The 72,089-nt window shown below is 35.8% G+C and overlaps 2 protein-coding genes across 2 annotated transcripts; both read right to left on the bottom strand.

The window, feature by feature from the left end:
• Positions 1-41,600: 41,600 nt before the first annotated feature.
• On the bottom strand, positions 41,601-44,878 carry LOC145797827 (uncharacterized). Its single transcript, XM_082885256.1, has 6 exons — positions 44,679-44,878; positions 44,157-44,596; positions 43,474-44,072; positions 42,262-42,966; positions 42,061-42,205; positions 41,601-41,839 (listed from the first exon to the last, which is right to left on the bottom strand). The coding sequence occupies exons 1-6, from the start codon at positions 44,876-44,878 to the stop codon at positions 41,601-41,603; spliced, it is 2,328 nt and encodes a 775-aa protein (XP_082741382.1).
• A 3-nt stretch (positions 44,879-44,881) lies between these two features.
• LOC114264754 (uncharacterized) lies at positions 44,882-45,583 on the bottom strand. The gene has a single exon (XM_082885255.1). It carries the CDS (start codon positions 45,581-45,583, stop codon positions 44,882-44,884), a length of 702 nt encoding a protein of 233 aa, XP_082741381.1.
• Between the last annotated feature and the right edge of the window lie 26,506 nt (positions 45,584-72,089).

The following is a 72,089-nucleotide window of genomic DNA, read 5'->3' as shown; positions in this document are numbered from 1 at the left end:
AATACTTTTAAATTCTATTTTTTGATTATTAACATCTAACTTATAATAAATTCTATCAAACATGTCCAATGTCTATTGCTTATTTTTGTGTTAATTCATGTTCATATTCATCTTCTTCTTATTCTTATTATTATTAAATTTTTTTAGACAGTGGAGAATGGAATTTCCATGTTTTATTTTATATCTAAATTGTTTTGGTAATTTGCTGAATGAGAGTTATGGGTTGATTTTGAAAAGTAATTGCAGTTATTGTTGCATATTTATTTATTGAATAAACAGTATGGTTATCTTTGAAAGTCAAAATTGTACGATAAAATTTTTAAAACAAAAACTGTTCTGAATTGTGTACTTTATATAATAGAAAAAATTTCACAACTGTAATTTTTTTAGGTCAGGGACAATAAATGGCTCGGCTATGCTTTGAAAAGAACCTCTCTCCTACAGATGTTAAGAGCTGTTTGGAGATATCGAAAAGGGCATTTCACTTACCTAATTTGAAGCTACAAAATGAGGACACCACCATGTATGTAAGGGATCAAAATGGATGTCTTTGGGAGTTTGAAGCACCGGAGAAGGCAAGTTCTGGTAGACGTACCTTGAGAGGTGAATGGCCTAAATTTGTAAGAACTTATGGTTTGAAGCCTACTGACACTGTGAGATTGTATCAAACATATCCCGATACAACTCTCTATTATATCGAATTTCAAAAGACGACTTTGTTACTCTTTTGAGTGTATAATCATATCAGCACTTATGTACCGGATCTTTACTATGCTACTCTTTGGTTGATTGTTCAAATCCTCAATAGTATTGTAGTAAATTATATATATATGTGTGTATTTTTATTATATGTGGAAGTTTTTTTTTTCTTTTTTCTTTTTTGAGTTCTGTGCTCATGTCATTGTTAGAAGGTTACATATTCAAGTCTTCCTATATTTCAGTTGTATCAATATATATATATATATAACATGTTCTGATGCTCATGTATTTTAGTTTGTCTTATGTTCTTTTTGTTTCTTTTATTTTGTGGGACCAATACTTCTTTAGATATGTAAAAGTCAAGGAAAAATGTTATGCATCATTGCATTTACTTCACTCTCTTACTTCGTTTTGTATGTTTATATATATAATAAATGTTATGTGTATATATATATGTGGAACTCATCATATTCAACTTATCATGTTACTTTAGAAGCCACATAAAAAGTATACAACTTTAATAAAATAACTAGTTTGCTACCTATGCTCTACACGGGTTATGTTTAAAATTTAATTTCATATAAATTTGATTTTTTAGTAGTCAAGCAAAAAATTGTTTTTTTTTTTTTTAATTTTTATTTTGAACGGCAAGACAAGGAAGCTTCATTTATGTAAAATGAAGTACAAAGTACAAGACAAATACATCAATAGAGAAAGGGAAGTGCAGAAGCATCACGATGGACTGAATCATCCCAACTAGGTTGGCACGAAAAAGCCCATCCTATCATTTGCAACATCCCCAAAGTTGGTGAGCAACCAACCGAAGAAACAAAAAAAAAAAAAAGACCTCAGTCCAAATAGGGCTAGAGACCTGAGACCAGCACAACAGACAAGCCTAGTGCAGAACAACAGTCAAGCCCAGTGCAGATTGAACAGATAGTATAGTGCATATTCAATAGTGCAGCAGTCCAAACTCCAGAAGACCATTCCACATTCACAGAACATCAATCCATCTGCCTTAGACAAGCCCATTGCAGACACACAACCACCAGGCCAACAGACAAGACCAGTGCAGAACACCTGACAAGCCCAGAGTTGGTGAGAACAGGACAACAGACAAGCCCAGTGCAGATTCAACAGATAGCATAGTGCAGATTCATTAGTGCAGCAGTCCAAACTCCAGAAGACCATTCCACATACACAAAGCATCAATCCATCTCCCTTAGACACACAACCACCAGACCTGAGACCAATGCCACATAGCAGTCAACACCACCAGAACAGATCAAGTTTTACAGAGCCAAACCCAGAAGCATTAGTGCAGATTCACCCCCTCAAACGTTAGTGTAGCAGTGCTACCTCCACAAGACCATTCCACATTAGAACAACAAAGCATAGGCAGCAATTGGCATTCGAAGCAGCAGATAACAGTTCAGAAACAGATCAATAGCAGTAACAGTTCACTCCCACAACTTGAATAGCAACAGCAGTAATTTTATGAGTTTATGAATTTTCAAAAATAACAGTTCTACAGACACAAGGTCAGAAATAGAAAAAGTAGTATAGACAAGAAAATACAGTTGCACTCCCACAGCTACAGGTGCACTCCCAGGCAACCACATCATCAAGAAAACCCATCAACATCTGCTCATCCTTATCATCAAGAAAATGCAGTTGCACTCCCAGAACTATACCCATTGCAGTTGCACTCCGAAGATTGGTGAGAAACCAATCACACAGCCAACAATAGAACAAACAAAGAGAAGAAAGAAGACCAAACAGCAGAGACACCACCTGGAACAGAACACCACACCAAACTGGACTAAACTGCAGTCTGCACAAACCAAGCCTCACCCCTGAGATGTTATAAGCATAGATTGACAGGTAGACTATAACAAACCTCGCCTCACCCCTAAGATGTTATAAAGGAAATTTGAAATCGAAAAATGAAGCTCCTTAGAAGCAGCCTTAAGCCAGAAAGCCAGCCAAAAACTTAAAGCAATACGAACTCAAAGATAGTATTTGTTACAAATTTATGAATGAATTAAATTTCAAAATGCATGCAAATAAGAAGTGTACATCAATCTGCTACATGTACATATATGAATCTATCCCAATAGAAACTCAAAACAACAAATTTACTTATTGTTGGACACAAACCAATAGAAAAAAATACATTGATAAAAAATAAAATTGTTACAAATTATTGTAATTGAAAAGCATAAGGTAAGGCTCTTTTTATTGTTTTTTCTTTTGTTTTTCTTTTCATTTTTATCTTTTTTGACATGTGAGGGAATGATTGAAAACACAATCTTTTGTACCACTTAATTTTTTATTTTTTTTAAAAAAAGATTTTTGTAAGACATTTTTTTGAAACAGATCCACAAGTCAATTTTAGGCAATATGTTGTTTTTATTTATTTTTTAAAAAATGAAAGACAATATTCGAAAATGATACCAAATCAGTCAATTTTTTGAACTCATATTTGAATTGAAAATATAGTCTCTCAATTATTTTTCTATTTTTTCCTTAAAGTTAGCATCATGCTTATTCAAAAAATTTCCAAGCTACAATTATCTCATAACACACACAAAAAAATCAAAAAATTCACTATAGAGACCCTTACAATTCTATATATATATATATATATATTTATATAGCTTATGGTACTTTGTAAAGTATAAGAAGGTTATCATCGATATGTATATATATTTATGAAGTCGATGTAAAATAGATAAGGAAGTAGACCCAATCATATTTACGTGAATAGTAAATGATTCAAAAACAATGACTAATGAAACCAAAAAAAAAAAAAAACTTAAAAAATTATTTACACCTGGATACATGTACACAAAGCATGAGAGAGAGAGAGAGAGAAATTAGCTAACATTCATTAAAATAGTTGCAGTAGTGAAGAGAGCTATAGTTGAGAAGATACTAGATGTTTGTATCATATTCTGAGAAAAAGAAAGATCATTCATATCTCATATGAGAGATTATTCATTTTCCCCACTCTCATTAAATGAAAATATGATTCGTAAACAATGAGTAATGCAACAAAAGAAAAGAAAATAAAAGAAAGAAAAAACTAAAAAAATTATATAAAATTGTAGATATGTATACAAAGCATGAGAGAGAGAAAGAGAAATTAGCTAATATTCATCTTAACAGTTGCAACTATGGAGAGAACTATACTTGAGAAATGTCAGATGTGCGAAATATATATATAATAAGAAAAGAAGGATTTTGAAAATTTTCTACACATATTTGTGTTACTAGGACAATTGGACGGTTCAGATCTGTTCAAATTATAAAACAACGGCTGTGATTTCCCGCTTCTCTCTCTTACGTTTTCCTTTTCTCACCCACCATTCCATGATCTCATGAATAATCCTATGAATGATCTTATAATATCACATTCCTCATTTTCTTTTTATTTTTTTTTAATTTTCACCCCCCCCTTTTTTTTCCTCGCTATTTATTTAATTTTTTTCTCCTTTTTGTTCACTTATTTTTATTTACACCATGCCTTCAGGCACGGGTATACACTAGCATTATATAAAAGAGAAGGAAAGATCATTCATCTCCTATATGAGAGATACTATTTATTTTTCTCATTCTCTTTAAACGAAAATATGAAGAAAAACAATGAAGGAAAATAAAAAGACAATAAAGAGAGAGCTAACATGTAACACCCCAAAATAAATATGATGAACACATCTCATAAGCGGAAGTAAAATTGGAAAAACATACTTTCATTCATCAGAGTTAATATACAAAATGTGGCACATACGATATATATTCATAAATAGTTCATCCTAAATCTACGGTATGTGTTACAAATAGTTAAAAGAAATAAAGACTAAGCAGATATTCATATACCCTAAAGGCTTACATCTTTCCAAGTAACTACTTGGTTATAACAAAAATAAGTCTCGCTCAACACAATTTAAAACCCTTGGCTATACAAAATAAATACAACAAAAAAGAAGCTTTTAGCTATGATTCCTCCCAAGCTATTGCCTTGGCAGAGGTATATCAATAACACCTGAAAATGATTTTCCCAAATAGGGTTAGTCAAAACCGAGTAGAAACAATCCATCACAATATATGAATCTTAACAAAAATATAATTATGAAGTGCATTTGCAATGCCTGTGATTTAAAATCATTTACAACTCTTTTTCCAAAACCATGTTGTGCCAAGCCTCAGATCTCAATTCATTAATCATGTCCATTTCATTCAATCAACCAAACTAAGTGTATGACTCAGTGGATCTCTAAACAATATAGTTATCATACGATCACATCCATTTTTTCATTTTACGAAAATTTCATCCGCGGGAATCAGTACCTATGTATACGCACGGTTTTCAGGACTTTCACCATAGACACACAGACCAACTTAATTTACTAGAGTCCATCCCCTTTCTTCTCTCAAACATGGAGTACATCCCCTTTCTCCTCCCAAACATCGTACATATACAATGTATTAAAATACAACAATGTTCAATGACAACCGATAAGAGATTAGTTTCAATTCACCTAATCCTCATGCAATTTCTACAACAATTATAGTTATCCTCTATCGATAGTCCAAAATGGATATTTCTAAACAGATATACAATCTCCACAACAGATAAATTATCCAAATTTTCATAGGTAAGAAGTAATACATATCCAATTCCACCATTTATATAAATTCCCATCCAATTCCATATTCCCAATACCAATTTTATTTATTTATACAAAATAACTATTTGAGACATTTTAGGTAAAACTTCATTTTCTTTCAAAATCCATCTCAGGTATCAAAATCAACAAATTTATCACAACACAATCTCACATATAATCCCATCACCATTTTTAATACATACATTTGAAAATTCGCTTTTTGATTTTAAACCAAAATCCTAGGTTTGTTCAAAATCATCTCAAGTTTTACTATTTTTTACACATCAACAAATAACTAAGTTAAAACTCATAGAAGAGTGTAGAAAGTCCCTACCTCAAGCTTAGAAGACTAAGGAAGAAGTAGAGGAACTTCAAAGACGTCGAAACCAAGATCTATTTGTATCAAAACATAGCCTTTGAAGTGCTCTACCTTTTTAACAAAGGCACATGGGGTGGAGAAATCACTAGATCTAGATGAAAAGTAGAGAGAATGTGAGTTCTAGAGAGAGAAAGAGGCTCTAGATCTAGGGTTTTGAGAGAAAAAATATGAAAAAATGATGTAAAAAGTCACTTTCACGAACTAATGTACACACAGTTCGCTTGAGCGCAAGAAATGACGCTTGAGCATCAAACACAAAAAAAACAAAAAAAAAACAAAAAAAAAACAAAAAAATTGTTCCACTCGAGTGCCAAAAGCGACGCTCGAGCACCAACACACAATGAAAAGGGTGACACCGCTCGAGCGCAACTTATACACTTTTAGTAGTTTTGCAGACATCAGCCCATCGCTCGAGTGCAAGAATGACGGCTCAAGCTAAGACCACTCGAGCGCAAAAACCACCGCTTGTGCGTAGAATACACTCTTCCAGTAGTTTTGCAGACCTGCAAAAATACTGAGAGTTTACAAAGTCTACCCAAGCGCAAGAAGTGTCGCTCGAGTTGAGGAGCAAAATTCTAGATAACAAAAGTTTGGAAATCAAGCAGCCAACCTATCCTAAATGCAACCACAACAATCCAATAGCCAAAATTAAGGAAATACAAAGGAAGTAAGATATGAATAACAATATGAAACCTTGAAACCCAAGTCCATAATAGAATAAGGGTCGAGTCCAAAATGGAATCGTTATATAACAAATAAAATAAAATAAATAACAAAACGACACATGACAGCAAATGAGCTTGCCACATGGCATAATTCTAAAGCATGTTAACAAAAGGCACTAACGAAAGATCATTCATCTTCTATATGAGAGAGATTATTCATTTTCCTCACTCTCCTTAAATAAAAATATGGAAAAAAAAACAATGAAGAAAAATAAAAAGATAACAAAGAGAGATAATAGGTAAAATTAATTAAATAAATAAATAATAAAATGACACATAGCAACAAATGAGCTTGACACATGGCATAATTCTAGAGCATGACAATAAAAGGCACTACTTTACTTATATTATATATGATATATGTGGAGATGTATTTTCTAAATACCAACACGTGGCATGGTGACGCCGACGTGTCAGCCGAGGTGCCACGTGTCGTGGTAGCTATGCCGAGGTTATCTTTGGTGAGGCCGAGGTGATCTTCGAAGATATCGGAATCCGAGATAAGGGAATAAATGGATAAGGGGCAAGAGTCCTAGAGGAAAGAGAAGACTTTGCTAAAGATAAGGATAAAACTCTTAGCGAGTTTATCTTTATCTCTTGAAGAGTCCAAAGTCAGTATTGAATTGAAGTCCATAGAAGTCAGGCTTCTAGTAGGACTTGGATTGCGTAAACTATAAAAGAGAGGCACCCCCGTGGATCTAAGATACGCAGTTTTATGCTTAAGCTTATGAGTTTAGCACTTGATTATCTTTGAGAGATATACTGACTTGATCGTCGGAGTGCCTCCGGGTGGAAGAGCCACCGCCGAAGCCTTTTCTTTCTGTTACAGGTTTGCTAAAGCCATCTATTCTGCCGGTGCTCTCCAGCTGATTACTAGGCGGGCAGTGTGGTCAGAAAATTACCCACACAATTTGGCGCCGTCTGTGGAAAACTTAGAAGAATAGATGGCCAGTGACGGACAGAGGGAAAACATTGGGGGCGACACTCCTATTGGGAGTGGCAGACCAATTGATCTTGACGTTGAAGGAGACAACCACAACACAGAAACTCATGGCCAGGGCCACGGAGAGAAAGACGTCGGCCAGGAGAACGACGCTTCGAAACCAAAGCAAGTACTATAACGAAGATAACCTTCAAGTATGGAGGGATAGATGCCTATGAAGGGATGAGGAAGTAAAAGACTTGGCAAACAAGCTGGCAGACCTTCAGTCGGTCGTCAACTTCATGATGCAGAACAATGTTATGCAGCCACCATACCCGTTGCAAGATACGCCGATGCCAACAATTAATACCCAGAAGGGAGGAAGGAAACCAATCCCCGAAGCCCCTCAGCACACCAGGAGTGGAAGGCACTCTCACCGACCTTCCAGGGAAGTCGAACGAGAGGAGCCGAGGCAAGAAGAGTCCTGAAGGACACATCACATGAAGGATCCAAGGCCCAAAGAACATCAGCATGTTCAAGGGCAAGCACTCTGCTTCGACACAACCCATGGAGAAAGGTCGAAACGGGCCCACCACGAGGCCGAAAGTAGTATGCCAAAAAGATTGAAGTCCAGAGATAGCCGAGCTCCAGGTAGGAGTAAAGAAGACTTGAGGGATTACCTCAAAAGGAGGCAACAGAATGTTGAAGCCGAGGTGGCTTCCCCAGTTAAGCCGAGAACACCATTCTCGGTGGAACTGGACAAATTTGAAGCACCAAAGAGATTCAGTATGCCGAGGTTCCAAATTTATGATGGTAAGTCAAATCCCAATTTTCATGTCGGACTATACCTGAATTCAATGGCATTATATAGTGGGAACAAGCCGTTGCTCTGCAAAGTATTTCCCTCATCCTTTGGGGAAATTGCATCCGATTGGTTCCATAAACTACCGAAGGGAGGCGTAAAGACATGGGAAGGCCTGGCCGAGATGTTTGTGGCCAGGTTTGTAATGAACAAACTATAGCCCTTGAGGGTCGATGCCCTGATGGCTTTAAGAATCACCAAGGAGGAAGGCCTTAGGGCCTACGCGAAGAGGTACTACGAGGTGTTCAATCGAATACCCGAATGCAACCAAGAAGTGGCAGTCGTGTCTTTCAAGAACGGCCTGAAAGATGACTGCCCACTACGGAAGTCTTTGGCAAAAACATTGCCAAAAAGCATGGAAGAACTCATCACGAGAATCGAGAAGTACGCCAGAGCCGAGGAAGATACGTCGGGAAACAAAGAGATGAAGCAGGAGAAGGGAAACGGCTCACCGAAGAGAGGCCGAGGTAACAACGGGCCGACCAAACAAGAAACAGAATTAAAAGGTAAACAGGCATTGACGACGGTGTTCCGAATCCCTATCCATAAAGTCCTGGATCAAATACGAAATCAACCCTATTTCAGGACACCGACAAGAGCACCAGGAGAATTTATGGGAAGAAACGTTGGTAGGCGCTGTGCTTACCACAATGAAAAAGGACACCCAACTCAGGGTTGCAGAGCCTTAAAAGCACACTTAGAAGACCTAGTAAGGCAAGGCCATCTGAGGGACCTTATTGATGAGGCCAGGACAAGAGAAGAGCAGGCAAGATTGCCTCAAGCACCTGCAACTCCGCCTTCCCCAGCACAACAACCACAGGCAGGAGGACCACGGGTGGTTAATGTCATTCACTCAAAAGTGAACAAGAACGACATTCGGGGAGAAACCCAAAGAGTAAAACACCTGCAGCACGTGAACCAGGTCGGACACAAAAGACCTCGGCCTGAAGAATGCCAAGGACCGATGATAACCTTCATTGAAGCCGACCTAGAGATGGTCCAGCATCCGTATCTGGTAACAAAAAAAGGCATTGAGGCCAGCCCCGACCAAATCAAGGCCATCCTAGAGCTGAAGAGCCCAACGTCGGCAAAGCAAGTTCAGATGCTTACTAGAAGGGCCGCAGCCCTAAACAGATTCATCAGCAGAAGCTCAGATAAGTGCAGACCCTTCTTCAACTTGGTGAAAAAAGCCACAGACTTTCTGTGGACAGAAGAATGCGACGCCGCTTTGACCGACCTGAAGAAGTACTTGACCACAACTTCGGTTCTTTCCAATCCAGAACCAGGGGAAGAACTATATTTGTACTTGGCAGTTTCAGAACACGCAGTCAGTGCAGTACTAATCCGAAAACAAAAAGGGGAGCAAAAGGCTGTTTACTATGTAAGCAAAACCTAGGCCGGCGCAGAAACAAAGTATCTACCACTGGAGAAATTAATGCTAGCCTTAGTAATGGCTTCAAAGAAGTTGAACCATTACTTTCAGGCGCATAAAATTGTGGTCTTAACAGAGCACCCACTGAAGTCTTTGTTACAGCAAGGAGACTTAACAGGAAGGATAGCAAGATGGGCAGTAGCCCTGGGCCAGTATGACCTGGAGTTCAGGCCGAGAACAGCAATTAAAGGCCAAGTTTTGGCCGACTTCGTGGCAGAATTCACACCCGAAACCATCGAACATCGGGCTCCGTTGAGCCAGGATGAGCATTGTCCCAGCAAGCAAGGAGAATCCCAGCCAAAGGCAAAAGAGCACAAGAAGGAAAAACTCAGACCCTGCAGCATCTACATCGGCGACACATTCAGATTGTTTGTCGATGGAAGTTCGAACCGACAAGGAGCGGGGGCAGGAGTACTGCTGATATCTCCAGATGGAGAAATTATAGAACAGTCCATCCGTTTAGGGTTCAAGGCCTCAAATAACGAAGCGGAATACGAAGCATTAATTGTAGGGCTAAAACTGGCAGCAGCAGTAGAAGCAGATGAGGTAATAGTTTTTTGTGATTCATAACTTATTGTTAACCAATCAACAGGAGAATTTGCAGCCAGAGACAAAAGGATGTCGGCATATGCAAAAGAGGTCATCAGATTGGCAGCCCTATTCCAGAACTGCCAACTACTCCAAGTTAGCCGAGATGACAACACCCACGCCGACGCATTGGCTAACTTGGCAAGTTCAATGCAGACTGGAAAAACAAGAACAATTATGATCGACTATATGTCGGGCCCGAGCATAGAACCAGAGAGCACAGAGCAGCAAGCAATGTGTGTGGACATGGGGCTAAGCTGGATGGATGCAATTGTTGCATTCCTGAAAGAAGGAAAGCTGCCAGAGGATCGTAAGGAGGCACACAAAGTCAGATTGAAATCTATAAGATTTAGTCCGACAGAAGATGGACATCTTTACAGAAGGTCCTTCACTGGACCCCTTTTAAGGTACGTACACCCTTTGCAGGTTAAAGATTTCCTATATGAAATTCATGAAGGAATTTGTGGAAGCCATGCTGGGGGCAGATCATTAGCCCACAGGGCCATTACCCAGGGGTACTGGTGGCCCTACATGCAAAAGGATGCTAAAGCCTACGTAAAGAAATGTGAACAATGCCAAAAGTTTGCACCTTTGATACATCAGTCAGTTGCTGACCTGAACCCAGTATCCAGCCCTTGGCCGTTTGCCCAATGGGGCATGGATCTTGTTAGGCAACTTCCCCAGGCAACTGGGCAGAGAAAATACTTGCTGGTAGCAACATATTACTTTACGAAGTGGATAGAGGCAGAACCTCTTGCCAAAATCCGAGATATGGACGTCAAGAACTTTATATGGAGAAACATCATCACCAGATTTGGGATTCCCAGAGCAATAGTTGCCGACAACGGAACACAATTTGACAGCAAACTCATCAAGAACTTTTGTGCGAAATTCAAGATCAAGAATTACTTTTCAACACCAAGTTTTTCCCAAAGCAATGGGCAAGCAGAAGCATCCAACAAAGTAATTTTAGATAGAATAAAAAAGAAGCTGCAGGCAGCAAAAGGAAAGTGGGTAGACGAACTGCCCAACGTACTTTGGGCATATCGGACTACGCCGAGAAGATCAACAGGGGAATCCCCCTTTGCCATGGCTTATAGCACAAAAGCAGTCATCCCATTGGAGATCGGCATCCCAGGGATCAGAACCCAGGGAGTAGAGAATGGCACCAATGACATACTCTTAGCCCGAGATCTGGATCTGTTGGAAGAACGAAGAGAGAAAGCTGCAATTCAGCTCGCAGTATACCAGCAACAGCTTGCTAGAGCTTACAACAAGAAGGTCAATCCAAGAGATTTCCAAGTCGGCGACCTAGTCCTGAGAAAAGTCGTCGGCAACAAGAAAGATCCCAGAGAGGGCAAGCTTGGCCCAAACTGGGAAGGACCCTACAGAATTACTTCAGTATTAGGCAATGGAGCTTATCGGCTTGAAGATAACGAGGGCAAAGCACTGCCAAGACCTTGGAACACTTGTAATTTGAAATTCTTCTATCATTAGATGTGTAGTATTTTTGGCCGATGTCATCAATAAAATCTTTTCCCTTTTCTTAAAACACATATATTTGATAAAGTTACATATTGGTGTTTTTGGAGACATGAGCAATGAGAACCCAAGTAGAACTCAAGTTCACATTGGGGGCAGAGAGAAGACAGAGACACTTAATTCACTTGTTGAAATTTGTAGCAATTTACAAGTTGGAATTAAGCTGATTCCTTATCTTCACTTGTTGAAATTTGTAGCAATTTACAAGTCGAAATTAAGCCGAGATTATTCCTTAATTCACTTGTTAAAATTTGTAGCAATTTACAAGTTGGAATTAAGCTGATTCATTATCTTCACTTGTTGAAATTTGTAGCAATTTACTAGTCGAAGTTAAGCCAAGATTATTCCTTAATTCACTAGTTGAAATTTGTAGCAATTTACAAGTTGGAATTAAGCTGATTCCTTATCTTCACTTGTTGAAATTTGTAGCAATTTACAAGTTGAAGTTAAGCCGAGATTACAGTTTCTCTTCACTTGTTGAAGTTTGTAGCAATTTACAAGTCGAAATGAAACCGAGGTTATAGTTTGTACACTTATAGCAATCTACAGGTTGGTCCAACCAAAGAAGATGCTTAACACTTGTTGAAATTTGTAGCAATTTACAAGATAATGTTAAGCCGACATGTGATCATCTGTTGAAATTTGCAGCAATTTACAGGTTGAGGTAAAAGCTAGGTCAGTATCTCACCAAAGTAAAACTTGTAGTTACTAAACCCGAGATATGTGACCCCGAGAAGATTGCACAAAGGTGGCAAGATATGAAAGGCATACAAAATATTCTAAGTATAGAACCATACAGAAGCAAATCTAGAGAAATTAAAAGATTGAGGCATCCATAGAAAAACAGTTGCAGTTGTATATAAAAGAAGGCACTACGGCCTACCAGAAGTAAATTGTTTCGAAGTAACAAAGAAAGGCACATCGGCCATGAGAGGAAGCTTACATTGTCCAGAAAACAAAACAAAGTACAAAGGTACAAAAGAAAAGACATAAAAGTTAAGACTTTTCAACATCAGCATCTGGCTGGATCTGAACTTCAGAGGTCTCTTGAAGAGATACCTCGGCTTCCTTATCTGCAGCAATTTCGGCATCAATCTCGGCAAGAGTTTCGTCAATACTCTTATTGACCTGAGGAACGTCGGACGACCCTGCTCCGGGGTAGCTTCCTTGGCAACTGCATCACCATCTTCATCTTGAGTCAGGTCCAAGACCTGTTCATTCAGAGAAGGAGACTTAGCCCCAACAGCCTCCCTGGGTTTTCTTACCAAAATTTCAGCCTCATCCTCGTCCTCACCTCCATCTTCATCCTCAGATTCAGAAGCATCCTCAGGTTGACTTGGAGGTGGAGGTGGTGGGAAGAGAAGAGGGATAGCATCGGCATTGCGGAAGGGTGAATCAGTAGGAAGATCAAGTTTCTTTATCAGGGACATCCAACCAAGGGAGAAGCCCCTGTTGCATGCCTGCCTGACCTGAAGTTTGTATTCTTCAGTGACGTCAGCCATACCCTGGGCGTATGCCTTTTCGTCGGCCTCCTTAATTTCGACATCCTTGATGGCCAGGGCCTCCTGCAGCTCCTTTTCAGCTTGGGCCTTTCTGTCCTCGGCCTCTATCTTCTCGGCTTCAGCAACCTTCTTTATGGCCTCGACTGATTCAGCTTTTTCTTCGGCTATCTGTTAGGCCTTAGTTGCAGCCTCGGCCTGGTCTTCCAGCTTCTTCATTTTTAGTTGAAGACCTTTGTTGGTCTTCTGCAGGGCAGAAAACTCCTTCTTCATCTCAGTCATCCTTTCCTGGTTCTTAAAAGATTGCACTGAAAACGAGTGAGCATGCTGGATGGCCTGAAAGAAAAATAGAAGAATTAGAAAATATTTTAAGTATGAAACAGAAAGAAAAACAGGAACACTTACTTGAACGGAGTGCTGGAGCATTAAGGCGTAGTTCTCATACTCACTCATCTTGGCATTCCGCTCAAGATCGCCTGGGAGGAGCAGAGCAGTACTGAGTGCCACGCCAATGTTTATATCATCGGCGCTGTCGCTGGCAAGGATAGGCATATCTTCTAGAGTAATCTCAGGTGTCTAGGGGACTTTTGGTATTCTGGAACCCGAGGTCGTCGCAGACGATGACCTCGGCTTCTTTGACTGTGTGGACTCAGAGGGTTGGGTTTCAGCAGACCTTTTTGCAGGAGTAGAAGAAGTCTTCTTACTCCCAACCAATTGTGAAATTGGCAGAGTATCTTCAGTCTCAACTACAGTGGCTTTAGCCTTGGGCTGAGCCTTTTTGACTATTTTTGGCTTTGGTGGAGGCATGGATTGAGCTGGAACAGCATCAACGTCGGCAGGTAGGTCGGCTAAGAGATCAACAGCAACAGGCTTTGGGCGACCCATCTCAGCAGTCTTGACAAGTCGTCGCCGACGTTTTCTTTCTGGTATTGGGATTAAGTATGGGGCTGAAGTAGATGGCAGATCAACTGGGTCAGAAGTGGATCCTTGGTCTGCTCGTGATATGGAAGCAGTGGGAAGAGTTGTGGCAGAAGGTGGATAAAGACTCTTCTTTTTCTTCTTCGGGACGTCGGGCAGAGTGGATTTGTACGTAGAAATAAAGTTCAGAAGAAGAGGTGATTTCCTTTTGTGGACAGGAAAGTCCAGGAGCTTTTTCAGGTCCTTGCTAGGAACGTAAGATTGGCAAAAGTCTTTCGCTAGCTTGCGAACGTCTGCAAGAAGAAACAGACATTAGAAACAGATAAAATATTGAAGACTTAAAAAGAAACAACTAAGTAAATAACACTGGGCTCTTACCCTTACCCTCTTTAATCGTTCGAGGAAGAGGGTATAGATGGACATCTTCGTCTGGGGCAAATTCCCAATTTCCAGAGACAATGAAGTAGTCATCTCCAGCCCCGTTGTTGGAGTTTGGGAGGTCGGCTACGATTTTGAATTCAGTGGACCTCGGCTTGAGGTAGTAGACGTAACCTTTTTCCTTCAGGCTAAGGGGGCACATGGTATAACAATACTGTATGTTGGCTAGGGTGATTCTAACGTTTTCTTGTCTGGCAAAGGCGATAATACCAAAAATCACTCGATAAGAGTTTATGGCAAGTTGCATAGTGTTCAATTTGTAAAAGTGAAGAATTTCGCGAAAGAGAATGTTAAGTGGGAGCCGGAGTCCACACTCAGTAAAAGCTACTATGGGAAAGGGCATTGAATCATCTGTGGGCATGATAGAGTCATTATCTTCAGCTAGTCTCAGGTGGACATCGGCAGGAATAGAGAACTCCTGCCTAAAGTACTCAAGTTCGGTCGGGGTATTAACCCTATGTCTCCACATACCCATAACGTCGGCCTAAAGACAGAAGGCTAGGTTTCAGAAAGAAGGTGCTCTTAAGGGGTTATCGGGACCTCGGCGAAACCCTAGGTATATACTGGTAAGGATTGTTTCAGTTTTCCCTAAAAATTGAAGGTTCTATAAACAAAACCCAAACCTAAATCTATGAAGGCAAAGATTGAAAGCAAAATTTAAAGGCAGAAATCTGGAAAACAAGAAACAAAGAACGACGTTTCAGAATCAAAGAACAGAGGTATGGTTCTCAGAAGCGAAAGAAATACAGAAGTAAAAGGTCAAGAACAGTGGCAAGAAAAGTGTTGAAATAGTGCAAATGTTCAAAATATGAGTAAAATCATACATCCAGATGAATAGTTCAGCAAATCAAAGGTTTGAACAGAGCAATAATGGCAATAAGTAAACAAAAACACATAGAAAAAATTGGGAATGAGAGGAACAGAGGCTTACCAGAACAAATGAAGCCGGAATGAAATTCGCCGAGGTAAGGCAACGGTTACAGACACGACGGAACGGCGAAAGCTTCGCTAAAATGGAAGAATGAAGACGGTTGCAGAGCTTGAAGCTAGAGTAATGGCAGATTTGGGAAAGTTTAAGAGAGAGAGAAAGCCAGAAAATCATGTGCAAAAGTAAAGAAACGAAGAAAGAAAGTAAAGTTTTATCAAAAACTTGAAACGGCGGCAAAACAGGGCATTTATTACGCCTGGAGGAACGTATGCGTCAGAAGGCGCAGACAGATTATGACGGCTAATAAGCGCGTCACAGGCACGGACCAATAAGGTAAAGACGCGTAAGAGAAACGGTTGAGAAGAGGTGCATGACAGCTCATGCGCGTGGGGGAGTTCGTTTGAGTTCTTGTTCTCTGATGAAGGCATGTCGGCCTAAAATGAATGATCTCGGCCGAAGAGTTCTTACGCCGAGGTACTGGAAGAAAATACAGATATAGGTTCCATCACCTCAGAATGCCGAGGTAATAAAACCTAAGGGGCAGTTGTGGGGATGTATTTTCTGAATACCAACACGTGGCATGGTGACGCCGACGTGTCAGCCGAGGTGCCATGTGTCGTGGTAGTTATGCCGAGGTTATCTTTGGCGAGGCCGAGGTGATCTCCGAAGATATCGGAATCCGAGATAAGCGGATAAATGGATAAGGGGCAAGAGTCCTAGAGGAAAGAGAAGACTTTGCTAAAGATAAGGATAAAACTCTTAGGGAGTTTATCTTTATCTCTTGAAGAGTCCAAAGTCAGTATTGAATTGAAGTCCATAGAAGTCAGGCTTCTAATAGGACTTGGATTGAGTAAACTATAAAAGAGAGGCACCCCCGTGGGTCTAAGGTACGCAGTTTTATGCTTAAGCTTATGAGTTTAGCACTTGATTATCTTTGAGAGATATACTGACTTGATCGTCGGAGTGCCCCCGGGTGGAAGAGTCATCGCCGGAGCCTTTTCTTTCTGTTACAGGTTTGCTAAAGCCATCTATTCTGCCGGTGCTCTCCAGCTGATTACTAGGCGGACAGTGTGGTCAGAAAATTACCCACACAATATATATGATATATAATATATGATTAGGTGATATATTAAAGACAATAGGAAAAAAGAGAAGGTGTAAGCTGTGTATTATGCATAAAAATAAACTACTAATTAAAGAAGAGAGAAAATTCTATCTAGATAGAAAATATATACTAAAAAAAAAAATATCTTAAAAGTAATATTGCAATATCATTTTTGAAAATAAAACTCATTTTTATGAGTATTTCATTTTAATATAAAAAAAACTCCACATAAAATATGTCATTACGGATAAAAATACTTATGGCCCAGAATTATGTCAGTATGTTTTATTTTGAAGTCTACATTAAAATAATTGAAATGCACGCAAGTTATCTCAATCACCTGACAATAAAAAAAATAAAACAAAAATTTGTCGCTATGTATACAAATTTTGTTTGACTTTTACGCTTATATAATTCATTATTTGGGATTGGATATTCAGGAATTCTTTTATTGATTATTTTTCGTTTTAGTAATTTCCTTTAAAATTAAAAAAAAAAGATTTTTAAAATCTACTTTACTACATGAATCAAAAAATAAATAAATAAATTTAATTAAATAAATTACTACAAACAGAAAAAAGATTAAAAAATTATTGACTTATTTATTTATTTTTATTTTTTTTGTCTTCGGTGTTTTTTTTTTAATTTAAAAATTTTTTAAATGGAAAAGTAAAAAACAAATAATATAAATTAAATTTGTATCCAAAAAGTAGTTTTTATAAAAAGTTGCCAAACGAACTCAAATGACTCGTCTAAGAACTTGACTATTTTAGTTTGTTTTTTGACTTTTTGACTATTTTAAATTTGCTAAAAAAATGATATTTTGTATGATAGTTGACTTTTTTTATTGTAATTGATTTGATAATTGTAAGAGATAAAATAAAATAATTATAATTTAGCTGTGACATTTGGCCTTATTTACTATCTAACTTATTTTGTCTTTCGAAACTATTTTGAAAGGGTGTTTAAGATGATCTAAATAAGTATATTTTTTAATTTTTTATTAAAAAATATGTAAAAAAATAGAGAGATGATATGATCAAAAAAAATAAAAAAAGATAAAAAAAAAATATAGGGCGCTCGGTTTGAATTTTTCTTGACAAGAGATCCAAACACTTATTTTCTTTGTCTATAAGGACAAGTGTAGACATCCCCGAACGCCCCGGGAGGGTGAGCTCCCGTTCTGTTCATTTGGGGTCACTACAGCTCAGGACTCTCAAATTGTCACGGTTCTTAATCTGAACCAAAGAGTCCAAATCCGGCAAATCGTTTTGAGAAACAGATTTTTGAAAAGAAGTGCCAAACATGGACTGCTTTGCCAGATACAGAGTCGCCACCTAAATATTTTTTTTAATGGGAAATTTAGAAAACCCTGACTCGGTGCCAAAGGCCACGTGTCCGTCATCACCAAAGGTGCCTCGGCTCGGGAACTTGGGTACGATTGGGGAAGGTCACTTCGTGAGCACCCCCGCTCGCCCGATCAAAGATCGGCCTCTACTAACCATGATATCTATTTTTGAAAACTTTGTGTATCCTTATTCCGGTTATTAGCCTAGGTTACTATGTGATGTACACAGCATATAAGTATAGACTGGGTCACTCGAATTGGAACAAAACATTTCATGCTTGTTTATTTGAAAGATGGTTTGCTACTCGCAAGTAGGCTTAAAATGCAGATTTTGCCACCCGCAAGTGGGCTTAGAAAAGATGGTTTTGCCACTATCTAGTGGACTTAAAACAAACAGTTGATGATTTATTCCAATCCAAGTAACCCAACCTTCACCCACAAGCATTCAGGCAGTTATATCACATAAGCATATAGCCTCATGGTAAGCATGCTATTCATGGCAGTCACTCACACGCATGCAAGGATGCTAAAGCATAAAACTCACCGAGTACTCCAAGCCAAAACAAAAACACATTAGAAATCATGCATGAATCCTAAGTATACAGAAATGCCTAATGCAACACATGCAAGAATGCAAACTATAGCAGGCTCGGCTATTCTAAACATGGCATATGGAATGCTACAGCTAACATGTATTCAACTTGGAATTGAAATACAAATGCAGTTAGTATGATGCGCCGAGCCGGTGCATGCAAAACAGGTGAATGATGCAAACATGTTGTCATACTGTATGCTAATTGAAATATGCCCTAATCTAACCATCATAAGCAGGTAAATAAAAGGGAAGAAAGACGTGGGGTTGGAAGACATACATCACACTCACGCACACTTATTACAATTATGCCCTCGCACAGAGGGTCCGAATAAATAATTCAGTCCTAAATGAAAGAATAGTACAGTCCAAATATTACAGTCCAAATAATGTACAAATTCCTAATTAATTAACAAATTAACTAAGAAAATAAATAAACTGGCATGCAAGTCAGGGACTGCCTTGATTCCATTCCGGATGATGAATGATGCATGCCCGGGTTGCCTTTGCGCGGAAATCCATGACGATGTCCCAATTAGCCTCTGTTTGCACCTATTCTTGAAATGCGTGCCAAGCCTCGGAAGACCACTGATTCTTAATTTGCTGCAACAGAGAGCAGGAAAGGGGCATAGCAATGTATTTTCACAGATGTATGCATGCCTCGATCCTCGTGCCACCAATCACGCATATCGATGCATGATGGCCGAGGGGTCGAAATGCACAATTCAATATAGGGTGAATGCACATGAAAACACAACTAAAACCTAACTCCATCATGGACAATCCGGAGTGTCGGCGACTAGGGAATTGAGACACATTCCGTTACTCGGAGTACGAAATGCACCTCGTTTCCCGTGCCCGGGCTAACTCCTATCCCGAACACGATGCAATATGCATGATATGCATGAAATGCAACTAAGATACAATCCTAACATATACAATGTTATGGAATGGCATACACGTTGCACGAGGTAATACACAACCGAGCATACACGATGCTATGGATGAAATGGCATACGCAATGCAATAATGGGCTTACACCAACATGAGAGAGCCTCAGCCACACTCACATAGGAGGCCATCAGATGAAAACAAGACAACTCGAAATGCGTGCACGCGTGCACGCAAATCGAGGACCTACCCTCAAGCACCGAAATGCCACTCTAATGAGACATGGCAAAGACATGAAAAATGATATGCAAACATGCAATTTTCAGTAGCAAAATGAGGGGTAAAACAGCCCCTAAACGAGGCGGAATGACACCCGATGCATGGAATTTCTCCCGAAATGCAAAACTAGGTACATGAAATGGCTTACAGCTATACAAAGCATGCATAATTGGTACATGGAATGGAAATACAGAAGCAAGGAAGCCCCAAAATAAGAATTTTTACAGTTCAAAGCATGTCCAAACAGTAAGCACAAGTGGGACTAAATTAGCATACAAAAGTGGCCCTAAATGTGAGATAATGAAACAACTCACAGATGCTGACCCCAAACAGATTAGGGCCCTTCAACAAATTTGAAGAGGGGCCGAAAATATGATCTTTTACAGTTTATGAAAAACCACAAAAACCAGCACAGGTATGGCTAAACTCTCATGCAAGAAATGGGCCAAAAGATGGCTAAAGAAGTAAGGGGTGGTTGCTGGCCTTAAACACAAAGGGGTCCTTCAACAAGGTTGAAGAGGGGCAAAAAATAAAGCATTTTACAGTTGATGGCCAGACCCAAAACAGTATGCAAATATGTCCAAAATGCTATGCAAAATGAGGCCCAAAAGAGAGATATAACATGAAGTGTATAAAAGATGCCTCAAACCATGAAAGGCCCTTAATGAAACATGAATAATGCACCAAAATAAGACTATTTTCAGTTCTAAAAATAACCCAAAAACAGAAGCACAATGGGCTGCCAAATCATGCAAAAATGGGGACCAAAGAGGGGTATAATGGCAAGTGGCACATGGAGGTCCCAAACAGTGATGAGCCCTTCTTCAATGTTGAAGAAGGGCTCAAAATAAGCCTATCTAAAGTTTACATCATGCTCCAAAAAAGATCACACATAGGCTAAAAATACTATGCAAGATAACGGTATATAAGAAGGATAATGAAGCAAGTGTATCAAGGGGGCCTCAAACAGTGAGAGGCCCTTAACAAAAAGTGAAAAAGAGCTCAAAAAAATGCCACTTTCAGTTAGGGCCGGAGCTCAAAAAATCAAGCATGTATGGCTAAGAAATGATACAAAAATAAGCTCAAAAGAGAGGAAATAGAACTTACCCTTGAAGACAAGTCTTTAGTAACTCTTGGCTTGAGTTTGCAGCACCCTTAAGCTCTGGAGAACACCCTCAAACTGCTGGAGTGGAGGATGGAAGGGTAGGGCTTGGTGGTGTAGTGTAAAATAGTGTAGGATTTGAAGAATGGAAGCTTGGAGATGGAGAGGGAGAGAGATAAGATGCAAAGGGCTTGAAGGGAAATTTTCTAACCCTTTTGACAGAGCTGGCCAGCCAAGTATATACACCAAATAGGGGGAGAAAAGGAGGGAAAAAGTGGGGGGAAAACAAGCCAAGTTTCCCCCCAAAAGTTGTCCCCCCGGATACAAGTTTTTGGGGGGAAAAAAGTGTACAGCTGTAATGTACACATTGCAAGGATCATGGCCGGCTAGTTTTTGGAGCTTCAGGTGGCCGGCCGGCCAAGGGTCAAAAGGGCCAAGAAGATTTAATGGCCGGCCACCACAAATTGCTGTCCTCCCAGGTGCCCTCAACACAACTTTGTGGTTCAAAATTGTCAACTGTAAAACAGGAGAGAGAATAGGCCATTTTTAGGAAGGGTTCAAAAGGGTCAGGTGGAATTACTGACCGGCCACCAACTTTTAGTGTCCTCCCATGTGTGTACATCATAAATATGTGGTTAAAAGTTGAAGAAAATGGCCGAAAGGTATTCAACATTGGCTCGGAAGTAAGAAAAACGGGCGTCGGAGGGCGCCGAAGGATATATAACTGGTTGCTGAAACAATTGCTGGCCTCCCACCTTTCTACGGCCTTCCTGGTGATGAAACAGAGGTACCTGCCAAAAATGAACGAAAACCGATGCGAAACGAATGTTCGGGGGCCAGAACACGCAGTTCGGGGCCCCAAAAACTACCTGTTAAGCACCGAAAGTGGCACTCGACCACGAAGTGGGTCTCTTAGACCTCAGTGTCCCTCAAAAGGGAGTAAATAAGATGCATGCCAAAAAACGGAGTGATAGGAGATGGTTAAGCGGTCCCAAACCGAGGCACACGGCCTGACAGCTCCGAAAATTGGGAACTGGGCTCCGAAATGGGCAAAATGGCCTACGACCACAAAACGTAGCCTACGACCACTGAGAGATGATCTACGAGACCTCTCCCTCCCTTCGCGAAGAGAAAACAGAGAAAACTGAGCCTGGTTCGCAAACCGAGGCAAAGCACAAAAGAGTCCGGAAGTCAGGAGGCAAGGCTCGCAGCCAAGACTCTAAAACCTCTGAACAAGCACAATATGCAGTATCACCGAGCGCTCAACTGGTGACGTCTGAGTCTCAAGGCCGGTCAAAAATGGGGTGTCTACAACAAGCTATCTTAAAATGACGAAAATACCCCCTCCACTTCACACTTTTATCATTCTATTATGGTTTCATTTCACCTATCTCAAAACAACAATCTCTCTCTCTCTCTCTCTCTCTCTCTCTCTCTCTCTCGCGTGCGCGTGCGCCTCTTCCACGGCCACGGCCACGGCCACGGCCACGGCCACCGATCTCTCAACTCAATCTCCTCTTCTTGATCTCTCTCTTCCGACACTAGTTATGAACTCGGATCGGATCGATCATTAGAGCCAGCTGCTTCGTCGTCATCGTCTGAGAGCTACCAAAAGTTCATCTCCACCTCGATCTGTCTCCAAAACTTCTACTCTCTTTGTCTTAAAATATTAGTCCATTTTCAAAAATTAAGGAAAAAAATAATATAAATTTACTATTTTTTCATTTTTTTAAATTTATTAATAATACAAAAAGTACAATTATGACAATTGATATTCTCCAAAAAAATGTAGTGTCAAAGGGTAATTTTGAAAAATTAATATTTTTAAAATATAATAATTGTACTATAAAAAAAAAGTTAGATTTTTTAAAAGGGACCATTATTTTGGGATGGAGGAAGTAAATCCGTCGTCGATCCTCCAAATCCGTAGTAGATCTTCCTCGTCTTTCTCTCTCTCTCTCTCTCTCTCTCTCTCTTCATCTTCGATGTGATCTGTATTAATGAGAAACTAAAATTGAAATTGATAATGCCAGTTTCGATGCCAGTAACTCTGTAAAAGACGAAGAGTTGTTAGGTTTTTTCGCGAGGCTTGGCCATACTTTTGAGGTCACCGGAGAGGAACCTTTGTTATTATTTCCGCTGAAATTATTGATAGCCCTTAGTTGAATCCCATTTTGATGGCACGTTTATAATCCATTACATATGTTTCCCCATATCTCTATATTTGTATGCATAATATATGTATATATATATGGATATATAGAATGTATATGTGATGAATAGTTTATTTTGCTTGTAGTTATTTCTTGAGTTGAGTTTGTCTTACTTAATTCAATTGTTTAAAAATTACTATATTTTTTTGTTTATTGTTTCTTTCTTGGAATTTTATCAACTTTTGTCATGGACATGGATTGTGTGTTCTTTTCAATTTCACTAAGTTAAGAGACTCTAAACAAACTGTATTATGTGATTGATTACCACCAGAATTCTTTGACAAGTCTGTAAATACATATAAGAATGGGAAAAAATTGTTGTTATGAATAGATCTGTTGTGTTTTGTGTTTTTAATTTGTTCAAATTTTAAACAGATTCTTATATTTGTTCTATGTTTTGTGTTTTTTTTTATATGTTTTTTAGATTCTTAGATATATTTTTTTTTATCTGTTCAACAGATAAAGAATTAACAGATAGAGGTTTTGAAAATTTTAAACAAATAGAGAAAGAATCCACAGATCGAATTCAGAGAAAAATTAAATAGATAATAAAATTTAATCAGATATTTGAACAGATAAGAGAAAAAATATGAATAAACAGTTAGAATTTGTTAACAAATAGTTAAAAAATTTGAATAGATAAATAAAAATTTTAAAAGATAGATGAAAATTTTGAATAGATAGAAAATAATTTGAACAGATAGTCAAAAAATTTAACAGATAAAAAAAGTTAATAGGTAATTAAATGGTAAAATTAAAAATAAAATGTCCTTCAAAACAAATAAAAGTATCTTTCACCAAACTATTTCACAAATGGTGGACCTTTCACCAACAAAAAAATCGGCAATGCTAGGGGCCTCGAATTGTCGAGGCTCGAATGCCTCACTAATTCCTCTCTCTTCCTTTTTTTTTATGTTTTTGTTTTGTTTTGTTTTGTTTTGTTTTTTTTTTTTTTTGAATGGTGGTTATGTGTAGGGGTGTGCCAAAAAACTAGATATCCAACAGCAATTTAGCCTAGGTTGGACTGGTTGGATGATAAAATTGACTGATTAGTTAGGATGCTTGCTAAAATTTGTTAATTTTATTCTATATAATTTTGTACAAGTCCCTGCTAATTGAAATAAAAATATAGTAGGAACGTACAAAATTATATGAAACGAAATTAACAAATTTTAACTAGCAACCTATCTGATCAATCAATTTTATCATCCAACCAATTCAACCCCAACTCACTCACCTTATTAAACTATACAGGCTGAGTTAGTACAGAATGTCTAACTTTTTGGCACATCCTTACACATAACCACCCTTTCAAAAAAAAATTAAATAAAAAACAAACTAGACAAACAGAGCCCAATAAATAGAGAGAGAAAAAAAAAAAAAAAAAAAAAAAAGGAAACCAACACATCCCAACAAATAAAAAAAAAGGAAAAAAACAGAAGAGGAAGTCGAGGCATTCGAGCCTCACAATTTGAGATCCTAAACATTTTCCCAAAAAAATACACTAAACCTAATGTTTTAAGCACTTTTTAAATTAAATTTATCATTAATTTTCTCAAAAATATATTTTTATAAAGGATGTCAAATTATGCTTAGGCCAAAAACTATTTTCCCAAACACCCTCTTATTTGTTGTGAGTATATTGTTCTGACAAAGACAAAAATGTAAGAGCAGTGAAGTTTGACTCTACCGAAAGATTGGGGTCGTGTGGGGTTTTGTAATGACGGCAAATAACTTCAAAAAATAATAACATCAGCACGAAAAAACACCCAACTGTTATTCATACTTACATATCTATGCCCACTTTGGCAACTTTAGGTTTTTTTTTTTTAAAAAAAAATAAATCATATTATCTTTATATTTAAAAAAAATAAAAAAAATCAATTTTTAACCTATTTTTCAAAACAACCCATAAAAGTCAACATGTCCAAATTTTGATTACTTCTCTTTATCGAACATGTTTCCATTTTTCTAATTGAAATTAAACCAAAAAATAAAAAAAAAAAAGATTAAACTGATGATTACAATATAAGATTTGAAATCTTCAACCTTAGATTTACTAAACAAGACTCTTATTACTTGCCTAACATATCATATGTAGTAAAATTTTATTTTATTTTTATTTATTTTAATTACACACTTATCGTGTGTGCCAACAGCTAATTATATATAAAATGAACAAATAGCTTGGTATTTTGAAATTTCTTATCTCATTTTGTTAAGTGTCCACTTTTCTATTTTTTTTTAAAAAAAAAAAAAAAAAAAAAAAAATTGACATACTGAAGTTTCTTGTCTCCTTTTGCCAAGTGTGAACAAATCGCTTGGTGGCCTGAAACTTCTTATCTCCTTTTGCTAAGTGTCCATTTTTTTATTTAAAACAAAAAAAAAAAAATTAGTTTCTTGAAGCTTATTATCTCCTTTTGTAAAGTGTCCATTTTTTTTTTATTTAAAACAAAAAAAAACTTTAGTTTCCTGAAGCTTCTTATCTCCTTTTCTCAAGTGCCCATTTTTCTATTAAAAAAAAAAAGAAAAAAAAAGAAGAAGATAAAAGAAAGAAGTGAGAAGTTTGAGAAGACTAAATAAGTGCACTTTTTGACTTTTCTTGTATTATGTGTAGAAAAAGTAGAGAGGAGATGTTGATTGATGTGACCCAAAAAAGATAAAAAAATGAAATAAGTGCACTTTTTTAGTTTAGGCAAACTTGGCCTTAACCTTAAGCCTAATGTTTGATGAATAAGATTCTTACCACTTAACTAGCAATAATTTTAAGAAAATATTAAAAATAATTGTTAGTTGTCATTAATATTAAAAAAATAAATTAAAAAATAGAAAAGCATTTTAAAAATATGTAACGAGTGTATTGAGATTATAAATATTTAGATAAATTACAAATATATTTTTTGAGGTCTGCTTAAAATATGAATTACTTCATGTAATTCTGAAAATTAACATAATGGTACTTGAAATTTTTACTTTCATAACAAATGACCATTTTTATTAATAAATTATCAAGCCAATTAATATTTTTTATTAATAAAAATAAAAAATAGAACTAAAAAATTAATTTAAAAAATTTAAAATCAAACAAACATTACAACATATAAGAGTTTTAGAGACTATTTTTTTTTTTCTAAAATTTTAAATTTATTTGGAGACTAATTTCAGTTGCCACAAGAATAGTCGCTAAAAGATCGTCTGGAAAAGTTAAAAAAATGAGCTTTTAGGGACAAAGTTTTGAAAATATCTCTAATAAATGCACTTTTAGGGACAAAAATAACTTGGTCCTAAAAAGGTTTCTTTTTGAGACAACTTTTCGTCCCAAAAGGTTAAGGATTCATCATTATCTGTTTAATTTTGCCACTAAAAGTAAAATAATAACAATAAAAATATTTTGTCCCTAAAAAGAGACTTTGTCTCTAAATTTTTGTCTCTCAAATCTTAATTTCTTATAGTGAAAATAACTGTTATTTAGTTTAATTTTTTATAAAAAAAATATAGAACTTGATGCGACCTCATCTATAAAAAATTTTAGAGTTGCCATTGTTAAAAATTTAAATGCAATCAAGTTATGTGTGAATCATCTGAAACACTTATTGATTTTTTAAGCTAATAATATCTATTATTAATTTTTTTAGGATGATAATACATTTATCTAATCATAAATATGTCATGCACTTTATATGTATTCTGATTTTATATAAATCACAAACAAAATGAGTTGACTATAATAAGATAATATTTTAAAGTAGTTATTTGTTGAGTTTTAAAATTTAGAAAGACAAAATATAACTAAATCATAAGAGATTTATTATAATTTACTCTTTATTTATTTATGAAAAATTATATACAAAACAATTTTTTTTTAATTCTTTTCTAAATCTATTGACGTATAAGTGAAATAATTGATTCATAATTAAAAACATATTAAAAATAAAAATACTTTAAATGTCGTAACAAATTATAATTAAAAATAATAAACTTAATTTTCGACCCCGAATAGACAATCATTTACTGTTTTTGATTCTGCGAAAGTCTCGGATTCTATTGACCTTTCTCAAAAGTACAAAACATTCAAAAAGAAAAGAATGGTATCACAATCATTGTGAAAGAAAGTAGGTGAATTATTTATATCAATCACTAGATCAATACACCTATCATACCTATCATACTTATATCAATATTTTATTTCAGAGCATGTCAAGAATTTATGTTAAGGGGAAAATTATTCTCTGCTCTGGGGCAATATGATGTGGTACTCTAACTTGATTATTATGGGTTGAATCAGTGCAACTCATTACCTTTTTGTCTTCCTTGAAGAGACATTTGAATATTGTTTTTAGATGAATGGTGTGCAATAATATTCATAAACCACCAAATAACTTCTCATATAAAGGAGACAATGTAGTATTATTTATATCAATCACTAGATCAGTACACCTATCACACCTGTCATATTTATATCAATATTTTATTTCAGAACATGTCAAGAATTTAAATAAAGGAGCATGTGACAATGTACTATATGGGGTTGTTTGAGAATGGATAATTTTTTATTTTTTATAAAAATATGTGTAATTGTAGGATGGATAAAACAGAGGTGTTCGAGATTTGATTGTGATCGAAAAAATTTTAATCTGTCATTCGTTTGTTGGATGGATGAATTGGAAAAAATCAATCTCTATCCATCCGTCGAATTGACAAATACGGATTAAGCAGATTGGTGGATATATGCGAATCGGTTTGGTGGTTTAAACTTTTACAAATTTTGAACATAATACAATAACTTATTAACATTTTTTTTTAGATAACAATCCAACTCACCATAACTAAAAGATTATCAAGCAAATTATCAAATACCAATAATAAATACATATAAGAAAATCATGCATTATCAAAACTATTTCATTATTTTTTTTAATTCAAAAACTATTTTATTTGATTTAAAAAAAATGACAAAATTAAGCCTTATATTGTCCACGCAAAAATACAAAATATCAACTCTTGCCATTTGATAAAAATATTTCCAAATTGAAAACATAACAAAATATATAAACTTTTTTTTCGATTGAAAACACAAATAGAATATCAAAACAAATTGAAAATATAAAATCTTACAAATTACTAGGGGTGCTCGTGGTATGGTGGTTTAGTTGCGGCCAAACGAACTTCAAATCTACCATCTGTCCAAAACCAGGCGGATTTGAAAAAATCAATCTGCAACCGTCTGCTAGTCATCATGCATCCGTCCAAAATGCGGTGGATTGGTTCAGTTTGGTCAGTTTGGGCGAATCGAAATATCCACTACTCACCCGGAGTGTGAAATATTGGCTAATCTAATAAAATCGTATCGATTTGTATCAATCTATATCATTCTATCTATTAATCGCAAATTAAATTTTAAAATTTATAATTCGTTTTTGAAACTGTTTCACTCCACTATAATTAATACATATATATTTTTTGACCTATAAAAAATATCAAAGTAAAAGTGAGTGTGAAAGAGATTTAAGATGTGAAATTTGTTACAAATTAGTAGTTATATAAAAATTATTATGTAAAATTAGTTTGTGTTATATATATGAAAAATATTATACAAATTAGTGTTATGTATATTAGGCAAATGCTTGATAATTTGGTTAAGAATATTCTTCAATCCGTCAATCCACCCCAAACTGTGATTTGATTATTTGCCAATTCGTTATTTGGTTTATAATTTTACTTTCAAACCGTCCGAACTGCATCTCGCACACCCCTAAGAATGTGATACAGAGGTGATATGACCAAAATAAGATAAAAAGACAAAAAATATATTGTTTTAGGAGGTTGACAAACAACCCCTCAATATTTAAAAAAAAAAAAAAAAAAAAAAAAAACACTTAAAGAAGTTTAGGGTTTAAAGTTTAGAGTTTTCTTCCATACCATTGTGGGTGCACCTCCTCTTCATCTTCAACTTCTAGCGGTGTCCAAAGTACGGCAGCGACAGTGGCGAAGTTGGCTAGCAATGACAAGGGCGACGTCGAAGGGGACATCAGGCTTTCAAGCAAATCTTGCTTGCCATACTACATCTTTGAAAAAATCAGTGGTCTTCCCTAAATCATAACTGATTTTTTTGACAAATTTATTATTTTTTTGTTGTTTGTTTTCTTTACTTTTGTCGTATGGTTTGTATGGCCCTATGGGGTCTTGTTTTGTATGTTATTATTTTTAATATGAATATTTTCCATGTTCTAAAAAACAACTATTTGAAAGTAGGATTTTTTTTTTTAGCAAATAAAAACAAAATAAGTTAAAATATTCAATAAGACAAAATATTACATCTAAATTGTAATCATTTCACTTTTCTCTCAGAACCATCAAATCAACTATAAAAAAAGTCAAACATTGGTACATTAGGTAAAGGTACGGAAAGAGAGGGATTCGAACCGTCGGTAAACAAAAGCTTACATGGCAATTCCAATCCTATGCCCAAACACAACTTTTTAAACCAAACTAAAATAGTCAAAAAATTAAAAAGTCAACTAAAATAGCCAATGTCCCAAATGAGCCCAGTGTTAACTGATACGGGGTTTTAGTATGAGTTTGAAGAATAGAAGGGGTTTTCGATGTTACGACCCCATTCTGTCCCTAATAGAATGATGCCGTGATGGCTAGTAATCTTAGATTATTGAAGGCCAACTTACAAAGATTCATATATACAAATTATACATATGGAGCATACATGTGCGGAAGCAATAAATTTAAATCAAATTAATCCATAAGAGTTGTGTATAGATTAAATGAAATGACATACATATTAACATAGTTTTACAACTTAGATACAAATAAATTACACTTGATATTACATCTTCATCAAAACGCTTCTCAAGCCAAAACATACGAAAGAAATGAACTATAAAGTTAAGAAGCATAATCTTAAGATGATTACAAAAGCATACATCAAAATATTTTCCAAACAAAGTCTTAGGCGAAATCGCCTTCTTGTTTATCACCTACATATATGTAAGGGAAAAGGGTGAACTGAAAAGTCAGTAAATGATATAAGCAATAAGGTTTGAATGAATTATAATCGAGATTTTACCAAACCAATACATATCATTGATTGTAATAAAACAAAGGATGAACAAAGTTCATCAATCAAAGGCTTCCAAACATCATAGGATGTTTATTAACGTCTACATAATACAAAGGATGAACATTCATTGACAAAACAAATGCATACTCGATCTGAAATCGTTTAGACAAGCCCACCCGTCGGTGGCAAAGGAGATATCATAAACAAAGGTACTAATTGCATTAAAGTCTCCTGGCACACAAGGACCTTCCAAGAATGTTATCAAAATAAACATAATACTTGATATGAAGACTAAGGGATAATCATTCATGCTTGATTAGATACTTTTCCAAAACAAAGTAAAACTTTTATTTAAAACATTATAACATAACTTTATTAAAGATACCACTCATGATAGCTCTTCAGTCGAAGGGAATTAAGGCAAAGATCCAAGACTTACAAATACATGACAAGTCCCATTGAATGCACTTCAAAAAGACAAGAAGAGATACTCAAAGATGGTTATGCAATCCACTCTCAAAACAAGCTTCAAATGCGTAAAATATATCTCGGCATTTCTTTCCAAAACCAAGTCAAAATAGAGCAAAACATGTTCTGGAAGTTAAATCAACGTTTTTCTTTATGGAAAAGATTGCTGGGTATAAACCAAGTCTAGGAATGGATGTACAGAGATGAGTTTGGCCGAAATGGCCTAGCTTGGTGAACTTAGGAGGTCATGGTCGAGGTTTCACACCTCTTGACCGAGGTGTGGTCTCCTTGGCTGAGATGTGGAATGCCTACTCGGGATGTTACAAGGTGTTGGCAAAGATGCACTGTGGTCGGCCTAGATGCTCATGCAGGGTAGACTAAGGTGCAAGTGATTATGCAAGGTAGGCCGAGGTGGGATGCAATGCTTGGCCTAGGTGTGAAAGCTAGACGAGAGTAGATCTCAGTGACCACACTTAGGGAATAATAAAGTCTGGAAATTTGGGTTTCCTCTTGAAGAACATGAAGAACGTGAACATAAAGAACATGAATGTTAAAATCATAACTTCTTATTCAAAATTTTGATATTTCATGATATGAGTTCAAAAACATGGACTGAGGTACCCATATTTGAAGATTTCATGGAAACAAACACAAGAACATAGAACTTGGTATGAACTTTTGGATCAAATCATGGCTTTTCTTTAAGAATACAGGAATATCACTTTCTCTTTCTAAAACAAAACTTTAAATCAATGCATAGCTCATGAATCATGCTAGATCATGCAAAGTGATCAGATTAACATCAAAAACAACAAGAGTAAATCAAGAATCTAATCTCAAAACACAAATCAAATGGTTCAAGATATGAAAATCAAGATTGAAAAGTCTAACTTCCTCCAAGAACTTCCTCTTTTTTGTCCTAGAACTTCTCCCACTTCTAAGACAAAGATATGGCAAATGATATAGGTTTCTCAACTACTAACTGACTAATACCCACTACTGGGACACGTGGCATTATCTGGTCAAATCTTCTCAAAAAGGTGTCTGAATGAACAGACAATAGTAGGTCAAAGTGTATAGAACAAGTAAGGTGGTATGGGTATTCTGACAAGGCAAGGATCCTAGATTAAAACATAGACTTCGGACAAGTAAATGATAGATGAGGTCTTCCTAACCTCGGTTAGGAAGGGTAATATTTAGCCTAGGTTTGACACACCTCGGCCAAAGTTGTACAAGTCATGGAACAACGTTGTTAGGTGTTGGCTAATGTGTATAACTCGGCAAGAAGGTGCTCAACACAGCTGCAAGGTTCTAGGATCAAGGATCTCGGATGCCTAGGTGATGCACACCTCGACCTAGGTGGTGCCATAGTTCTAAATCGCGGTATCGGGTAACATAACGGTATCGATATCGATATTGATTGCGGAGTATCGGTATCGGTAGTATCGGCCGGTACGTATCGAGAATCGGGTGTCGCGGCCGTGAAATTTTAAAAACCATTAACAATCCCTCTAAAACTCAATTTTGTGCTTTTTTTTTTTTACTCTTTTAGCCTTAATTTGTCACATTTTAATCAAAATTTTGATATGTAGGTGCACTTTTGACTCATTTTCAACTAAATGATATGTATTTATTTTAGCCTCAACTATAACTTTCAATTATTTACAATAACAGTTTTCAATTGACAAATATTATAATTCTAATTTAGTTAGTAACAATAATACATTTAAAATAAAAATAAAAAACTGATTAGAATAAACCTCTTTAAAAAATAATAAATAAATAAATAAATCTAAATTTTAAGCATTTACATCAAACCAAGACACAAATAAAAAAAAATTAAAAAAAAAACATAGTACAAAAACATAGCACAAAAATAAAAAAAATAAAAAAACCTTTCCACTAATCCAAATAGAAATATATATATATATATATTAATATAAACAGTGGTGTAGTGTAGGTGTATAAAAAAATAAACAGAAGAAGAAGAAGAAGAAAAAAAAAACGTAAACATTAGCCCAACAACTAAACAAAGCATAGTAGCTTTAGGTTGACCAAAAACAGAGCATAAGCATAAGAACAAATTATAACTTGCAACTTAGGGAAAAATCTTCTTTGAAGAAGCTTGAAGATCGAAGTGAACTCCACAGCCCAACGAAACTTAGATCTTGCAGGTTTTCTGCCCGAATTTTCGTCCGTATCGGCGACAACCAACGTATATCGGACTGTATCGCTATATTTATCAGATTCAGGCCACCACGTACCGAGACTCGGACGTTACGGCTGTAAATTTCATTCTCACCGCTATATCGGTCTATATCCAAATCGGTGCTTCGATTTTCCGGTACGTACGTACCGGCCGATATTTAGAACTATGGGTGGAGGTCACACAAAGCAAGGAACAAAATAAGGATCTTATACTTAGGCAAAATACAATAGCATCAAAACAAGACAGGATCCTATACTTAGAAAAAATATCCAAGTTTACACGATGCAAGCTTAACAGACCAAAATTATATAAATTCTCATAAATATGACTAAGGTAAAAATAAGGGTTATTGTAGTCTACCTCCCTTAAAGAAGTTTGGTCCCTAAACATAAGTTATCTTGCCCCAAAAATAACTCCAGATATCGGATTTTCATCTTCTCTTCTATTTCCCATGTAGCATCTTTGCTGTAATGCTCCTTCCATTCAATTTTCACCATTGGTATAGACTTAGTCCTTAACTGTTTCACTTGCTTATCAATAATTCATATCGGCTTCTCCTTGTAACCCAAATCTTCATTAACCAAAATCCCGAAATGATCAATTACGTGTGTCAGATCCTGAATGTACTTCCTTAACATCAAAACATGAAACACATTGTGGACTTGGCTTAATTTTGGTGGCAAAGCAAGTTGGTAGGCAACAGAGTTAACTCTCTCAAGAATTTCAAATGGCTTGATGTAACGAGGTGCTAACTGACATTTCTTTCCAAACCTTGAAACTCCTTTCATTGGTGAAACTTTCAAGAATACATGTTCCCTAACTTAAAACTCTAATTATTTTCTTCTTTGGTCAGCATAACTCTTTTGTTGACTCTGAACGATTTTGATTATTTGTTGAATGAGCTTAATCTTCTCGGTTGTCACTTGAACTAATTCCGAACCGATCAATGCTTTATCCCCTACTTTGGTCCAACAAATCGACGATCTATACTTTCTTCCATACAAAGCTTCATATGGTGCCATGCCAATGGTAACATGGAAACTATTGTTGTAAGCAAATTCTACTAATGGCAAATGCAACTCCTAACTTCCCTTGAAGTCCAATACATATAGTCTGAGCATATCCTTAAATGTTTGAATCGTCCTCTTCGCTTATTGATCAGTTTGAAGATGAAAAGCAATGCTAAACCTCAACTTGATTCCCAAAGCTCTTTATAAACTCTGCCAGAATTTAGAAACAAATTTTAGATCTCAGCCTGAAACAATAGACATCGATACGCCATGAAGTCTAACAATCTCATTCATACACAATAAAGCAAGTCGGTCGACATTAAATGTAGTCTTAACAAGCAAAAAGTGTGCTGACTTAGTTAATCTATCAACAATAACCTAAATTGAATCCATACCTTTTTGTGTCCTCAGCAAACCCACAATAAAATCAATGGATTTGTGTTCCCATTTCCACTCGGGAATTAACAAAGGTTGAAGAAGTCCTGCTGGCCTCTGATGTTTTGCTTTCACTTGTTGACAATACAAACATTGTGATAAAGACTCGGCTATCTCTTTCTTCATATTCGGCCACCAAAAAGTTTACTTCACATCTTAGTAAATCTTGGTATTTCCTAGATAAATGGCAAATCTAGAACTATGAGTTTCCTACAAAATTCTCCTTTTTAACTCTGGGATATCGGCCATGCACAATCTTCCCTCAAACTTTAGTACTTGATTCTCACTAATGTATCTTTGTCTTGGCCTTGTGATAATCTCATCAACTACCTTCTTGAAAAATTCATCCTCCATTTATCTTGCCTTTACTTCATAAATAATAGTTGGCTTTACTAAAATCATTACTAAAATTCCCTTATCTCGGCGAAGTACAACATCAATATCTAATTCTTGCAAATCCCGAAGTATGCTCTTCTGCTTAGTGAGTAAACATGCCAACCTCCTAACAGACTTTCTGCTCAAAGCATCGGCCACTGAGTTAGCTTTACCTGGGTGATACTGAATTTGCATGTTATAGTCTTTCAACAACTCATGCCATCTTCTCCACCTCATATTTAACTCATTCTGAGTGAACAAATAGTTCAGACTTTTGTGATCTACGAAAACCTAGCAAGAAACTCCATACAAGTAATGACACCAAATTTTCAAAGCAAATACCACGGCTACTAATTTTAGATCATGGGTGGGATAATTCTTTTCATGAGGTTTCAACTGATGAGATGCATATGCTATGACCTTACCATCTTGCATCAATACACAACCTAAACCCCTATGTGAAGCATCACTATAAATCTAGAATTCCTCATTACCTAATCGTGGTACAAGAATCGGGGTTGTGACTAACCTCGTCTTTAGCTCCTGGAAAGCTAATTCTTTATCCTTCGTCCATTCATACACCGCTCTCTTTTGAGTCAACTGTGTCAATGGTACTGCAACCTTTGAGAAGTCCTTCACATACTTTCTCTAGTAACTTATTGAATCTAGAAAACTATGAACCTCGGACACATTAGTTGGCCTCGGTCAATTTACAATGGCTTCAATTTTGCTAGGATCAATAGAAATACCCTCTTCATTAATCATATGACCCAAAAATGAAATGCTTAAAAGCCAAAACTTACACTTGCTAAGCTTAGCATACAGTTTTCTGTCTTTCAAAATTTGTAAGGCAAGTCTCAAAATGATTCTCATGCTCATATTTTCTCTTGGAATAGATCAAGACATCATCAATGAAAACAACTACAAACTTATCTAAATATGGCTTAAAGACTCTGTTCATTAAATCCATAAATACAGCAGGAGAATTGGTTACTCCAAAAGGCATTACCAAAAATTCATAATGGCCATATCTTGCCTGGAAAGTAGTTTTCTCCACATCTTCGGCTTTAACCTTGAGTTAGTGGTAGTTCGACCTGAGATAAATTTTAGAAAAGACTCGTGCTTCCTGTAATTGATCAAACAAATCATCAATCCACAGTAATGGGTATTTATTTTTAATGGTGACCTTATTCAGTTCTTGGTAATCAATACAATCACAGCTGGCACAAAATATCTACATAAAGTAGATGAACAGTGGTCGGCTGCCCAAAAATGTATTTTGACAAAAAAGAGTGCCGACCGGCAACAAAATGTGCCGACCGGCAGAAAAGATTGCCGATGGAAGCAAAATCCATCCGGTGGCCTCCAACCACTGCCGGTGGTGTGGGGGGATGTCTCACAAGGCATTCCCTCCCCTTCCAAGGCAAAACACAAGTGTTTGGTGCAAAACCAGACACAAAACGGTCATGTTCGGAGATCCTGAGGCAGGGCGCGTAGCCGAGACCTCCAGGAACTCCAAACGAACACAAACATGGATAATCACCGAGTGTTCAAACGGTGACGTCCAAGTCTTGAGGACGGTCAAAAATGGAGTGTCTACACCGTTGTCGCTCAATGGCCTAGATGTAAGAGGTTTAAAGGTGTGACATAGGTGTGAGGTAGCAAAGGTGGATAGCCTAGGTTCTACACACAAAGTAAGGAACATAACATGGATTTTATACTTAGGCAAAATACAATATAGGCAAAATACAATAACATCAAAACAAGATAAGATCTCATACTTAGACAAAATATCAAAATTTACAAGATGCAAGCTTAATAAACTAAAATCATCTAAATTCTCATAAATATGACTAAGTCAAAAATGAGGATTTGTTACATTTGACCTCTTTTGGCAACATTTAAAAAAGTCAGCTTATTAGCTTATTCATATTACCTCTTTATTCTTCTACACGTTTTTTGTAATTAAAGAAAAAACATCAACTTATAAACTATGGCCTATTTTGGGAACTCAGCTAAAAGTTTTTTTTTTTTTTTTTACTTTTTGGCTTTTTTTCGTCACATCGCCTCTCTATTTTTTTACATATTTTTTTCAAAAAAAAATAAAATTAAAAAGTCAAAAAATATCAATTTTTAACTTATCAAAATAAGCTTATATTCAAAACAAAAGTGTTATTTCAAGATTAAAGAGAGGATGTTAGTGCAATTTATCTTATTTTTTTAAAACGGAAAACAGTATAGTGCACATATCTTAAAGGGTATGTATCATATGCACCTTTAATTAAAAAAAAAAAATGACATAATATCATACTTTTGAGTCATAACTAAAAAAAAATTATAAATAAATACAATATGAGGTATAAATAAACAACTCATAAATCATAACTAAGATAATGTAATAATTAAAAAAATAACATAATTAAGAATATACATGATATATTTATTTTTAATTGTGTGTATCTTAAATTTTTTATTTTTTATTTTTTATTTTAATTCATTCGGTCCCACAAGTGACTTGTGTTGCACCCTTTATTTTAATATAATGATTTTTTTTTTCCCCTCTTTTGAATTGATGAATTTGTGATTGACAGTACTTTTTGTATATTGTAATGACAGTACTTCATTTTGTTCCTTTATGATGCTGCCGTCATCAAGACAATGAACATACGGAAGACTTTGTGCTATAATAAAGTAAACAAAAGGTACGATAATGCAATATAATAATTTGATTGTCACTATCAAGCAGAAAAAAGTTGCAAAATTTCATTTGGCATCATATCTGAAAACGGCACACGATTTGACTGCTATAGATATTGATCATCACTGTTATTTAGGCCTGATTTGGTAATTTTAGAAAAAAATTAAAAAGTTATCAAAAAAAATTTAAAAGTTATCACTATTTACAAAAAAAAAATATTAAAAATTTAATATACAAATATTAATACAAATCAACTTTTCGGTCCAATCAACAAAATGACGTGATGAACAAGTCAGTGAAAGGGAAAAAAAAATATTTCATGTGTATATTCACTAAATTGGATGGTAAAATTAAGCCCGTGGGAGCCTACCATGGGTCCCGTTTTGATAATCTGAACCGTTGAATATGTAGAACTCGTCTAGTACTATATGCCTGTCAAAAATCACGTCTATCGGATATCGTTAACTACATGATCAAATCAGTTTTGTATAAAAATGGATGATGTTATAGTTAACGGTTAACAAAAAAAACTAACACGATCAGATAGTTGTCAATATCCAATCAACATGATTTAAATATGATTTTTTACAAGCATATAGTGCTCGACGAATTCTACACAGTGGACAGTTCCGATTAGAAAAACGGGACCCGTGGTGGCCCTCATGGGCCAACCAACACCATCCAATCAAAGCTCGAGAAGGAGACAACATTTTCTCGTCTACTCAACCAGCCGATTCCACTGCCAATCTGTACGGTCTCGTACCCTATCTTCTCCTACACACTTATTTATATAATTTTTTAATGCATATTTTTTCATAAAAAGTCAAAAAATTAATCCAAACATTCATATTTTTTTCTTCAACTTTTTAGTTTAAAAAGACAAAAAATACACTTATTTAGGACATACTAAACAACCCCTCAAAAAATTGAAAAATTGGTTAGTAATAAATTACAATAATTTTTCTCTGTCAATCCTCTGTATATAAATAAGAGTTTCACTTCAAACAAACATCACTGAGCTTAGTGAGCTGACAAGGTTCTCTCTCCCTCTGTCAAAACACACTGGTGAGTAGTAGATTACAATAATTTTTCTCTGTCAATCCTCTTTCTTCTACATTCTGTAACTTTTCTTCAACTTTCATTTCTTTTCACAAACAAAAAATGGGATTGTTTGGTTCAATTTGTCTGAGTTATTTGTAGTTTCTAATTTTTTATTTTTTATTTTTTAAAGTTTGTATGATACTGTTAATATAATTTCTGTTTTTGTAGAAATACCTTAAAATGATTATCTGAAAACTAAAAAATAAGTATTTTTAATTTCTGTTTTCTGATTATTAACATTTTACTTATAATGAACTATACCACACATGTCCAATGTCTATTACTTATTTTTGTTTTAATTCATCTTCATCTTCTTCTTCTTATTTTTATTAAATTTTTTAGACAGTGGAGAATGGAATTTCCATGTTTTACAAAGAAACTCTCTGCTTCGGATGTTAAACGCTGCGTTGAGATACCTCAGACGATTGCAGTTCATTTACCTAAGCACAATAACCCTCGCGGGAAAATGGTTATGCATGTACGCGATCAAACAGGAAGAGATTGGGAATTTAATCATGGAGCAAACACAGATTGTAGAGGTTTCTTTGTTAAGAAATGGCATAAATTTGTACTTCAACATTCTCTCAAGGATGGAGACACTGTCAAGTTTCATATCTTTGCCAATTCTCATGAATATTAATGTCTTGTGGAATTTCAAGCCTATGATCCCCAGACTCAGAACTTCTTTCCTTGATTTCTCCAAACATGTCCGATGTGAAAGAGTACGGTGTTTTTGTTTGTGTAGTGTGTACTCAAGCTCTACTGTGCTTGTTTTTGTAATCAGGAAGTACGAAGTGTAGTCCTTTGTATCTAGGATTCTAACTTTGAGGAGACCCATGTACATGCAACTCTTAATTGAAAAATAATTGTTGAAAACACTAAAATAAAATATTAATTTCTGCCAAAAAAACAAAATTCAGTGTAGCATTGATAGAGTTTAAGTATAAAAAGATGATTATGAATCAGAGTATATTTTATTGCCAGCATTAAATTATGAACAAATAATAATTATTTTTTGGGGACTTATGTGTAGGTCCAAATAGGTAGACTTATTATTTAATAGGTTTTGTGAAAATTAATGATATTTTCCATCAAACACTATTAAAAACGTCACTAATTGTTAATTTTCAAAGACAGTTTAAAAATTATCAAAAAAAATATCACTAATTATAAGGTTTAGCATTAGTTTAAAAAAAATCGTCACCAAAAAAGTCATTATTTTCAACTTTCAGAGACAGATTGAAAATGTTGTCATAGAAAAATACCACTAATTGTAAATTTTAAAGACAATTTATAAAAATCGTGATAAAAAATGTCACTAATTGTTAAATTTTAGTGACATACAAAAAATCGTCACAAAAAATTATTTTTAGCGACGATTTTACAATGACATATTGTCAATAGGACTTGATGGAAGTTAAATTCAACTATATATTAAGACCTATTGATAGTTTACAATTATTTTTTATATGTCTCTATCTCTAAATTTGGATATACGAAACCCTCATTTGGCATCTCAGGTGGGGAGACTATTAGGTTAAAATAGTCACAAAAAAATAAAATAGGTTAAAAAATTCATAAGACAAAATGTCACACTCAAACTAAAATCATTTTATTTTTTCTCTCACAAAAGTCAAAAAGCCCATCTCAAATAAAACTTTTTAGCCTAGGCTAAAATAGTCAAAAAGATAAAAAGTCAAAAAGCCAACTCACATCCCAAATAAAGTCGACGTTGTGTTAGACATTTATTCATAATTTAAAAAAATATATATGATTGATTTGACAACAAAATTCAAACAGTATCTTTCTCACTATATGAGATCAAATTACTAGTTATAAAATCATCTTCCATTCATTTTGTAGTTCAGTCTTGCAATGTTTCATAATGCCTAGTTGAAATATATAAAATCAGTGGTGGAGTCTCATAATAAACAACAATGAGATATTATTAAACTTAAATGCTAAGATTTCATTTGGATAAATATGAATTTTAAATTAAAAGATTTGAGGTTAAATTTTATACAAATATTGAGGAGTAACCATTTTAGGTGGATTGAAAAATTAAAAAAAGAAGATAAGTTGAAATAGAAACGATATATTTTAGTAGAGAAATTCTATAAAGCACACTACAAAAAAAAAGTGTCCATCATATGTGGCAGTTATGATTTTCGTAATTTTTAGTTATGGCACATTGTAATGTTGGATATAACTTATAACTTCTTGTGGTTGTTATTTTGTTTATGACTGAAGAGGTTTTTGGTTATACATCAAGTAATGATTAGTTATGACTCATTCTAATATTAGTTCTCTATTGTGATTTTTTTTTTCTTTTGATATAATTAAAGATGTGTTGTTTCATTATAATTTATATATATATATATATATATATATATATTTTTTTTTTTTTGATTAGCAAAGAAAGAGACTATATTGATGAAAAAACTAGAACAAGGAACAAAGAACAAATTTACACCAAAAAAGAAAGAGGAGGAGTGTAGGAGCATCACAATGAGCTAAGTCATTCCAACGAGGTTGGCACCAAATAGCCCATCCTAACATTAGCAAGCACCTCCAAGTTGGCGAGGAACCAACAAAAGGAACAGACCAAACACCAAAACAAAACTGCTAGACACCAAGCCAAAACTGTTGCAAAACACAAATCAGATCAAATCACCAGCTGCAAACACAAATCAGATCAAAACAGATCAAAATCTAGACCAGATCAAAATAGAACAACCAGATAAGGACTAAACACTAGCAGCATGCATACTCAGATCAAACACAACCCAGCAAATCAGAACAGATCAGCAACAGCCATTAGAACAGATCACCAGCCATTAGAATAGAACAACAAAACAAAATAGATTAGAACAGATCAACAAGCTCATCACCCATCAAATTAGAACAGATTAGAAGTAGCCATTAGAACTGATCACCCGCAGCAGGCTCAACCAACCAGCCAAGCTCTGCAATCAGACCACTCCTTGAGACACAACACCAGCAAGCTCAACAAACACAGGAACCAAATCATTAAAATCCCCACTAAACCCCCATTTCTAGAACAAAACTTCACTAGGATTAGCCCAAATCAGCAGTCCTAGTGATCAAATCCACAAGAGCACAAAGCTACAGACAAGCCAGATACGAAACCCACAGATCTGCAATTCCACAAACTCACATAACTGCAACCCAGCTCTAATCTGCTACCAGAAGTAGATACCAAGCAAGACCATAAACACCTGCTGATACTTTCTGAGGCCTTGTATGAGCAGCATCTACCAGCTTCCACCAGACCAGCTTTCAGCAGCTTTACCATTATCACTCCCCTCCTGAAATCTGCACACAAAACATACCTCCAGCAGACATTAGCAGAAATCTGCAACTGGATCACTCCTCTAATATCAGGAACCAAGACAACAGCATAATTTTTAAGAGGCCAGGACAACAGCATAACAACAGTAAGTACACCAGTAGGCCAAGTTAATACCAAATACCCCTCACTAATCTTCCTCAAGGTTCACCCCGAGAACCACCTCCCAAGCAAAATCTAATTTAACCCAGATTCGAGATAAAATCATTCACAGTGAACATATGGACCTTAAACACTTCCTTGAACCAAACAGCCAATCTAAGCTTAATAAGCTCACTTACAGCAGCCTCATTAGGGACAACCCCCCTAAACAAACACTCATTATGAAGATTCTACAAAGACCACATTACAGCTATAGGAATAGCTTTCCATAACATCCTCTCTTCACCCCTGCCCACCACTCAAGAGTAGCCTCCACTGTGTGTGGAAGAGCACCTTGAACACCCCACCATCTGAGCATTGCAGACCATATTCTCCAAGCAAATGTACATGACAACAACACGTGATTGAGTGACTTAGCCACGGATTTGCACGGACAGCATTCAGAAGATGCATTAGCACCCATAACACCAATCCTGATAAGAAAATCTGCAGTCTTTAACCTACGTTTCCATGCAAGCCAACCAAAACATTGAACTCTAGGGGGAATGTGCTTGACCCAAATCCTTTTGCTGATAGGATTAAGGTTGCCAAATCCATCTGCCAAAAATTTATAAACTGATCCCACTGTGAATCTTCCAATTGAAGAGGCATTCCAGACTAGTGTATCTTCGGATGATTGCCTAAAAACAGGACAAGCCTCTAACTGGCTTACCAACCTGGTGGCCTCCACACTTTCCCAATCATATAGCTCCCTTTTAAATTGGAACATCCACTTACTAGTATCCACCTTTCTGTCCATCATAGCAGATAAAGACTCCCCCTTATTTACTACCAATCTATACAATAATGGGAATTCATCTTTCAGACATAAGTTCACACACCATTTATCAATCCAGAACTTGACTCTATTGCCATTGCCCATTTTCACCTTACAATTATCCAGAAAAAACTCCATGAGGCTGCTGCTCTGTTCAAGGCCTGATACTATATCCTTCCAAAGTTTAGAGCACCTACTGTTAAGGTTAATTAAAGGCCTCTAATTCCCCTCCTCAATCCTATACTTACTATAGATAACTCTTCTCCACAAAGCTCTGCTCTCAACACCAAACCTCCACCACCATTTCAATAAAAGGCAATCATTGACCTCCTTTGCTCTTCTAACCCCCAAGCTCCCTTGCGCAACTGGTTTAGATACTTCCTTCCATTTTACTAGGTGAATCTTCTTTCTCAAATCAGATCCTCCCCAGAGAAAAGAGGACTAAATCTTATCCAGCTCTCTACCAACCCCTTGTGGCATTTTATACAAAGACAGATAGTAAATGGGCAAAGAAAAAATGACAGATTTAATTAAAGTGAGTCTCCCAGCGAAGGAGAGTAATTTCCTTTTCCAACCGGCCAAATTGCTTCTAACTTTGTCCAAAACAGGTTTCCAAGATGCTTTTCTGCTTGGGTTAACACCCAATGGTAATCCTAGGTATTGAAATGGCATACTTTTTACCTTGCAGTTTAACACTGATGCAATTTCAGACATAACTTCAACCGGAACACCCACTCCACTAATTACACTTTTGTGGTAGTTGATCTTCAGACCTGACAGCAACTCAAAACACCTCAAAATCCTCTTCACATTACGAACTTCCAAAACATCAGCTTCACACATAATTAGGGAATCATCAGCAAACTGAAGATAAGTAATAACTACCCTATCTGTGCCAATTCTCACCCTTTTTATCAACTCCAGATCCAAAGCCCTTGACATTAATATACTTAAACCCTCAGCTGCTTTGTTGAACAAGAAAGGGGATAGTGAATCACCTTGGCTGAGCCCTCTTTGTGGACTACACTTATCAGTTAGTGCTTCATTAACAAGCACAGATGATCTAGCAGAGGTTATACACTCCTTTATCCACTTCACCCACTTTTCACCAAACCCAAAGTTTAACTTCATTGACAATAAAAAGTCCCAATTCAAAGAGTCATAGGCTTTCTCAAAGTCTAACTTTATGATCAAACCTCTTTTCCTGGCTTTCTTCCAACTATCCACAACCTCATTGGCCACCAACACTCCATCTAAAATATTTCTACCTCCAATAAATGCTGATTGATTTTCACTAATGATTTAAGGAAGCATTGCTCTCAACCTAGAGGATAGAACCTTAGTAAGGATTTTATATAGTGAACCAACCAAACTAATTGGTCTGTAGTCAGCTAAACCCACTGGATTCTCCTTCTTGGGGACCAAAGTGATGAAGGAACTGTTGATTCCTTTAACCAGCTTACTATTTTTATGGAACTCAGCCATGAAATTGCGCACATCAGTCTTCATCATCTTCCACAACTTTTGAATACTAGCCAAGTTAAACCCATCTGGGCCTGGCGCCTTATTACCATCATAGCCCTTAACATCGCACCATATCTCTTCCTTAGAGAATTTAACTTCCAGCAAATCAAAAAATGGGCTATCCCTCACGGACGTGAAGGGACCCTTCAATATAGGTCTACATTGCCAAACCTCAGTAAATTGTTTTTGAATGTGAGCTAGAACCTCTTGCTTCACTTTACAAGGATCATCAAGCACTGCATCCCCGATAGTTAACGAATTGATTTCATTTCTCCCTTGTCTGCACTTAACAATCACATGAAAATATCTTGTGTTTTTTATCACCATTCATATTCCAATTCAGTCTTGATTTCTGAAGCCACATCCATTCCACCATTCTGTTTAATCTACTAGCTTCAACTCTAACCTCTCTTCTTCTAACTTTTTCAGCCTCTTCAAGCTCTCTTGCCTCTGCTAACAGATCAAACTTGTGAAATTCTTCCTCTACTTGCTTTAACTTAGTATTTATATTACCAAATACATCATTGTTCCACTGTTTAAGTGCTAATTTCAGCTTCTTCATCTTCTAAAATAATATGAAACCAGCCCAACCCTCCATGTGATGCTCCAACCACCATTTTTCCACGAAAGGTAAGAAATTTGGGTGTAGTAACCACACAGTTAAGAACCTAAATGGTCTAGGACCCCAATCTCTCTCATCTTCCATCAACAATAAAGGACTATGATCAGACATAACTCTGGGCAGCCCCCACAACTTCAAATTGAAAGATTCCAACCATTTTGGTTCTACTAGTACTCTGTCTATTTTGCTCCATTTTCCCCCTTCCCTGGCATTACACCAAGTGTAGCTTCTACCTAATAGGGGCAAATCATTCAACTCACTTTTATCAATAAAATCATTCAGCTCCTTCATTCCCTTCTCCCTCCTAGAACACCCTTTTCTCTCTCCAATGTTTTTGATTTCATTAAAATCACCCCCCAAGCACCAGGGATTTGAAAACTCCTCTTTTAGCTTCAAGAGACACTCCCAAAATTTCCCTCTAAGGCCCACTTCATTAGGTGCATACAGATTAATTATAACACATTCGAAAGAGAAGCATATGGTACTTGATAGAAGAATAAATCTTCTATTACAGCAACAACTGGATACCTGCAGCACACAAGGATCCCATATGCATAATAAACCACCATTTGTTCCCTCAGCATCAACTGACATAAATTCCATCCTATCCCTGGACCATAATTCCTTTACCTCATTTTCTAACATAAATGCTTTTTTTTGTCTCTTGGAACAGAACAATGTCAACCGCTCTAGCTTTCAACATGCTTTTTATCTTACTCCTTTCTTCCTTCCTACCTAGACCCCTCACATTCCAAGATAAGACCTTCATCATTAACCTTTATCACTGCCCTTTGACCCCCAATGCTACACTTTAGACTGCAGCATCAGAGCCCTCTCTCAATCTTGCTCTATCCTGTGCCTCTAGCTCCACAATTTTGGATAACACTTCCTCTTCTTTACCTTTGTAATTTACTCCCAATAGTCTTCCCAGATGTAGAGTTTCTTTAGCCTCTTTAAGCATTTTTCTGTCTCTAGCCACTCCAGTGGCATATGATAAGGACACTGATGCTACCGCAGTGGCTGCTCTCCAGATTGCCTCTTTTGGGCCTAATTTACTTGATGAAGCTCCATTGTGGCCATGACTTCTAGTAAACTGAAGATATCCCTTCTTTATCTCTTTAATTTTCTTACCACTTGATTTTCGGACAACACTCTTTCTCCCTTTTTTCTTTATAATCTCTTTACTTAAGCATATAGCATCACATTGGGTCTGTGATATGTCTGAATAGATCAATACAGGCCCTACTACACTTTTAAGCCCACAGTGTAAGTCAGACTTCAAAACCTGGGCTTGCACCTCCCCTTTGCTCTTATTATCTAATCCATCTCTTCGGCCCACCTCAAAAACCAGGCCCGGATCCAGCTCTAGCTCCACTCCAGGTTTAGGTAAACTAGACCCACTAAAACTTCTAACAAAACCATGCGTTATAGCCTAATCAAAACTTTTCGGATTTTCTAACACACAACCATTGCCTATAGACCCAGCTACCTTCATAATGCCTTCTGCTCCCTCCTCGAGCTCAATACCAGCCGACTCTGCCACCACCGTTTCAGTTCTCCCAGGTACCTCCTTCTCCACCTTAATACTCCTCCTATCTCCACATGACACATCCCCTTTAGACATGTCCTGAGGCTGGTCTAGTTGCCGTGCTGACTCATCAGCCCAGTCATCATCTTCTATAGCCACATCTCTTGCATTTTCCCCTACTCCAATCTTCTCACCTTGGTTGGTACTGTAGATTTCTTCCCCACAAAGCTTATTTCGACCGTTACACATCTTTACCATGAGATTTGATACTCCAGATTGTTGTTACCACACTCTCACCGAATGAACAGAACCTTTACATTCCAGATTGATCACTTTGTTAATTGGCTCCATACTCATGGTTCCAAGTTGGATCCTTGCACATTCAAATGATGCTGGGTTGAATAGATCATCCTCAATACAAATTACTTCACCCCATATACTCCCAATCCTATTCAATGTGGTTCTATTCCACATATTCTATGGTATTCCATAGCAGCATAACAATACCTTACGTTCTTTGACTCTAACAAGCCCCGGTTCCCACTCCACTATTTCTTCACACCAATTCTGTACCCATTCCTTTGTGGTCCCCCTAAGTGTTTTCCTTTCCTCCTTTGATTTGAATGTTATCAGCACATCCCTACCCCATCCATCCCTTACCAAAATATTCTCCATACCCTTTTTCTGAAATTCTGCTATAAGATTAATGTTGGCATATTCTGATTTGAGACGAACCACAACACTATCATACTGCCACCCATTTCCTGTTTCCTCGGCCTTGATTGTGAGAGCTCCTCCTCCCATGATGCTAGTGTTCTTAGTCACCTCTGCATAAGATCTAGTTCTTATTGCTGGCTTCCAGCCACATCTTCCACTCCTTCCTATGTTGAGAGGACCTTTTGGATTAGGGTAATTGTGATCTTTAATCTTCAGAGTCTCCTTGCCATAATCTGCATGCTTCACTTCTAGCTGTGTGTCCTCCACCCAGATCCTATTTGCCTTTTGCATTGCTATTTCTGCTGCCACTTCACAATCATATCTAACAAAAGCAAATCTAGTATTCCTCACTTTCCTTCTCTTCTGCGGGATGTAAACATCCTTCACTACTCCAAACTTCCTGAACATGTCGAACACCATCTTCGAGTCCATGGAACTTGGTATAGCATCCACAAAAATTGTGAACAGTCTGGCATTAGCTTCCTTTCTCCATCCTCCTTGTCTTCCTCTTCGATTCAACACCGGGATCCACCCACCTTGCCTTTTCTTCTCCATGCGTACCAAGATTTTTGAATGTTGAATAGAAATATTTGGTTATGAAAATTTATAATATAAATACCATAAAGTCATAACTTGTATATGATACACCTCTTTTGGAGGTGTATAATAGAATGACCCATTTTAGTAGGTTTCTTATAATTAGAAGGAAAATTTATAGCAAATGGACTATTACAATTTTAAGAAGGGACATTATTGTAAGTTTATAGAGGATATATATAATATAATCTATATATAGGGACACTAATATAATTATCAAAACTTCAGGGGGCACGTGTTCCCCTGGCCCTACACTGGCTTAATATCAATTAATATATTTTCTAGTATGTTTTTGTGACAACCCCGATATACATATTATTTTATTTAGTATACTTGCATGATTATGTGTTTAATTTATGTTTATTTGTCTATTTCTAGAATATATGTTAGAATTCAGACTTAGAATTCGAAATTGAAAGCCTAAACGGATTCAGAATTCGAAATTGAAAGCCTAAACGGATTCAGAATCCAAAATTGACTAGCTCAATAGGCTAATTGGAATACTTAGGATCATATAGAAAATTTAATTAAAATTTGATTTTGTTAGGTTTTTATTCTTGGCAATCCCGTTTGACAAAACTCTTTTCAGTTGTATTTGTTTTCGCACTTTTATTTCAGTAAGGCTATGAGTTTATTAGATGCGAATCCAACCCGAATTGTGCCTTGTAAAGAAGTTTGTGATGTTAATGCTTTTAAGATTGCCACTTCGCTGATTATGACGGGATCAAGTTGACCGGTCAGCTCGCGGCTGAAGCAAAATGCAAAAATGTATTCAAAGTTGCCCGTCCGCTCGAGCGTCCGTTTTCCGGCTCGAGCGGAGAATGCTGAGTTCCAGAAGTTTGGTGAGTTTGCAAAAATACTGTGATCCGTGTTTTCACGCTCGAGCGTCGAAATCCCCGCTCGAGCGTACATCCTGGTTTGGAACACGTCATATAGTGTCCCCGCTCGAGCGTCCATTTCCCCGCTCGAGCGTATACCCTAGTGCGGAACACTTCATATAGTGTCCCCGCTCAAGCGTCCATTCCGACGCTCGAGCGGACCTTGCGATTCCAGATTTTATAAAAGTCCAAGTTGCTCTAAATCTAGGATTACGCCTCCAGATCTTCTTCTTAGGTTCTAGGGTTTATATATGGGGCTATTTTACTAGTTTTCTTTGATGGTTCATTGAGTATTCAAGTCATGGTTTAAAGAGTATACATCAAAGGATTATTTGTTGGTTCTACACAAAAGAGAGAGTTGTTCTTCAGTGGATTCTGAAGAATTCGAGCTTGAAGCTTTGGTGGATTCTGGAGTCGCTCATCGTCAAGACAATTCCGTGGTGAAGACGGGACAGGAAGAGGCACATAGGGGTTGGTTCAATTCGGGCGTGGATTCGCTAGGTAATTGAGAATATACCTGTGTAATTCCTTTATATCTTCTTAGTGGATTATTTTGTGGCTGTTGCCCGTGGTTTTTTATCACAATTGGAGGTGCTCCAATTGTGGTTTTTTCACGTAAAATCGTTGTGTCGATTTGTCTTGATTGTTTGATTGGGATTGTTATATACTGCTTAAAATTGTTACATAATCACAAATCAACATCTAGGGGATTTCTAGATTTTTCAGATTTGAATCAAAATGATTAGAATAAATTAATTATACTTGATTAGGATTAATTAAGCTTAAGTTAGGTTAATTAGCCTAATCCAATTCCCTTATATAAATACATGTGTCTTAAGCATTTTGAGTTCACTCGTCATCATCAAATATTGCGGCTAAGATTCTAGAGAGAAGGGGATCAACTTCTAGAGAGAGAGAGAGAAGAGAGATTGAAGAGGATTTGAAGAGATTAAGCTAGCAATTCCTAAATTCAAGTTCTGGGTAAGATTATATTACACAAAATTCTTGTAGATAAACTATATAGAAGTTAAATTCATGGAGGTTTTAAGATTATTTGCATGAATTTCAGAGGAAAATGCTAGATGTGACATATGATATATGATACAAAAACTTGCAACTCAAAACCAAACACACAACTCAAAATTCTATTCAAAACTCATAAAAAAAATTTAAAAATTCTAATTTTTTTTATTTAAAGTATAAAAAATAACAGGTGCCAATTGTAAATAAAAAAAATTGTAGTGTTCCAGTTAACCTGCTGGACATCTGGGAGGACGATCGGCCGGACGTCCAGGGGAATGACCGGTTAGTCCAAATTTTCTAGCCTTAGAAAGAGTTTTCAAAAGTGGATATGGAATTAATTTTTGAAAACTGTAACCAAATACTATGTGGAAATCAAATGATAGAATCACATTTCAAAAACTCTTCCAACCAAAGCCTAAGTTATTGCATGACCCACACATCTATATTTATGAAAATATGGTGTTTGAACTATAAATTTTAAAAATTTGGACAAAATATAACCCAAAAGAAATCTCATACTCACACATCTATATTTATGAAAATATGGTGTTTGAACTATAAATTTTAAAAATTTGGACAAAATATAACCCAAAAGAAATCTCCTGCTAGGATTTATAGATTGTCTTACAATTTATGTTTTTTGTAACTCAATATCAATATATGAAAACATTCTATTCGTATATATTTTTCATGATATTTTTTTATATTTATATCGGTAGAAATCCAAATTGTAGTTTATACTTTTCTTTTAAATTTTTTGTTAGTATATATGTTTGCCTCTCCTATATTACAATTCTATATTCGTTTGTGATTGTAGTATTGGTTATGACTCATTCTGATGTTGATCATAATCTTTTATGATTGCTATTTTGGTTATGACTGAAGAAGTTTTTGGTTATGTTTTAAATGGTGTTTGGTTATGATTAATTGCAATGTTGATCATGACCTATTGTGGTTATGAATTTAGTTATGACCGAAGAGATCTTTAATTATACTTCAAGTGGTGTTTGATTATGATTAATTGCGTCTTTTTAATTATGATTGAAAATGATTTAATTGCTATAATTTATGATATTAACATTATAAAATGTCACAATTTGTATATTATACAACTCTTTTAGATATGTACGGTAGAAAGACCTCTTGTGGACTTCATATATGATAGGTTTGAGTTAATCATTGGATTTTTTGTTGTATATACTCTGTGGTTGATGATTGATGTTTTTACTAGATTCGAGTTTGACTTCATTCAAGTTGGCTAGCTCAATTTAAGAGAGTGTTTAGACTTGGTAGGTAATTTTAGTATGGATGATCATGGATCTATCCAACTCGCTCAACCTGACCTATCTAATCCAACCCGATTGATTTTGGGCGGATGCATGTCTTTTGGAAGACGGATGCGAATGAAATATTTCAAAATCTGTTAATACGGTTCAGATGGCGAATCAATCGTCTCCCACCCATGTGAACCCCATCGACCTGTAGATGAAGTTCAAAACAAAAATAAAAATGAAATTGGTAATAGGTAACAACATAGAGTAGAAATAATAAAATATATATTTTGTGAAAATATAAAACAGTATCTGAAAATATGGATACGTGATGCAATGGTCTATTATAGACAAATAATACATACATACATACATATATATATATATATATATATATATTTCAAATTACTAGTTATTGGGGATTGTAAAAGTAATGAATTTTAATTCAAAAAAATTTTCAAAATTTGTAAAGTTCAAACCGTTAAACTGATTGTATCCATCAGCTAATCCGCACAACCCGTGCAATCCACATCCCCCAAATCGGTGGATGGATGCAGTTTGACTTTTTTTCTAATCCACCTAGTTTCGGACGGATTGCGGATGAGATGTCACCCAACCCAACCCGATCTACCATCACCCCTTCATTTTAGGACTGATTTTCGTTATTCAAAACATTAGCCCTGTTTGGTAGAGCTGTGAGAAAGTGCTTATAGCTTATGCCTAAACAGCTTATAGCTTATAACTTTCAGCTTAAGCTGATTTCCAGCTTATTCTTAAAGCATCTCCTGCCCCACTCAAAGAATAAACTGATTTCTGACTTCCAAAAGCTATAAGCTATAAGCTATAAGCTAAACCAAACACATCAAAATAGCTTAAATTAAGCTGAAACCTGAAATAAGCTGTAAATAATTTCTGTCAAACAGGCACATTCACTTTATAGGAATCATTGAGCAGAATATTCATTCAAAAAATTAAGATGATTGGATATTGATAACTATATGTTTGAATCATATTTGTTTAAAAAAAATGGACAACAAACATAATTTTAAGAATAGCCATTCATTTTTTATAATACAAATTTGATTCAAACATATAGTTATCGATATTCGACTATCTTGATTTTTTGCATGAACATTCTCCTAAACGAGTTTTAAAATGTGAACAACCATCTTAATTTTTTGCATTGAATATTCTATGCAACGAGTTCTATAAAATGAACGGTTCAGATTACCAAAATCTATCTTAAAATGGGTCTACCAAGTCCAAATGCTCTCTCAAATTAAGATAGTCAACTTGAGAGAAGCCAAACCCTTCTATTATTTAGTGGCTTTTGGATATAACATGTGATTATTTGGTGTATGTGCCAACCTAGACCTATTTTGGCAAGTAGTTAGAATAGTTTAAAAGTTAAAACTCACTATTAAAAGTCAATTATCCTCTTTATTTTTCTTTATGTATTTTTGTAAAAAGTTAAAAAAAAAATCAATTAAAATAATTCCTAGTTTGGTTGTGTTTCTTTAAGCAATGATTGAATTGTGTGAATTTTTATCAAAAAATGTTTGAGACTCAAAAAATTCTCACAATCCGACCCACAATAATGTGATATGATAAGTGTTAACTTTTAATTTGTTACAAATCCAGCTATATAGGGCTTGAATTCTTTGTCACATCATTGTAGATGAATTTGTAGGTCTAAAAGTCGAGGGTCTTGTATTTCTCATTTTTATTTTTGTTATTGATGCATTTTTGTTGTACTACTTATACCACAGTACTTATCCATAAAATTTTATTTTTCTAATTAAAAAAAGGAAAAAAAAAAAGGAAAGAAGAAAAATAACTTGTTTCAATGAAAAATATCAAATTTGAAGGTTTGGGATATAGGCATGTCAAAACAAAGTCTTACCTACATCAAACAGATCTTCTGAAACAGAAGAATATGTGAGGTCCGTGGGAATGAGAATCTCCTAATTCATTACTTGCCTCAATGAAGAGGATTTCACATTTCCTAAGGGTTTTTTTAGTAGGAAGAGATTATGGTAAGAAGAAATACAAAGTTAAATTTGCCAAACTTAATTTATTGAAATGGATTGAAAGTGCAAAAAATGGAAGAACAAAGATAAATATATCCAATTGTATTACAATAGATTCAAACACAATTGAGAACAAGAATATAATGCCACGGTTGGCCAATAAGCTAATCTAACGACAAGGATGTCGGTGGCACATATGCCCTAATCTAGTCTATGGCATGGATGTAGTAATACCCGTCTCTCTAATTAGCTATTAATTCTGTGTGCCACGTTAATCATGTGTTTATATGTGACTTATATGCGACTTATATGCTTATATATGTCTTTGGCCTTGTTTCACATGAAATTGAAGTTGGACTTTGGAAAATTTGAGTCCCAAATTCAAAGTAGAATTTCGGGTAGAATTGAACCCAGACTGCACGTGCAGCCTGAGGCCCTGCACGTGCAGCCAAGCCTACCCTATTCCTGTGTTGCTTTTGTTATAATTGCATGTGCGAGGCGCATGTGTGGTGGGATTTCCTCACGTGCGACCAAGGCCTTCGTACCTGCAGTTTTCAGGCATGTGTCCGTGTAGGTCAAATGCCGTGTCCCAACTATGTACTTCAAGGAGCCAACTGTGAGTAACAATCTCATAAAGATATGTTCAATTATCAGTATTTTTTGACTCATGCTATACAATGTTTTTGAAAATGGTGCTTTTTGCTTGAATGAATGATCGTCCTGTTTTTATGAATTGTAATCGTGGCGTCCATAACATTTGTAATTGCTACTGTTTACTGTTACTATTACAGAGATTTCTGTCAGTTACAACCCCTGGAACTTTTGTTTACTATATTGATGGCTCGCCTATCAATTCTGATTGTTCGGTCTTCATGACCGCTTGTTTTGCTCCATTTAAGTCTTCATAGCTTGTTAGACGTTTCTTTTATTATTTAGTGGCTTCTGCCAGCCCCGTTATGTCTTACTGTTAAGTAAGCCTTTGGTAATCATGGATTCCTGGCCGGTTGCGACACTAAACCTATAGGGGCGGGTTTGGGTCGTGACAGATACCTTTGAGATGGTAAACTAGGCTAAGCTAATTGCTAAATTACATAGATATCGATTTGAGTTATGTTTGAGTTTATTGGTTTAGGTGCCCTTTGCTTGAGCTTATTCATGGCTTTTTATAGCTTTTAGGGCCTCCCAAAAGTCAAGACGACCTCCTGAAGATCAAGAATGACCTATTGGTATATCTCGACCACTTATGTTTGTGGGTTGCTATGATGTCTCCTGAAAAGCCACGTATCCCAATTGGTCATTCTCAGGCCTTTTTCCAGTCCTATCCTTTGGGTGAAGGGGATGGGCCGTTGATGCTTGTTAGATGTCTTTCTCAGTCAAGGAATGCCCCTTAAACATAGGTAAACATAGGTACCATTGAGAGGCTTTGAATCTTGACCATTGGATAAAATGGTAGTGGAGCCTTCTATTGCTCAAATGGATGCCACGTGTCCTCTCCTTCCTTTAACTCAATTAACACATGTATATATACAAATGGATAGGCCTGCTCCCCTATAAAATAGAGATCACACTTGACTTGGGGAGATTTGACCTCTCATTATTACCCACTAGCCTTTGGAATAAAACAAGGAATAAAAATTGAGAGCTCTAGTAATGTGGTAAGGAGTGAGATCCACATGTAATGTGATGTGTGTGCCTATGCTTTCATTTTTTTTTTCTTGCCACATTACTAGAGCTCTCTTTATAATTCCAAAATTAGAACTTTCTATCATTATTGTAAAACAACTTACTTTGACTCACCATCACGCCACACGGCACCTCTTCATGTGTCTATCATTCCTAGAAAAACACCTTAAAGGTAATTTTATCAAACTTTTCAAATCTAAAAAATTCACCAAAACTACAATCCACATTTAAATGACCATTGATATGTGCATCATTTGGTTAACGATCATTTCGTTCCAAATAGAAATATTTAATAACAACTCGACCTTTATAAATATAAATATTTAATTTTGATGATTCTCTCAAGCTTTTATAAGTACGGTGTTTTTTTTTTTTTTTTTTTTTTTTTTTTTTTTTTTGTGGAAAAATTACAAACCATTAGTATAGTGAAAAAATTTGTATATTTTTATGATGACACAAATTTTGTGTGTATGGTATAAGTCATTTATGTGCATTGTATAAGTCCTTCCTGTATGCCAAAACTATACCAATTTTTTTATTATTTATAGTTCAATTATTTTTTATTGTTCATTTATAAATTTTTTTATTGGAAGAATTTTTTTTTCAAATAAAGATTAAGAGTTCTAATTTTAAAGTTTTAAAAAGAATTTTGTGATATAGTAAGGAGTGAAACCCATATACAATATGACGTGTGTGTCTATATTTTTGTTTTTATATAGTTTTTTTCTCTTGTTACAGCAATCAAATTTTTTTTAGGATTATAAAATTAAAACTTTTTATTATTATTGTTTTTTTCTTTACGTGTCAGACATTCTTCTGATAAAGATATAAGTAGGTAACAGTCTTTTACGGTTTAAAAGGTCAACAAATATGTATATTAGATTTGGTGTCTTTGTCATCTGCTTTTGTCACATTGCTTTGGGTCGTGTGATTTTGTCGGGTGGGTGACAGAGCATCTTCAATTATTTTTTTATTTTCTCGCAGACTAGCATCTTTAACAGGTTGAGTGTCATAGTGTCATATATTAATTAACAAAAATTAGTTGTAATTTTCTTTTTTGCATTTTTTCTTTTTTATAAAGAGGTTGAACAATAAATTCTATATTTCGAAATTGTAATTTATATAGTTTTATACTTTTTTTCTTATAATCAATTTAGTTTTTTTTTATATGTTGTGAGTCATTTACCCATTATGTTAGAGTGTTACATTTAAGAAAAGTATATTAAGAAATTTTTTAGTGTCACATCATACTCATTACGTTGGAATGTCACATTTAAGAAAAGTACATTAATTTTTTTTTAAATTTTTTTTACAATGTCATATCATACCCACCACGTTAGAGTGTCACATGTCACGTTTGAAAAAAGTACAGTAATGAATTTTTAATTTTTTTAGAGTATCACATCATATTCGCTACGTTGTCACATTTGAAAAAAGTACACTAATAATTTTTTAATCTTTTTAGAGTGTCACATCATACTCGTCACGTTGTCATATTTGGAAAAAGTAAAAGTATACTAATCAATTTTTAATTTTTTTAGAGTGTCACATCGTACTCGCTATGTTGTCACATTTGAAAATATATATATACTAATGAGTTTTTAATATTTTTGGAGTGTCACATCATACCTGTCACGTTGTCACATTTGAAAAAAACACACTAATGAGTTTTTAACTTTTTTGGAGTGTTACATCATACCCTCTATGTTGTCACATTTAGAAAAAGTATACTAACGAACTTTTGTCACATCATAACCGTCACGTCGTTACATTTAAAAAACGTATACTAATGAACTTTTCATTTTTTTAATGTCACATCATACCCATCATATTGTTAAATTTGAGCCAACAATATTTAAAAAAAGTACACTAATAATTTTTAAATTTTTTTAGAGTGTCACATAATACCCGCCATGTTGTCACATTTAAAAAAAATAAACTAAGGAGTTTTTAATTTTTCTGGAGTGTGACATTATACGCGCAACATTATCATATTTGAGAAAAGTACATTAAGAAATTTTTAGTTTTTTTTAAGTAAAAGATTTGGAGTATCACATCATACGCGTCATGCTATTATATTTGAGAAAAGTACATTAATTTTTTTTTAAAGTTTTTTTAGAGTATCACATTATACCCGCCACATTAGAGTGTCACATTAATACCTGCCATATTAAATTGTCACATCATACCTACTACATTAATAAAAAGGTATAGTCATCCATCAAAATGCTACCAAAATAAAAAATAGGACTACACGGAAATAAATTCTCTACTAATAGAACTTAACAAATCAATTGAAAAAATTTGAGACTAATTGAAGTACTTGTTTGTGAGATGAGACTTATTGGTAAATATCCATTTTTTAAATTAGTATGTTAAAGAGTTTGTAGTGGTATAAGATGTTAATTTTTGTATTACTATAAAGAGACTCTTATGTCTTCTTTGGGGTGTTAATTTTTTTTGACTAAAACAATAAAAAAATAAAATATTCAATCACATCATTTTTTTGTTTTTTGTATATTTTTTTAAAAAAATAAAAAATCAATTAAAATAATCATTTCCTAAACACTCAATAAAAAAGAGAGGAATGGAGCAGCGAAAGAAAGAAAAAAAGAAAGAATGAACTAGATTTGTCTAGTTCAATAGAACTTAAAAATGTAAAACTTCTAAAAAATTTAGGAATTGTTTGAGATGTTCTAAATAAATACATTTTTTGATTTTTTATGAAATATGGGTTGAATTTGAAGTGATGTGGTAGAGAGGTGATGTGACTTAAATAAGATAGTGACTTTTTGACTTTTTTGAAGATGCCAAACCTACCCTTAACTACAAATAAAAAAAATAAAAAAAAACAATCATAAAAAAATAATAAATAAAACTAATCAGATATCCACTTGCATTCATGACAGTGATTTTAATGTACTTTGAGGAACTGTGTACATATAGAGTGTGAATGATTGACAAACTTTTAAGAAGAAAAAAGCATCGTTATTGAAATAAAAAATGTTAAAAATTTAAATAAATTGCCGCTAATCACGATTCCTGCTTACTATCCTCAGTTGTATACTTTCTCTATTTATTTGATATTTTATTAATTTGTTATCGTATTTTTTTAAGATAAATGCTATGAAATGTAAAAAATTATTCATGTTACATGAAAATTAGTGTAATAAAGAGTGTATAATTTTTTTAGACTTAGGCCTCGTTTGGGAACCCTCCATTTTAGTCAAAAAGTCAAAAAATTACTAAATTAGCCAAAAAGCCAACAACCCATACTAAAAAGTCAAAGATTCTCTTTTCTCTCTACTTTTTTCACATCTTTTCATAAAAAGTCAAAAAAATATCGCAAATATACTAGTTTTTTTTAGCTCATATTTTAGCCAAATAGCCAAAAAGTTACTAAATTAACCTGTTCCCAAACGAGGCCTTAACATATGGCCTAAGAGTAACTCTAACAGACTAATCAAATCAGACTTATTAAATAATGCAATAAGTTATTTTTATTTATTTAACAGGCTCTTTAAATGCATATAGTTAATTTAGGGAAAAATTAGTCTAAGGTCCCTCTCCCATTTTTAGTAATGGAAGAGATCCACAATATTATTTTCTAATGTCTAAGATCCCTACAGAGAAATTTGATATCCAATTCTATTCGAACCTGAAAAATCGACACTGTATGAAGTCATCTTCTCACACAAATGTACACTCTCTCTACTTTCTCTCTTTAAAACTATATATATCTATCTTTCTCTGAAACAGTCGGCACTGTTTAGAGACTCTTTCTCGCTCATCTTCTTCAGTTTATGTATGGCACAAACCTCAACTTTCTTTGTCAAACAAAGCAGCACGATGAACCAAAACATCGGGAACAATTTTGTGATCCCACCTGCCTCCATTCACACACTCTTTGCGATCGGAATGATAATTTGCGTCACAGCCTATGAGAAGATTTTTGTTCTGGCACTTAGGAAAGCCACCGGCAACGAACAAGGCGTCAGAGTCCTCTAGAGGATCGGCATTGGCATGGTATTCCCAGTTATAGCCATGGCTATAGTGACATTAGTGAAATGAAAGAGACTAAGAGAAGTAGAGAAAGAGATTGTTAGAGTAGAGAGAGTCGGTTATCTGTCTATGAGCGTGTTCTAGTTAGCTCCTCAGTTCATCATTCTTGGGATTGGAGATGGGTTTACACTTGTTGGCCTATAAGAGTACTTCTATGATCAAGTTTCAGATTCAATGAATTTGTGTGTGTACGTGTGGTATATATATGGTGTGTGTTTGGACTAGTGAACTGATTTTTTTTTTTCATTTGAACTAAATTTTCTCTGGGTTGAAACCAGAGAAATTCTCTGGTTTTTTCTGGATTTCAGTGAATTTCTCTGGGTTGGAGGGCGATTTTCTCTGAGTTTGAGTAAATTTCTCTGGGATGGACTAAATTTCTCTGGTTTGTATCTGTGATTATTGTGTAAACAGAATGGGGAATTTCTCTGGAGAGAGGGAAGGCCAGAGAAATTTCCAAAATTTCTCTAAAAAATCCAGAGAAATTCTTCCCAGAATTTCTCTGTTGAGATTTTCTCTATGACAAAATAGGTAGAGTTGAATCTGCTGTTCTATTGATTTGACAAACTGCCCCAGAGAAATTTACAAAAAGTTAGTGAAAATTCCCTTCTAGTCTAGATATATCAGAAGGTTTTACTTCTAAACTATTATGTAACTCTGATTTGAGTTGTATGTGCATGGCGTGTGCCTGAATGCTAGTGTTGTTCCAAGGTCTTCTGGGAGCTTGCTTACCGTTCTACATTGATTGTATGTAAACAGATGAGGTTACTACAGAGAAGTTGCGCAGTTGGACCAAGGAAATCCTCGTCCACCACCAAACAAGTACAGATGCAGCTTCAAATGATGATGGTGACAACGACAAATATGATACTTCAAGGGAGAATGGCGACAACAGTGCAAAGGTAGAAGAAGAACCCAAATGTCATGAGGTTGCTCATAATTCCGGTCACAGCAGCAATAAAGAAAGTAATGGTGCAATGGTGAAGAGAGAATCTAAAGTAGTAGTAGTAGTAGTAGCCCAAGCTTGAATGAGACTGCTTGTGAAACATAAAAACGTGGTTCTCTTACCACAATGCATTTCTTTCTTCTTCTTCTTCTTCTTCTTGTTCTTCTTCTTCTTCTTCTTCTTTTTCTTCTTTTAAGTAGTAAATAGGTGATTATTGGATATGTTATTTGGTATTATCAAGGTGATGTTTCTTAATTTTATTTTATTATATGTGATTGGTTTTCTCAATCTGTTGTTGATCATATTTAGGGGTTGTTTGGAATGACCTAAATAAGTGCACTTTTTGTCTTTTTACGAAAAGATGTGCAGAAAAGTAGAGAAATGATGTGATGAAAAAAGATAAAAAGATAAAAAATGTGTACTTAATTAGGATAGCCAAACTTGGCCTTAAATTATTATTTTGAGGGAGTGGGTTAGTTGGGTTGGTTAGTGGTGATGGCTGGAGGATGTTTAGGGGAGGAGTGACAAAGGAGGCAGATTGAAATACTCGGCCACGAAATTTCTCAGGAGAGAAACAGAGAATTTCTTTAGGTTTGAGAGAATTTCTCTGGACCATAATTTCTCTAGATCAAATTGAGGGACCTTAGACATTATGAAAATATTAGATGTCTTTTATACTATAAAGTCTTAATACCAGGGACCCTAAAAAAAAATCCCTTAATTAGCTACTTCTTCTTCTTCTCTCTGTCTCTCTCTCTCTCTAAGGGACTCTTTAAATGAGTCATGTTAGCTATTTTAACTAGCGTATCATATTTTAGTTATTTCAATGGGTTAGTTATTATAATAGCTATTTTAACCCAAAAAATTTAAGGTTAGCTACATTTGAAGAGTCTTAGAAGGCTCTTTAAACAGTTTGGGTATATAAGTAGATAAAATAAAGAATAGTATTGGAGTACATAGATAAAAAATAATAAAAAAAGGCAAAACAAATAATTACTTTTTTTTTTATAATTTAACTAGTAAAAAATGAAGAGTATGATTGGAGTTGCTCTTAGAGAGCTATTGAAAACTCTTCAAACACCAACAAAAACTCTATCTTATTTCCATCTATAATGCTAATGTGATATGCCATAAAAAAAAAAAAAACTATTAATCATAATTTAGTTTGGATAAAGAGTTATATAGAGAGTAATATTGGAATAATTACAAAATAAAATAATTAACTAAAATAAAATTATATTTTTTTATTTGTCTTGTAACTAACAAAAAAACATTAGCATAATTAAAATTCAACTAAATACATTGGTTAACAAGACTCTTTTATTAATTTGCGCAAATGAATTTATTTTTATTTATTATCTAATCTTTTATGTGATGTAATTTTTGATTTATTTTAAAAAGTAGGTTAAAATGTGAATTTTTTTTTATTTTTTTTTAAAAATAGAAAAGTAATATCATTTAAAAAAAATAAAAATTAATTATCGAAAAAGTCCTTTGTTACTTTAACGCTTTGTTATTTGTATAATAATCATAAGGACAATGATGGTCAAGTCAAACACGAAAGAGTCCTTTGTTAGGTAATTCAAAATGCTTTTAACGCCTTGTTATTTGTATAATAATGATAAAGGCAATGGTAGTCTCAAACACGAATCAATGAAGAAGAAGCACACTTTGTAAGAACAAAAAACAAAATGAGCCGACAAAAAAGTAGGGCCCGCCGAAAAGCAACGATATCTATTGACAATTGCATCGCAACAGATGCTGTGAAAAAGACGGTTATAATAGAGACATGTATGTCATGTTCTACGACGTCACATCCACCTGAATTTTAGTGCACCGCCTCTCGATTAAGAATAATTATTAAGAAAAAGGAAATGTTTGCGACCTTTGAGGGTCACCTCATATTCGTAAAGTGATTCTGTTTTTTTTATGCATGTGTGAAGTCACCCACATATATATACATATATATGGTTTATATTATGAATGATTTATATTTGTGAAAATTTTATTGAGATATTGTAAGATTGGAATCTTAATTATTACTCTTAAAAAAATTATATTTGTAATGATAACAAAATTATTATAACATTACAATTTTTTTTGTGTGTATAATATAAATTTATTCTAGGGTGCTGTTATGATGTGCAACCAACACAAAAGGTGTAAGTGGAAGGTGTAAGTGGAAGGTGTAAACATAAAACAGGACAGCAAACAGAAAGGCATAAGTGTAAGGTGTAAGTTGCACACCTAAAAAAAAGTCCTTTATTCTAATAATTGGTGTAACTTGTTTTGTATATCAGAATTACACAAAAAAAAAAAAAAAAATCATTTATAGTGTAATTATTTTGTAACTGTCTAGTTATTTACAATTTTATCATATTTATTTAGGAGTTGTGGTCTATTTTGGCTAAATTACACTTCACCTCCTTATATTTGGTTATTTATTTATTTTGAATTTTAATATTTATTTTTTTACACTTTGGTCTTTTATGTTTTAATTTTTACTTTTTTTTAGTTTATTCCTAAATTTAATTTATGTTCAAAATTAGATAGAAAATGTAAAGTTAATTGTCACATAATATAAAAAAAATATTATTATATTCAAATTTGAGTTTGTGTTGGAGTTATAAGTTATATATAATAAAATATTAAATTTTTTTATAATTTTAATTATTAATATTTATAAAATTTATCACTTATTTGTAATAATTTTTTAAAATATGGACTGAACTAAATTTTTTTTATAATATTTTTATGTCACAGGATTGTTAATGTGTTATTTTCGGTCTAGTTTTACATATAAGTTAGTTTTAAGAGTAAATTAAAAAAAAAAAAATTGCAACTTGATGGGCAAAGGTAAGAAATAATAAATTTTAAGAGCTAAAATGAGTAAATAACTATACATAAATAGGTAAAGTGCAATTTACCCTTTTATTTTTATTGATTTGAGCATGTAGGATTTCATCATTTTTATGTTTTTTTTTTTAAAAAAATAACAAAATAAATCATGCTAAGTACTTTAATTCTATCAAATAACTTCTTTTTCTTGGTAGATCTCATTGAATAATCTTTAAAATTTAAAATTTTATATACAAAAAAATGGATGATTATTTTGGTGATTATGGGATTTTAAAGTTTTGAAACATTAAGGCTCTGTTTATTTCGCTGTAAAATATCTTTATTTTCTATTGTTTGGTTGATCAAAAAATAAGTAAATATTTACATTTTAAAAAGTAAAATGATTTACATTTAAAAATTTCGTAAGTTAATTTTTTTCTCAGCACAGTTGACACTAATTGAACTACATACCAAGTTGAACTGCTTTCATACACATTGAGTGCTTTTGTTCTCTCTCTCTCTCTCTCTCTCTCTCTCTCATATATATATATATATATATTTATATTTATAGTATATATATACCTATACATATACCTATTTTAAGGTTGAACAATTGATCATTATTAAGTTTTGGAATTGTGATTTTTGTTACATCCAAATCTTTTCTTATTTTATTATTTAGTAATGATATATAAATAAAATTTGTAATCAAAAAATATATATAATGATGTGTCACATTCATGTCTAGTTATTGAAAGTTAAAATTATGATTACTATAGTTCATAATTATAAGGATGACATTACCACATCATTTGTGTTCAATTCTACATAAAAATTATGTATGGATATTATTTTTGAATATTATTCTTTGCCTTTTTAAAATTTACTCTATAAATGGTTCTTTATTAAGATTTTTGTTGTAAAAAAATTTTAAGTGCTAACCAAACACTAGAAAATAAGAAGAAGAAAAAAAAAACATTTTTGTATAAAATCATTTTACACGAAAAATATTTCACAATGTAAAATTTTTATTGCAAAACAAACGGAGCCATAAAAAAAAAAAAAAATATTGGCATATTAGCATGTTGATCAAAATATGGGTAAAATTGTAATGAAAAAACTTCCAATTTAAAAAAAAAATTCTTGTAAAATATAATTCTAAATATATAAGACTTATCGGATTACAAATAATTTCGTAGGAACTATTGTTAGGTTTTTATTCTTAGCAATCCTGTTTGACAAAATTTCTTTCAGTTATACTTGTTTTCGCACTTTTATTTCAGTGAGGTTATGAGTTTCTTAGATGCAAATCCAACCTGAATTATGCCGTGCAGAGAAATTTGTGATGTTAATTCTTTCAAGATTACCACTTCGCTGACTATGATGGGAATCGAGCTGCTCGGTCAGCTCGGGGGGGTCGAGGGGGCAGCGCCCCTTGGCGGGTCCGGGGCAGTGCCCAGGCGGGGTCGAGGGCAGCGCCCCCGAAGCAAAATGTAAAATTGCATTCAAAGTTGCTTGTCCGCCCTTGCTCGCTCGAGCGAAGGAGTCCTCGCTCGAGCGAAGGCTGCGTCTGTAAAAAAACCTGAGAATGATGGTTTTATACTCGAGCGCAGGTTGTTTGGCTCGAGCGAAGCCACTTTTGGAAAACACGCGTTTTTGGTTCCTCACTCGAGCGAGAGAGTCTTTGCTCGAGCGGGCTTCGCAGTCCCAAAATTCTATAAGTATGTGTTTCTGTCAGATTTTAGGATTACTTCTTCAGATCTTCCTTTTGGGATATTAAGGTTTATATCTGGGGATATTTTGCTAATTTTCTTTGATGTTTAATTGAGTATTCAACTCATGGGTTAAGAAGAATACATCAAAGGTTTGTTTGTTCATTCTATACAAAAGAGAGAGTTGTTCTTCGGTAGATTCTGAAGAATTTGAGCCTGAAGCTTTGGTGGATTCTGGAGTGGCTCATCGTCAAGACAATTCTGAGGTGAAGACAGGGCTAGAAGAGGCACATAGGGGTTGGTTCAATTCGGGTGTGGATTCTGTCACGACCCCAAACCGCCCCTAGTAGTTTGGTGCCGTGATGGCCAGTAATCCGCAATTACCAAAGGCCAACTTTCAAAAAACTTAATATAATCAGAGTAATAATGGACGGGGCTCACGATTGCGGAAGAAGTAAATCAAAATACAAGTCGTCCATAAGAGCTGTGCATAGATCAAATGCAATGTCATTCATCTTTACAATTTGAATACAGTAAGCAAAACATGAGTTACATCTTGATCAAAAGGCTTCTCGAGCCGACATATACAAAATACAATAAATACAAATCAAGAAGCATGATTTTCAAGATTTGCCGACATGCAATGAAAGGCATCGCCGACGTAAAAACAAAAGCAAAGCCGACATAAGCATGAATCCAAAACAAGCATCCAAAACGATCTAAGCGTCGCCGCCGTCCTGCTCATCACCTACATATATATAGAGGGGTGAGTACAAATACTCAGTGAATGGTACTAAAAATAAAGGTTTGCATGAATAAAGCCGGAGTCTTTCAAAAACAAATGAATCAAACTTTATCAAGACAAGGGATGAACCGTATTCATCAATCAAGTATCATAACGTCGGCGAAGCAAGGGATGAACCGTATTCATCAATCAAGTATCATAACATCGGCGAAGCAAGGGATGAACCGTATTCATCAATCAAGTATCACAACATCGGCGATGCAAGGGATGAACTATATACATCAATCAAGTATCATAACATCGGCGAAGCAAGGGATGAACCGTATTCATCAATCAAGTATCATAACATCGGCGAAGCAAGGGATGAACCGTATTCATCAATCAAGTGTCACTGCGAAAGTTTAGAGTCCTCTAGCACAAAGGACTTGTGTTACTTAGGCCCGTAGCCCGATTTAACAAGGACCGTATCCTTTTATACTTAGCACTGCGAAAGTTTAGAGTCCTCCAGCACAAGGGACTTTCCGAGGATAACAATCAAAACAAGGCTATTTATTCATGCTTAGCAAATACCCACATCAAAACAAACAAAACAAGATTTATCAAAAGCAAGTGTAACATAGCTTTATTAGAAATACCACTCACCTAGTTCTTCAGGTGTAGACTCAAAGCAATTATCAAGGACCTACAATCACATGGCAAGTCACATTCTCAAAGCAAGCTCTATATACATGCAATTGATCTCGGCATTCTTGCCAGATCCAAGTCAAAGACAAAGCAAAATAAGCTGGAAGCTTAATCACTGCTCCTGTTTCATGAAAACACACTGGGTACCGTCCAGGACTATGCCGAGGTCCAGTTAAACAAAGTCAGGAAAAACCTGGGTTTTCCTTTGAAGAATATGAAGAACATGATCATTTGAAAGATGGATGCAAGTTCACAACTTGTTACAAAAATCTGAGTTTTCATGCCAAGAGTTCAAAATATGGACCTGGGTACCCATTCAAGAAAGTCATGCAAGAACAAACACAAAAACATGATTTCCGTTCCAAACTTTCAATCAAAACGAGACTTTCTTTCAAGAACATATGAAAACCATTTTCTCTTCCCAAAACTAACTTCAAAACGGTGCATGACATGCAACACAAATTCGATCATGCAATGCAGCTAGATGATCAGCAAGAACAACCAAAGGAGATCAAGATTCTAACCTCTAAACTCGGATCCAACGGTTCAAACCACGAAGATCAAGCTTGGGAGACTTACTCTCACTCAAGAACTTTTCTAGAGCTTCTCTCTCTAAAACAAAGATTGAGACCAAAAATGGTTTGTTTCTAGGTCTGCCGGCTGTCTTAACAACTAGCTCGGACACGTGGCGTTATCGGGTTGGTTCAGCTCAAAAAAGTGATTGATAGATAAGACAAGTCTCTGACAAAGCGTACGCAGCAAGCTCGGTACAACACATCGGCAAGAAATGACATCGGTTCAAATCATGGATCCGACAACAGGATAACAAAACATCGGCTAGGGAGGACGACGCTTGGCCAAGCTGTGCCACACCTTGGCCGGGGCGTGCCACATCTCGGCCTAGGCCATACCTGCCTGCGGACGAGGTTCACTGAGTGCAAAACATCTCGGCAATAAATGCCCGAGGTGAAGGTGGGGGTCGACCAAGGTCTCAAAACAGTTCTAAGTACAAGGGTTCAAAGGCGAACTAAGCTCAAGGCGACCTCGGCCACACATACACCCTCACACTAAGCAAAGAACAAAATCATGCAAGTAACTTTAAGCAAATCAAGGCAAGACAAAACCTTCAAATTAACATAACAAAGCAAGATCATGCAAGAATGTATGCAAGTATGACAAGGATAAGGTGAGGGTTGTTACATCCTACCCCCCTTAAAGAAGTTTGGTCCCCAAACTTGGATTACCTTGCTCCTTGAACAACTCCGGATAACGGATCCTCACATCCTCTTCCTTTTCCCACGTGGCTTCTGTGCCATAATGTTCCTTCCATTCGACCTTTACCATTGGTATCGATTTGTTTCTCAACTGCCTTACTTGTCTGTCAATAATCCTCATTGGCTCCTCCTCGTAGCCCAAATCCTCGTTAACCGTGATCTCGGAATGATTAATTACATGTAGTGGATCTCGGATGTACTTCCTCAGCATCGAAACATGAAATACATTGTGGACTTGGCTCAAATCCGGCGGCAACGCAAGTCTGTAGGCAACGGGGTTAATTCTCTCAAGAATTTCAAACGGTCCAATATACCGAGGTGCTAGCTTACCTTTCCTTCCAAATCTTAAAACTCCTTTCGTTGGTGAAACTTTCAGGAATACATGATTCCCAACTTCGAACTCTAACTCATTCCTTCTTTGGTCGGCGTAGCTCTTTTGTCGGCTCTGGGCAGTTTTAATCCTCTGTTGGATAAGTTTAATCTTTTCTGTTGTCACTTGAATCAATTCGGGACCAAGCAGAGCTCTGTCTCCAACTTCGGTCCAACATATCGGCGACCTACATTTTCTCCCGTACAAAGCTTCATATGGTGCCATGCCACTACTAGCTTGATAACTGTTATTGTAAGCGAATTCTACTAAGGGCAAATGTGTTCCCCAACTCCCTTGGAAGTCCAATACACAAAGTCTAAGCATATCTTCAAGCGTCTGAATTGTCCTCTCAGTCTGCCCATCTGTCTGGGGATGAAAAGCTGTACTAAATCTCAGCTCGGCTCCAAAAGCCCTCTGTAAGCTCTGCCAAAATCTAGAAACAAATTTAGGATCTCGGTCTGACACAATTGATATCGGTACTCCATGAAGTCTGACAATTTCGTTCACATATAACAAGGCAAGTTGATTGGCGTTGAATGTAGTCTTAACAGGTAGAAAGTGTGCTGACTTGGTTAGTCTGTCAATAACAACCCAAATCGAATCCATACCTTTCGGTGTCTTCGGCAGACCAGTCACAAAATCCATGGAGATATGTTCCCATTTCCACTCAGGAATCGGCAAAGGTTGAAGAAGTCCTGCCAGTCTTTGATGTTCTGCTTTCACTTGCTGACAATGTAAACACTGGGACACGAATGCTGCTATCTCCCTTTTCATATTCGGCCACCAGAAGATCCGCTTCACATCTTGGTACATTTTGGTGTTCCCAGGATGGACGGCAAACTTAGAACCGTGAGTTTCCTGTAAAATTTTCCTTTTTAACTCTGGGATGTCGGCCACACATAACCTTCCTTCAAACTTGAGTACTTGGTTTTCGATGGTATACCCTGGTCTCGGCTTTGTGCCAATTTCCTCGGCTATTTTCTTGAGGAAGTTATCCTCCATCTGTCTTGTCTTTACCTCATCAACAATAGTCGGCTCTACTGTTATCATGGTCAAACACGCCAAACTTCCATCTGACTTTCTGCTCAGAGCGTCGGCTACACTGTTAGCTTTACCTGGGTGATATTCAATTTGCATATCGTAGTCTTTCAACAACTTAAGCCACCTTCTCTGCCTTAAATTCAGTTCCTTCTGAGTGAATAGATACTTTAAGCTCTTATGATCTGTAAAAACCTGACAAGTAGCTCCATACAAATAGTGGCGCCAAATCTTCAAGGCAAATACCACGGCCGCTAATTCTAAATCATGGGTAGGATAGTTTTTCTCATGAGGTTTCAACTGACGAGATGCATAAGCTATAACCTTACCCTTTTGCATTAATACACAACCCAAACCCTTATGCGACGCATCACTATAGACATGAAACTCTTCGTTACCTGATGGTAGTGCAAGCACTGGTGCTGTAATTAACCTCGTCTTCAGTTCCTGGAAGGCTGACTCCCGATCTTCAGTCCATTCATACGGTGTTCCCTTCTTAGTCAATCGCGTCAATAGAATTGCAATCTTTGAGAAATCTTTGACAAACTTTCTGTAATAACCTGCCAAACTTAGAAAACTACGAATCTCGGATACATTAGTCGGCCTCGGCCAATTCACTACGGCTTCGATTTTGCTAGGATCAACTGAGATACCCTCTTCATTAATCACATGACCCAAAAATGAGATGGTAGAAAGCCAAAACTCACACTTGTTAAACTTAGCGTACAATTTCCGCTCTCTCAAAATCTGTAGGGCAAGTCTCAAATGATTTTCATGTTCAACTTCACTTCTGGAATAGATCAATATATCATCAATGAAGACAACTACAAACTCATCTAAATGCGGTTTGAAGACTCTGTTCATCAAATCCATAAATGCTGCGGGGGCATTGGTCACTCCAAAAGGCATCACTAAAAACTCGTAGTGGCCATATCTTGTTCGAAAAGCAGTCTTCTCAACATCTTCGGCCTTAACTTTAAGCTGATGGTAACCAGACCTAAGGTCGATCTTGGAAAAGACTCGTGCTCCTTGTAATTGGTCAAGCAAATCATCAATCCTAGGTAATGGGTACTTGTTCTTGATGGTGACCTTATTAAGTTCTCTATAGTCAATACAAAGACGGAGTGTGCCATCCTTCTTCTTAACAAATAAAACAGGTGCTCCCCATGGTGAAGTGCTCTGCCTAATAAATCCCTTATCTAACAACTCTTGCAATTGCAGTTTCAACTCCCTAAGTTCAGCTGGGGCCATCCTATAAGGTGTTTTGGAGATCGGCCGTGTTCCCGATATGATGTCAACAGTAAACTCTATTTCTCTATCGGTCAAGTGGCCAGGCAATTCTTTTGGAAAAACGTCGGGGAAATCATTAACGACTGGGATGTCGGCTAAACTAACATTTTCATTCTGATCACTCAGTATACTACACAAGTAGCCTCGACACCCTTTCTGAATTAACTTACAGGCCTTAATGGATGAAATCAAGTATGGTGGGGGCACTACCCCTCTACCTTGGAAAATAACCTTGGCTAGGTTTGGGGGTCTCAGGGTGACACTTTTTGAAACACAATTAATAGATGCATCGTTTGCGACTAACCAGTCCATTCCCAGTATAATATCAAAATGAGTTATGTCTAGAGGTATTAGATCTACTAACAGTTCAGCATTTTCAATTACAACAATACATGCTCTGTAAACGAATGCAACAATCATAGATCTCCCAGATGGAGTAGACACAGATAATACGAAATCAAGGGGCTCTGGTTCTCTATTAATTTTCTCGGCAAACTTAGTAGATATAAACGAATGAGTAGAACCCGAATCAATCAACGCATAAGCATCTTGGGAGCAAATTAGAAGTATACCTGACACTACTGCCTCAGCATTCTGTGTGTCCCCTGGTATTAACGCAAACACTCTGCCCTGCCTCATCTGTCCTTTCCCAGCATTTCCCTTCTGAACGGAACCCGAGGTATTCTCGCCCTTCTTGTTGTTATCAGTCTTTGCCTTGGGGCAATCTCTCACATAATGGCTCATCTCGCCACATTCATAGCAGGCACCAGACGTCCAACGACAGATCCCGAAATGTTGCTTTCCGCAATCCGAACACGTCGGTTTAGAACTCCCTTCCTGTCTTAGGTTACTAGTACTGCCCATGTTCATTTTCTTCTTGGTGCCCAGCTGTCCTCGGCGATTGTCATAGTTCTGCCTTTTTCGCTGGCTCTCTCCCGAGCTCTGGTATCGATTCAAATTAGCTTCGGCCTGAATGGCCTTGTCCAGTACTTCGGCATAAGTCGGCATATCAAGCAAATTAACCCGGTCTTGAATCGGTCCACGAAGCCCACACTCGAACTTCCTGGCCTTCATATATTCATCGTTGATCATATGAGGTACAAACCTCACCAATTCAGTAAAAGCGCGGTCATAATCCGCTACTGTTCGGCTGCCCTGGGTCAAGGTGTGAAATTCGGTAGCCTTGCGGTTTCGAACACTTAGGGGAAAATGTTTTTTGTAGAACAGCTCTAAGAATCGGGTCCAGGTCAAATCTGGATTGTTCCCTCTAACCATCATCCACCACCTGCGGGCGTCATCATCTAATGTGAATGCTGCCAACGTCACCTTCTGAGCATCGGTGCTAGGGAAGATCTCGAACAACTTCTCCATCTCTAAAACCCATGCCTCGGCCTTCATCGGCTCTATACCCCCAGAGAACCTCGGTGGTCTCATTTTCTTGAACTCCCTGATCAAAGCTATCGTGCCATCCCCATATAAGGCAGGCTGCGGGGGAATTTGCGGCACCGGCGGGGGCGGAGGCGGAATTGCATTTCGGCCGTTGGTCTGCTCGGCCTGAGTCGACGTAGCACTAGCGAATTGCTGCCTGGTTTGCCTCAACTCGCGGGCCAAACCTTCAACCAATCTTTCCAGTCTATCCATTCTGTCTTCGGGCTGATCCCGGCCAATTGGAGGTCTACCTCTCCTCATGATGCTATGATCGTGCAAAGTATGACTTTAAAACAAAGAAGTAAATAACCACGTAGGCAAGCAACAAATAAGCATATCAAGACAATGCATACCTCACTCAAACAACAAATACCATGATACAACCCTAACATCTTTCTAAGGAAAATCCTATGCTCTTTAGGACTCAAGTGTGTGAATAACGTATACTGAGGAACTTGTGCTCTGATACCATTCTGTCACGACCCCAAACCGCCCCTAGTAGTTTGGTGCCGTGATGGCTAGTAATCCGCAATTACCGAAGGCCAACTTTCAAAAAACTTAATATAATCAGAGTAATAATGGACGGGGCTCACGATTGCGGAAGAAGTAAATCAAAATACAAGTCGTCCATAAGAGCTGTGCATAGATCAAATGCAATGTCATTCATCTTTACAATTTGAATACAGTAAGCAAAACATGAGTTACATCTTGATCAAAAGGCTTCTCGAGCCGACATATACAAAATACAATAAATACAAATCAAGAAGCATGATTTTCAAGATTTGCCGACATGCAATGAAAGGCATCGCCGACGTAAATACAAAAGCAAAGCCGACATAAGCACGAATCCAAAACAAGCATCCAAAACGATCTAGGCGTCGCCGCCGTCCTGCTCATCACCTACATATATATAGAGGGGTGAGTACAAATACTTAGTGAATGGTACTAAAAATAAAGGTTTGCATGAATAAAGCCGGAGTCTTTCAAAAACAAACGAATCAAACTTTATCAAGACAAGGGATGAACCGTATTCATCAATC

The sequence above is a fragment of the Camellia sinensis genome, chromosome 8 (genome assembly GCF_055761805.1).
Source record: "Camellia sinensis isolate YWXY chromosome 8, ASM5576180v1, whole genome shotgun sequence".
In the NCBI taxonomy this organism is placed as follows: domain Eukaryota; kingdom Viridiplantae; phylum Streptophyta; class Magnoliopsida; order Ericales; family Theaceae; genus Camellia; species Camellia sinensis.
This window is presented reverse-complemented; position numbering and strand designations above follow the sequence as displayed.

Coding starts and splice junctions, on each gene's coding strand:
- LOC145797827 (XM_082885256.1), bottom strand. CDS start 44,878: ATGAAGAAGCTGAAATTAGCACTTAAACAGTGGAACAATGATGTATTT. Junction 44,597..44,678: donor AACAGAATGGTGGAATGGAT/GTGGCTTCAGAA, acceptor TGTTAAGTGCAG/ACAAGGGAGAAATGAAATCA. Junction 42,206..42,261: donor CTCTTGAGTGGTGGGCAGGG/GTGAAGAGAGGA, acceptor TGGTCTTTGTAG/AATCTTCATAATGAGTGTTT.
- LOC114264754 (XM_082885255.1), bottom strand. CDS start 45,583: ATGTTAGAAAATGAGGTAAAGGAATTATGGTCCAGGGATAGGATGGAA.